Source organism: Staurois parvus, unplaced genomic scaffold, assembly GCF_062004578.1.
Source record: "Staurois parvus isolate SC_StPar_1 unplaced genomic scaffold, SC_StPar_1.0 ptg000131l, whole genome shotgun sequence".
NCBI classification, from domain to species: Eukaryota; Metazoa; Chordata; class Amphibia; order Anura; family Ranidae; genus Staurois; species Staurois parvus.
In genome coordinates, this window is record NW_028317927.1 from 13666271 (window position 1) to 13738359 (window position 72089).

The 72089-nt window shown below is 39.6% G+C and overlaps 1 protein-coding gene across 1 annotated transcript; it reads left to right on the top strand.

The window, feature by feature from the left end:
• Window positions 1–16378: 16378 nt before the first annotated feature.
• On the top strand, window positions 16379–45964 carry LOC149466409 (extracellular calcium-sensing receptor-like). Its single transcript, XM_089672643.1, has 6 exons — window positions 16379–16533; window positions 16996–17281; window positions 28831–29631; window positions 35870–36085; window positions 42421–42544; window positions 45069–45964. The coding sequence occupies exons 1-6, from the start codon at window positions 16379–16381 to the stop codon at window positions 45962–45964; spliced, it is 2478 nt and encodes an 825-aa protein (XP_089528769.1).
• The last annotated feature ends 26125 nt before the right edge of the window (window positions 45965–72089 follow it).

Genomic DNA, 72089 nt, shown 5'->3' on the forward strand with positions numbered 1-72089 from the left:
GAAGAATGGGCAAAGATACCTCAAACAAGAATTGAAAGACTCTTGGCTGGCTACAAAAAGCGTTTACAAGCTGTGATACTTGCCAAAGGGGGCAGTACAAGATATTAACTCTGCAGGGTGCCCAAACTTTTGCAGACGCCATTTTTTTGTTTTCTGTTATTTTGAAAGTGTAAATGATGGAAATAAAATCTAACTTTTGTTGACATATTATAAGAATGTCTAATCTGTAATTTGATGCCTTTTGGATATTTTTCCATCTTTCCTTGGCTTCTTTATGCACATTAATACAAATTTTTAGCTAAGGTGCCCAAACTTTCGATCCCCACTGTATATGCCCACCAAGGACCAGTGATGTACGCTGGACTTTGGTTATACTGGGATGATTCCTACAGCTGCAATCATCATCCTGTTTTTTTTTCAGGTCGGCTTTCATGTAAAAGCAATCCTAGTGGCTAATTAGCCACTGGATTGCTTTTATAAGCAGCGGGAGGGTACTACCCCAGCACAAGTTTTTGGAAAATGAAGAAAGAAAACAAAAATGTGTTTTTCTTTTCTTTTCTTTTTGTGTTGTGATAAAAAAAATATCTGCAAAAAACTCACCATGCCTCTTATTAACCCATTGCCGCCCGGCCTATAGCCAGATGGCGGCCGGGCGAACAGCTCATCCCTCCGGGTGGATGCCATATGGCATCCTTTCCAGAGCGCTCATTGCGCATGCCCGCAGGGCCACACTGTGGCGTGATCTGTCACTGGCCGTGTACCTCGGACATGGCTGATGACAGATCTATGTACCGGCCCCATTGCTATTACCATATGACCTGCTGTGACCAATCACAGCAGGTCACATGACAGGTATATACAATGGATGGCTTCCTTTCATGCCATCCACTGTATACAAGTGTGTCTAGCTGTGAATGGTCACAGCAATCACATGCACAAGCTGGGCCAATCACAGCTTAGCTGTGTCATGTGATTAGCCATGGCCAAATCACAGCTAATCACAAAAAAAACCCTGAATGAATCGATTTCATTCAGGTAAATGCTTGCTTATAGCAAAGTAATACTTTACTATAAGCAAAAATACTGATCACTTCCCCAAAGTAGTACAATGTTACTATGGTAACATTATACTACATTGGTCATTGTGAAATATGAAAAAAAAATCTTAAAAAAAGAAAAAAGTTTAATAAAAAATTAAAAATAATTAAAATTTTTTTATAAAAATTATCATTTTTTTTTGTACTGTCACCAGTCAGTGTCCCTGATCACCGCCATGCCAGTTATATGGTGACGCTGTACTACACTGGTGACAGTATGTAAAAAAAAAAAAAAAAAAAACAGTGAAAATAATTTTTTTAATTTCTTCATTTTCTGAAAAATTATGACAAAATAATTGCAACTTCAAAAAACTCGCCATGCCTGTTATGAAATACGTTGGACCTTTGCAAAAAGGGGTCATTTGGGGGATATCTCTACTGTTCTGACATTCATGGACCTCAATAAATTAGACTGAATAAACTGACAGCCAGTACTTCAGGTTTGATCGATATTCAGATATATATATAGTTTGTGAACTCTATAACTCTATAACTTTCCTACAGACTAAATAATAAATACTAATTTGGGTAATTTTCACCAAAGACATGTAGCAGAATACATCTTTGCCTAAATTTATGAAGAACAATTATTTATTTGCAAACTTTTATAACAGAAACAAAGAAAATTTTTTTTTGCAAAATTTTTGGCCTTTTTTGTTAATTTAGCAAAAAATAAAAACCCCAGTGGTGATTAAATACCATCAAAAGAAAGCTCTAGTTGTGTGAAGAAAATGATAACATTTTAGTTTGGGTACAATGTTTTATGACCACGCAATTGTCATTCAAAGTGTGAGAGAGCTGAAACCTGAAAATTGGCCTGGGCAGGAAGGAAGTGCCCTGTATGGAAGTGGTTAATAAGTGGATAGATAATTTCAAAAAACAAAAAAGGAAAAATCTATTTATCTCAATACCTCTACCCAAATCACTTTTTCAACCATTGTATAAAAGTAAGAAAAAAATCGATAGATATTTACATACAAAATACTTTAAAGTGATTTGGGTAGAGATACTGAGCTAAATCCATTTTTTCTTTTTTGTTTTTTGAAATTATTGCCTATGTGGTATGCTCCTGCCCCTATTTAAAGAAATATATAACAAATAAATTTATTAACTAGAAGGATTAAGTATATTTAAATTTTTTGTGCTATAGATAGATAGATAGATACATACTATTTACTTTTCCTCTCTCTGATCACAACTTTATTAGCTTCACACTCTCCCTGCCTCCTACCTCCCATGCCTCCAACCAACCTCCAAACCGTCACCTGTAGAAACCTCCATCACCTCAGCCCTGACCTTCTTCACTCCGCTACTGAGCGCCTCTATGATGAAATTGCACCCCTGTCCTGCACAGACCTGGCCACATCTGCCTACAACAACTATCTATCATCCTCCCTGGACGATCTTGCTCCTCTTTCTACACGCAGAACCAGGCCTCGCCTGTCACAACCCTGGCAAACAGATGACACCAGAAGTCTCAAGAGACACAGCCGCACTCTTGAGCGAGTATGGCGTAAAACTAAATCCCTGAAAGACTTTACTCTCTACAAATCCGCTCTTCTTAAATACAACTTCAGCCTCCACGCTGCTAAGCAAACCTACTATAACACTCTCATCAAGACCCTCTCATCCAACCCTCGTAAACTCTTCTCTACCCTTAATTCCTTACTCCACCCCCCAGTGCCTCCACCCACCAACTTACTTACTGCACAGGAGATTGCCAGTCACTTCAAGAAGAAGATCGACAATTCGTGATGAGATCTCCAGTGTCAAGCTTCCTCCTCTAACCAATATACCAGGCCCAACACCAAACTCAACACTCTCCTCCTTCAACCCTGTTACCACCAAGGAAGTTACCGATCTCCTTTCCAAGGCCCACTTCACCACCTATCCCCTGGATCCTGTCCCCTCACGATTGTTGCAGTCTTCTTCCTGCTCTATCCTAAACTCTCTAACCCACATCTTCAACCTCTCACTCTCCATGGGCACCTTTCCCTCCCCACTCAAACATGCACTGGTTACCCCCATTCTCAAAAAACCCTCGCTGGACCCCACCTGTTTTAATAACTTAAGACCCATCTCCCTGCTCCCGTTTGTCTCCAAGCTTCTTGAGCGCCTTGTTCACAACCGTATGAACTGCTACCTCACCGACAACAACCTTCTTGATCCCCGACAGTCTGGCTTCCACTCACAACATTCCACAGAAACTGCCCTACTAAAACTCACTAATGACCTACTAACTGCTAAAACCAATGGCCATTACTCCATACTCATACTCCTTGACCTTTCTGCTGCCTTTTACACAGTTGACCATTCGCTCCTCCTTAGTAAACTCCACTCCATCGGCCTCCGTGACTCTGCTCTCTCCTGGTTCTCCTCTTACCTTTCTCAGCGCACTTTCAGTGTCACATACAACTCCTCCTCCTCCGCTCCTCTTCCCCTTTCTGTTGGGGTACCCCAAAGTTCTGTTCTTGGTCCCCTCCTTTTCTCTCTCTATACCTCCTCCCTGGGCCAACTGATAACCTCCCATGGCTTCCAATACCACCTCTATGCTGATGACACCAAGATCTATCTCTCCACTCCCCAGCTCACCCCCTCAATCTCCTCATGTATTACAAATCTACTAGGCAACATATCAGCATGGATGTCACATCACTACCTCAAACTCAATCTTTCAAAAACTGAGCTTGTAATATTTCCTCCTCCCCGATCCCCCACTCATGACTTTACCATTAAGATCAACAGCACAACCATTGGTCCTTCCCCTCATGCCAAGGTGCTAGGCATAATCCTAGACTCTGACCTCTCCTTTGGGCCCCACATCCACTCACTGGCTAATTCCTGCCGCCTCAACCTCCAAAACATTTCCAAAATCCGCCCCTTCCTGACCAATGACACCACAAAACAACTTATCCACGCCTTGGTTATATCCCGCCTCGATTACTGCAACTCCCTCCTCACTGGTCTACTGTTACAAAGGCTATCCCCCCTTCAGTCTATTATGAATGCTGCTGCTAGACTCATACACCTTACCAACCGATCAACGACTGCTGCCCCTCTCTGCCAATCCCTTCACTGGCTTCCACTAACCCAACGTATAAAATTCAAAATACTAACCACAGCTTACAAGGCCATCCACAACACTGCCCCTAGCTACATCGCCAAACTCATCCACAGATACCGTCCAAATTGCCCAATCCACTTCTCCCATGATATCTTCCCCTCTAGTTCCCTCATCACCTCCTCCCACGTTCGCCTCCAGGACTTCTCCAGTGCCTCTCCCATTCTCTGGAACTCCCTACCACAGCAAGTCCTCTCAGCCCCCACCCTGTCTGCCTTTAGGCAATCTTTGAAAACACACTTCTTCAGGGAAGCCTACCCCACCTCCCCCTAAGAACTGTACTTGAATCACCTCCACCAGATAATCCCCCGCAGCTATCACCTTTTGTATCATCTCCCCCTTCCTTTAGATTGTAAGCTCCACATTCCTTCTGTACTGAAAGTATTGTAATTGTACTGTCTCCCTTATATTGTAAAGCGCTGCGCAAACTGTTGGCTCTATATAAATCCTGTATAATAATAATACTATACAAACCCATACAATATGATCATTTCAGTATATTTTTATCAGTGAGCACTGTTCTAATGTGAAAAGTAGGCATTTGAAAACTTTCAGCAGGCCCTCAGTGATCTTCTGTATTGACATTTGTAGTAGTCTCCATAAAATTACTACATCTTAACCGGATTTTGAAAAACTCCTGAATTAGAATCAAGGAGTAATATGGGAACTTCAAAAAAACTTTTTTGGTGTATTTAAATGCTTTATAAATGCTTCCTAAGCCTGATATTCTTCAGATTGGTGTTAACAAGGGTTATGTATGTACCATGATGAAACGTTGTGACATTGAACAAATTTTGTTTTACTGTAATAATAGCAAGAAATCTTGGTAACCTTACAAAAAAGTAAAAAAAAAGTGCATCATTTAAGCAATAAAGTATATACTTCAGAAAAAAATAAGTGCAGAAGGACATGAATATGCCTGGGTTTAAGTCTATGTGAACCTTATAAATGTCCCTATATGTTTACATAGATGTACAGTATACAGGGGCGGACTGACAACTCATGGGGCCCCCGAGCAATAGGGGATCATGGGGCCCCTGTGTCCTTGGCACACTCATAGCACACCCAAAAAAGCCTAAAAAAGGTACCAGGGGCATTTCATGGGGCCCCCTACTGACCCCCGGCCCTCAGGCAGTGCCCGGGTGCTCGAATCGTCAGTCCGCCCCTGACAGTATAAAAGCTACTCTTTGCAAGAATACAATTCTTCATTTACCCATGGCCAGGGTGAACTGTTCAAGGTTATTGTATTAAAATAACTGAGTTGCAAATCACTTTTGTTTCATTGTCAATAATAATGGTTTTAATTGTAATCACTCTCAACATCAAAATAACTGGTATTCCTCTTTCTCCTTGCAGATTACAATTTCATGCCTACTGAATTGTTATTTGAATGAATGGACACATACAAGTAACCACTGGGGCATTCCAGCATTTAAATGGCATTATACACAGTACTTGAAATAAAAGCACTGGTATGGAAAATGCACCCAGCATACAGTTAGTAAAAACATTCCCTTTAAAAGCATTGTCCTGTAAGGTCATTTTCCCAAGAAGAAAGACTGCATCTCACTGGAGATGTGGTCTGGGGCAATCTCATTCTTGTTTCTTTTACTTTGAAGTTCAGAGAATCCTAGTTAACCCTGGGGTAAGGTTAGCGATAGAATTAGCCTAAATAAATGGTAAAACGTTGTGACCTGCAGCTTAAATAGTCTCTCTGCTTCATATACACTGGATGAAAAGAGAAATCTTTACAAGCAACATTTGACACACGTTATACAGTACCTTAACAATTTTATTATTCAATAGCTTTTTAAAATTTCTTAAATACAAAATTAAAATAGATTTGGTTCAAATATTTGATGTTGTCTGTTAATAATAAATGAGAAACATGATGTATCATAGCATATATAAGTGTCCTTATGTAAGCTGGTTGTTTACTAAATCATTCATCCATTACTTACTTCAAATGACTACCATTGGCACCAAAGATAAGTAGAGCAATGAAAAAAAATAAATGTGAATCTCTACAATGTTTTTGGATGTCTGCATGATTGGCCTCTAAAATTGGGTCAGTTTGTTGGCATTTTACAACGCCATGTCTTTTGTTAAAAAGACATTGATAGAAAAGAATGTGCACCACTAGCATAATGCCATCTTGCAAAGATCAATTGGGTTGATTTTAATAAAGGACTACTTTTTTTTTAGCTTACTGATGCTGTGTTCATTGCAATCATCCAATCACATGAAATGGGTTTTGTAAAAATTTCTCTGATCATTATTGCATTTTCTAAATGAACACAGCTTTCAATGGTTAAATTAAACATTTTCTGTAGTAAATTGACTACAGAGAACTGGAGGATAACATTAATTCAGGTGTTGGCTTGACCTCTCATGCCACATAAAAATCACAAAACTTATATAGTGCCTCAGGTCAGCAGGAGGAGGAATAATGCCCCATTATTGATCTTAGTGAAAGGAATAATTTCCCATCAGTGATGTTAGTAGGTAGAATAGTGCCCCTTCGTTGGTGTCAGTGGGAGGAATAGTACTCCCTGGTTCATATCGGTGGGGGAATAGTGCCCCAACATTGGTGTCAGTGGGAGCAATAATGCCTTGTATCAGTTAGAGCAGGGGTGTCAAACTGGCGGCCCTCCAGCTGTTGTGAAACTACAAGTCCCATCATGCCTTTGGGAGTCTTGCTTGTAACTGTCAATCTTGCAATGCCTCATGGGACTTGTAGTTTGGCAACAGCTGGAGGGCCGCCAGTTTGACACCTGTGAGTTAGAGGAATAGTGTGTCATATCAATGGGTGGAACAGTGCCCCAAGAGCCAGATAAGAACAAGCAAAGGACCACATACAGTCCACGGCCACAGTTTGAAGACCACTAGGCTAGATGATAAATGGCAACAATTCAGAAACTTGTTACAAAGGGGATTTGCTGCAGAGATTGATACATAGCAGGATACAACATAAAAACGCTGTTTTGCAGAAATACATTCCCGCACATGTTACATTTGTGAATGACTACACCATTTTTGGAACTATATTTTGTGGATGGAGAAAATGGAAGCCGAACTTTTGATGAATGTACTGTAATATTTGGGGGTTATTTAGCTCAGGATAGCTCTTACCAGTGAGTAGAGTCCATGCCAGAAATGATTGTTTAAAGGCTTGTTGGCCCACTTTTATTAAAGAAAACAAGAACAGTCCATACAATATAGGTTTCCCACGCAGAGGTATCCACCATCAATGCAGAAGAAAAAGATTCAGCCTTCTGGCTCTCTTTAGCAGCTCAGGCTTTATGCCTCGGTCCTCTTGACCATTCACATACAAATGCTGTACCTTGGTTAGCACTCTTTCACAGCATTCCTGCTTCTCCAGCCCACAGGCTTGGGCCCTGTCTGCTCTGTCAGACTGCACTTTACCACCATGCACACTTGTGGCTGTTCCCTTGCACCCATATGGACTCCTCGGGAGAGTGGAGCCCAGAACCCTGGTCCTGACTCTAGAGGAAACCCACACATACCTGCACAATCACTCTCCTGGCCATTCCCAAAACCAAGTCCCAGGATTGGAGATTTCCTCCCACCAAGATCACTTTAAAATATCCAGGCTACAGGTCCCAAACAGAGTTTGCAAGGAACCAAGGAAACTGAAAACACAATTTCCTCCAACTTAAACAAGCACCCTGGAGCCCTTCAACCTTCCTTGTTGACAATCATGGGCGAAATATTCTTTTTACATTGCCACAGATGACCACACTGTCACAGTACATAGCATTATAGCACCTAAACCATATCACAACCATGAAGCATTGTGGAGGTTGTAGAAAATGCACACATGTTCTGAATGTTAAAGCAGCAATGCAGGAAAACAAAGCCCAAATAATTTGCTTTGATCAAACTTTTTAATATGCTAATTCATTTGAATCCAAAAAATGTGACCAATACACTGTATAATATATGTATGCCTTGTCTCGCCCTGCATTACTTAAAAGAGACACTGTCACTTTGCTCATAGCCTACCCCTAGGGCATGTATACTTACCAAAGCACTCTCAATCTTCGCATCCTCACACTGCTACCCCTCTTGTAAATGGAGCAGGACGTCAGTTGGCCATACACTATTGCTAACAGATTCCTATAGCCACACTATAAAGCATAAATCTCCCTATGTCTCCATTGTATCAAAATACCCATACAGCAGCTGCATCTAGTTGGATGCATACATTGTTTGGCCAGAAAAATGCATGAGATTACCCTCAAAATTCATAACAAGCCCTTTAGGTCTAAAATGGATTTTAAAAGGGGCACCACGCAAAGAATAAAAAGTGTGGGTTCTACAAAAATTTAATAGAAGACTCTTTTGATCTGCTATGGGTTTTAAAGGGGAATACTACTCCAAAATAAAATAAAAATTACAAAAACTCACACTGCACCTGGATACCACACCATCCCCCATGTGAATGAGCAGGGAGTACATAGTGTCCCTACTTCAGAAAAAAAGGTTTTAACAAGTCCTTTAGTTAAAAATATGTCCTAACATGTACATTCTTTGTCAACCATGTTGTCCAGCAAAAATTACAAAGAAAAAATAATCTGTTGTAGATGTAAGGAATCCCCAGTAGGATCCAAGAATGGAGGACTGGCAGATGATTGAAAGATCATGTTTCATCTTAGAAGCTGTAGTACTGCTTCTATGAATGGAGCAGCTTAATGGAGAGGGCAGGCATAGTTAAGCTTGATGAAAAGCCTGCGACAGCCCTTGATTGTATTAACCCATGCAGCACTGGAAGATTATGGGGGGGGCATAAATGGAGGTAGATTTCTAGTAAAAGAAGAGGCATCAGCACAAGTGACATTTCCTACTCACTGTATGTCCCTTGCTTGTGCTTATTTTTCTGTTTTTTTTAGACTTTAAGGGCACTTAGACTTTAAGGGTGTCTCCCAGGTATGTTATTTAAAGAAATTTTGCATTATTAAAATCAATGCTTCCCACCAAAAAGAATATTTAAAACATTTTTTTCTTGCTTTGCTACACTGCCCAGCCCTCCATGTAATTTGGTAATCTCTTGCCTATTAACCTCCCTGACGGTATTCCCGAGTGTAGCTCAGGGTAAAGTTTCAGTACCAAAAGCGGTAACCCCGAGCTACACTTGGGATTACCATGCGGCACTGCTCCAGCATCTGTTCTTCACTTAACTTGTCCTGCACTCCCGCGATGTCCCTCCTGCAGTGTCCCCGGTAATGTAATCCGGCAGATGCCGGCATCTTTCATCTGGGTTCCGTCCCCTGCGTAGTCGGGACATACGAGGGACGGAATGGCAGGAAATTTGAAAATGACAAAAAGTGACATTCACTAAATACACTAAAATCACATGCTTTATCCTGTGCCCTGCCTGCATTTTTACTGTTCTTAATGCCTGGAAACTGAGAAACGCCCATGGTGTCCAAAAAGAGTCCCTTTAGGTCAAAATCGGTTTTAGACCGGCTAGAGAACAGTGATAGTAAATCAGAACCACTTGCAGAATTGAGTGATAATGATTCGTGGGGGAAATTCGTCATCAGACACTGAAAATGATTTAGCGACTTTGCTCAGTGATGTGCGAACTTGGCGCTATATTTCAAATTTCAGTGTTTTTGGTTTGATTATATTATTGAATTCAATGTATTATTATTTTTTATGATTATTTATTAAATTATAATTTATGATTTTGTGTTACAAATTTTATTCTACACGGGATGTTTACTAGACTCTTGTTCGGACAGATTTCAGTGAGTTATTCCTAAAAATTACAGGCCTACAATAAAAAAACTACATATTTCCATGCAAAAAAATGTACCGCTTTGAGCACAGAAATATGGAGATAATCAGACCGCTAGGGAGGTTAACCGGGGAAATTACCAAGACTGATTTTTATTTTATCTGGTGATTTTAACAATGTTTACATTTCTACAATAAAGCTGTTGGATATTTTATTGATTTATTGATGTATGTCCTCTTTAGTGACCCATTTAAAGTCCCCAATTCACTTCTTCCTTCTCTAGTGCTTGTGGAGTTGGAGGAATGATACTGTATTATTTTTAACATTAAGCTTAGTGAATTTGCTGAACCTACCTGAAACTGCACCCAGGTACATTTGCTTCATCCTTAAAGTGGTTCTAAAGGCTGAAGGTGAAAAACCATCAGTGAGCATCTCCCCCGTAAGCTTTCCCTAATACTTACAAGAGCATGATCTTGATACAGCTCTGTGCATGAGAACTGCGGCTCTGCCAAGTCTCTCCCTCCTCATTGGCTGAGACACAGTAGTGAGAGCTATTGGGTCCTGCTGCTATCAATTACAGCCAGTTAGGCGGGGCCAAGCTGCACTCTGTGTGTCATAGACATACAGAGGCAGCTCAGGAGCAAGCAGACACAAGTGCCCCCAGAGCAAGCAGCTTGCTCTGGAGGCTCTCAGGAGGGGGGAGAGGCCAGGAGTGCTGCCTGGGGACCCAGGAAGAGGAAGATAAGGGCTGCTCTGTGCAAAACCAGTGCACAGAGCATGCAAGTATGACATGTTTGTTATTTATAAAAAAAAAGGAACCTCTAGTATCACTTTACTTAGGATATGTTCATCAATCTTTTAGGGCAGGGGTATAAGGTACCATCAAGTTATGTTCTTGTAGCTGGAAACATTCTTTGTAGTCTTGCAAAAGCTTGACCAGTGGAAGTAGACATAACAGCTTGCACCGGTTAACACTAGCTCTAATACTGTATCTAATTATTCACTCAATTTCGTTTGAAGAGACATGTTGGAATATTTTTGGGTGTTTGGCGGCTGAAGCCGTTCAGCTGCAGCCACTGATCAATGGGGGGGGATTCCTCCATTAAACTCAGTTACGTGTTCAGCCCACTGACTGAAAACAAACCAGCCATATATGGCCAGTTGTTTCTACCATTTATCCCTCTAGACTGCAAGCTCATTGAGGTATAGCTTGAAAACATTTTTTGTACTTGTCTTGTATTGTCTATGTTACGTACTTTTGTTTGTTCAATATGATGATGCTAGGTAAATCAATACAAATAATAATGATAATAATAAATAGATGATTTCAGTGTTTCTAAATATCTTATAGCTTTAGCCATCCAACTGTAAAAAATCTGCTTTTGTAAAATAAATACATTCTTATAAGTACAGTAGGCTGGATTTTTTTTCTAATACAAGAAGTGTAGCATTTAGAGTGAAATACAAACTTCTCAGGAATAGTAAGTGATTCATCTCTTACTGTATCTTGTTAAATTTAGTCTCTCCAGGGCAGTTCTAGGCAACAAGTAATACCTAATACAAATGCAATCTTCACAACTTTTTCATTGTGCTAAAGTCAAAACGTCTCAAAAATCAGTTTTTAGACTTTCTACCAAGATTCCACCAAGCCAGACTGAGCAGGGATTTTGCATTGCAGACAGACTCAGACATTAGAATCCCTGGTCTGAATATCCACATTGGGTGTTCACAAAATGGTGGGTTAAGACTTACCAAAGAATTTAAAACACAGCAGGGTGGTATTGTGTTCTTAAGCAACACCAGAATTAAATTGAAAGCTCTGGTCTCTGCACATTCTTCCATTGCTTATAAAAATAAAAAGCAAAAAAAATCCCCTATATCTTCATGTAAAGAACAAATGAAAAGTCATTATTAATAAATAATAAAAGTGTATACTAAATAATAAGACATGTCCAAACCAGTTAAACATTACAATAAATAATGTAAGTATTAAATAATAATGTACATAAATAAATCATTAGCAATATACAGTATGAATATAATGGATTATAAAAAATGTCCAAACCTATTCCATATCATTAAACTATATAGGCATGAAGTATACCTAACAAAATGTTCATAAAAAGATAAGAGAAATCTACCGATGTAGCTACTCATCATAACATGTGTCCACATAACACGTGTCCACTACCTGGATAAATGATCAAAATATCTAAAATGTATTAAAATTAATGGAAGTATTTCTGTTCGTGGTAGCCCCTAAGTAAAAGTGGTCAATAGTTATGTCATTCAAACTTGATATCCACAGGGTTCTGAAGAAGACAATTGTCAGTCTATGGTTGGCTTATCAGTTTTACAGAACGTTTGTTTTGTCTAATATGAAACTGCAAGTGCTGTTGTAATAATATAATTTTCTTCTTTCTTTTTCTTGAATTTTTCTCCAGACCTCATATTTCCCACATTTGTTACAAACATGCCTGTATTGCCTATGAGAAGCAGATAGATTTCAGCTACCATTTTCTACAGCAAGGTGGAAATTGTAAAAGAACATTTAATTGATTGCTATCGGCAACACACATAGTTTTCCCTTTTAGACACTTTTGATATATGACACACTATGTGAAGTAAACAAGAATAGTAGATAATTTGATCTTTAGATCTGATGCTTAGCAAATTGTCAGAACACCTGAGCATCAATTTTACTTACACCGATGCAAATAATCAAGCTTGAACCTTTAGGGGATTGTGTATGTTTAACTGCCAGGAAATGAATTTTGTACAGTAACTTGAAGTGAATGCTGATTAGAGTCCTCAGTGAATTCATGTGAAACAGGGTAACATTCATAGCACAATGCTGCTGGGTTTTCCTGCACAGCTGCTTATCAGTCAGGGTCAGTGTGGGCAGAGGGAAATCCGTGCTAATATCAAGGGAAAGAAAAAGGATAAAATTTCACTTACTAAATATACACCACTGTGTGTGGAATTGTTTTATGTCTTGACAGAGGTAAATTACCAATTGCTGTTGTTTTAGTTAACAAATGGGGCTATTATACTAGGGTCCTATGTCAATATATAACTTACAGCATTATTAATAAACATTAAAGGCTAAGTAAACTTTTTAGACTAGGTTTCATGCTACACCTACTATATTTTAGGTGTAACATTAAGCATGTTTTTTTACATCCTCAAAACCCCCTTTACCTGAATTACAGGGTAGGCACCACCCTCACAGCCACATGGTCAAGGCCCAGCATTACTCACTTGAAATTTCCATCTGCCATCATGCGCTGGGATTGCCCCTCCCACTGCAAGCCGTAGTTCAGCCCCACCTCAAGCCATAGTTCAGCCACACTTCCTCTAAGCTCCTAAACGGCAGGTTTGTACCTCCATATGGACCTGAGGCTGGGGAAGTATATATGTAATGCCGTGCATGGCACCTGAGATGCACCGATGCACTGATCATAAATGCAGAGCTCTAAAGGCTTCACTGTGAAAATTTGGCAAATGTACATTATTTGGGAGATTGCTGTTGCTGCATTTAGCTTTTTTTTTTTTGCTTTGCTGGTTGCTGTTGTAGTGGATTCATATCTTTTTAATGGTGCTTTTAGTGTTACCCCCTTCTGGCTACCATTATAACTGCATCTACCCAACAGTGCCTTAAATTCAAGCACTGAAACCACTGCAGCGGATTGATACCTGCCTGACACCATCCTTAGAAATGCCTGACGACATATTGAGAGTCCACAGGGCAGTTCTGGCAGCCAGTGCTCTTCTCTGCTTTCTGATGCTTCTGGCATGTGGGCAGGCCCTCCACATCCTCGTGTTCAATGCTGGACAAGCAGCAAATAGGAATGGCTTCAGACACCAGTTGAATGAAGAGGAAAAAGGTTACAGGAACAAGGATTAAGATAAGTATTTCACCTTATTCCTATGTCCCTAGGCAAATTGAAGGGGAGGGGGCACTGTAAGGCCAGTTTTTTCAGTTTCCCAAAGTTGGGCTTTAATGTTAACGCTATACACCTATGCCAATGCCAGTTTAATCTTTCTTCCTCCGTGAACCATTGAAAATGTAATGTCACCCCTGTACACCAATGCAAGTTTAATCTTTTCCCAGTAAACACTATTGTGAGTTCCATCTTTTCCCATTGAACCATAATAATGGATTAATCTCTTTCAGCGTTAGTTTATTATTACTACCGAATACCAAAATAACATTTTTCCTACTAATCACTGTCAGTTTAATCTTTTTCCACTGATTGTCAATGCCAGTTTGTTTGTCAATGAATGATAAGTGTAGATTTATTTAAGATGAGATCCATGTGTAGCTCAAGTTCAACCCAAAATTGGGTATGAAATTAACCACTTCAGGACTGGACACTTTTACCCCCTTTCTAGTCCAGAACATTTTTCAGTGCTGACACAATTTGAATGGCAATTTTTTTTAGACAAATATTGCTTTCTCTGTGTGGCATTTAATCACCACTGGGTTTTTAGTTTTGGTTATGTAAATGAAAAAACTGTGACAGGTGCAGAGGGGACTAAGGACAATATGACTGGTAACAGTATACAAAAATAAATAAATAAATAAATATTTTATTCCTAATTTTTTTTACATTTTTTAAAATATATTTTACTGTCACCAAAGCAGTGCAGTGTTACCATAGTGACACTGTATTGCTCTGGGGAGGTGATCAGGATTTGTTTTTTACACTGTGATTGCTTATTACAGTGATAATCACTGTAAGAGCAATTAGTAAGACTGTTAAAAGGTTGACCCTGGTTCCAAGTGAGTGCTGTGACCAATCACTGACATCACAGTAAGCAATGGCAGCTTTATTTACTACTGTAACTGTAATTGCTGTGATTGGTTACACAGATCACATGGTACCAGGCCACTCACAGCAGCCTAGTACAATGATCTGTGACCCTCTGTGTTGGCTGGAAATCTCGCCGCTGTGGGCTCTAGAGAGAGCAGCTGATGCTGGAAGACGTACTGGTACATCCACCCTCATCAGCGATACTCCCATCTGGCTATATATATATATATAAATGTATATTATGTATCCTTCTTTTTATTGTCATATCTACTACTCACTGACCACCCTAACATACCTTGAGTTATAGATCAGAAAACTGTTTCTGGGTCTCTTCAAGACCTGAATATTTTTTCAAGGGTTCTTCCAGGGTAAAAAGAATGAGAAGGGCTACCTTAAACAGTTAAAGAAAACCTTGTACCTGAATAGCAAGGTCTGTTTTTTTAGTGTGCTCCCGCTTGCTGAAAAACTGCATCAGCCTGAAATTAAACCCTCTTGTGGGGGAAAATAGATAATATATGTAACTTTTTGCAGCTGACTGTGGCACCTAGGCAAGGATGACATCATCCTCCTTCAGAGATCCCAGGAAATAAGGAGTAGCTAAAATCTTACTGGGTAGACAATCCAGCACAATGCTGCAACATATACTCGCAAGATTTGGAGTACTCCAAATTTCCCGGGATCTCATCAACAGGATGTTGGCTTCAACCCCTGCTGTATTGGAGCCAGGGACAAGGTTTAGCACGTGGGCACACTTAAAAAAACCAGACCTTACACAACTAATGGCTACATGGCTTATTTTTTTAATTGATTGCATGAGTGATCATAAATGTTGCTTTTACAATTTGGTTCAGGGCTGCTAGTTACCAATGTTGTCTTACTTGAAATTGTACTGATGAACCCTTTGTTTCCATATACATTTTTGTATTTTGACTAAAACCTAATAAAAATATTGGAACAGAATATTTATTGCATGACTTGCAAATAGATCCTGTATGGCTGTGGTTTGAAGGATGAGTAAGTTGTTTGTACATAATAAACGAAAAAATAAGACTACAAACATTTGCTTCAAACATTCTAAGACTGAACAGTGCTAATTTCTTGCAGTGTGCTAAAAACCACATACACAGCTTATCATATCTATCTATCTATCTATCTATCTATCTATCTATCTATCTATCTATCTATCTATCTATCCATCCATCCATCCATCCATCCATCCATCCATCCATCTATCTCTGTCATGTCTCCCATTGCACCAAGCATAAACTAACAAGAAGTGCCTTGGTTAAAGGTAAAATGTGATTTACAGAACACTTAGCACACCTTTAATATTAGGATTCATTTAATTTTTGAAATGCCTGCAGGGAATTTATTCAGTCTCATTAGCTGTTCTCAGAAGAAATGCTGGTATTTCCCAGCTGTATTTTTTGTCTATAAAATGTAAGAGCTGCACATAAAAAGATCTTCCTCTTGTGATCTGCTGGGAGGATGATGGGCACCTCTTGTCAGAATGAATTTCAAGCAGGTATTGTTATGGATGAGGTTTCTTTTTTTAATAAGGACGCTAGCTGAAAAGGAAATGCATTCAAGCTGCATACTAGATGGACATTTTGACCTGACAGCTGTAATTAGGAAGGGAGACGTGAATATAGGGGGAATCTTTTCTGCAAATTATGTGGAATCTCATCCAGATTTATCATTTAGAAATGACCCAGAAAAGCTACAATGTTCAGGGTAAGTACTGAGATCTTATGTGTATATATATATATATAGTACAGATTAAAATCAATCATAGTAATAAAAATCTAAGCATATATTACACTGAAAGCTGATAAATGAGTCTAAAAATGATGATATAATATTTTATTGAGCCACTGGCTTCCTCCTTCACTAGTCAGGGGTATGTCCAATAATCTGCTCCTCCCTAATGACCACCAAATTTGGTGGGCATCCTCAATGACCAAAAAGAAAAGTGACCTGGGTTTGGGGGATCCCAGGGTGTCCTGGAATTAACCTGTGGTTGTCTGGAGATAGCTGGGGATGCCTTGTCAAAGGTTTCAGGGGGTCACCTAACCAAGTAAATGAGTGTATATTGTACTTCACAGTTAGTAAAAAAAGGAAGCCACCTGCAATATTTAATGTTCTTGTACACAAGCTCTAATAATTTGCATTATTTTAAATATGCTTTCTTTACAGGTTTAGTGTCGCAGATTTTCAGGCTGTACAAACTATGATTTTCACCATTGAAGAAATAAACAAAAGTGATACTTTGCTACCCAATATTACTTTGGGCTACAGAATATATGATGCATGTTATACCCACTTCCAGGCAACACGAGCAGCTGTGTTACTGACCACTGGTGTTGGGGGCCAACACATAGCCTGTGACAAGTTTCCATTAGTACCAGTGATAGTTGGAGGCTGCTGGTCTACTCAGTCCATTGCTGTGACAAGAGTGGCGGGGCTTTTCAGCATTCCAGTGGTAAAATATTAATGTTATGTTTTCATTATCTATTTATTATGCATTTTCAAATACACATTATTCACCCAATTTAATTAAAGTTATGGTCAGCTATTTACTAACTTTATTACAGTATTGCTAAACCCACAACAGTAAAATCAGTCTGTATATGCAGTAAAGTATGCTTGTTATACTCACTGTGAAACCTAAGGGGTTAATCCTCTGCATTGTGTAAAAAGGCTGTTTGATCCTGACTTCTCTGATCCTTTCCTTATTCCACAGTCTCTATTCCATCTGCTGGTAGTACAGAATCCTAGGAGGCACTGTGCACATGCTCAGTTTGGTGTATACTGCTAGAGATTTTTTTTTTTGGGGGGGGGGGGTTGAGAGGCACAGGGCCAATCAGCGCTGTCCAGATAGAGGGTCAGTGGTCATGCAGCCTCTTAACCAATGCTGATAGGAGTCACAAGACTGCTCTAACTGCTGATGAGAAAAGGTATTTAGCAGTTTATATTTACTAAAACAATTGCATTTTCATGTTGTGTGTACTGTGGGAGACCAGATATAGTGAATGCAGGGTCCTGGGTTTAGTAACACTTTAAGTTTACACTTTGGTCAAAATAAAACACTATCTTGCAAATAAGAAACATGATCTCATTAAAAGCTGTATATTGTTTTAAAATGTGTAACAGCTAGTATCAATAAACATAACAAATATCACATTTACCTTCATTTTCTATTTCATCTTTATCTACTATTTCCCATTGATATAGCAGTGATTTGCAATCTGGATTTGGAAGACTTGGGTTTTTGGACCCCAAAATTTAATAACAATTTACAGTATATTGCTAAATACCACTAGATTAGTGAAGTATGATCTCTCATGTTTGTTTAGTTCTTCAAGACACAGTAACCTAATGGACAGGCCTCTAAGAGTATATTGCATATGTAAATATACTGTAAGGGTTATAGACACGTGTGATGGGAAAACCCCCTTGTACCGGAATCCCAGCACTCACAAAACTGCATGTTCATACTTTAATACCATTTGGTAGTTTCCATGATGAGTGTTTAAGCCCTGGTTCACACCGAATGCGGCTTTGAAATTGTGGTACTTCAGCTTAAGTAGCGCAATTTCAAAGCCGCCAGTCAGTGTGATTTCATGTGTGGTTTGCAACTTCATGCACAAATGTTAATGCAAGTTGCTCATGAAATTGTCAAAAATAGTGCAGGAACCTTGTTCAAAATCGGTGCAAGTCGGAGTCGAACTGATTTGAATGGTTCCATCAGCACAAATAGTGTGCAACTGGTGCGATTTTGAACTGTCAAATGAAAAAAAATTGCATTGGTGTGAATGGGGGCTTAGTTTCATGTAATAAAGGGTCTCATGTGTGTCCCCAAAACATCAATCTCAGGATCAGCATCTGATTGTGTTGTAGTGTCCTTACTTTGCCTCATGGGCATTTGGTAATACTGCTGCTTGTGCACCCATTTTAACTGGATATACTAAAGCAACTAATTTTTACTGGAATCTGTAAAGATTAAAATTTGTTTTATGCTAGCTCTGCTTAGGAAGCTACATGACAAACAATATTACTTGAGCTGGGAGCAATACTTTACTGAGTTTTTACATTTGTTTGAAGATTAAACTCATGAAAGTATCTGACTGTGACTGCAGCTAATTGTGGATTCAGTATGAGAACTGTAAAATAAAAACTATGTTATGGAGTCACAAATAATAAAACAAGAGTAAACTTGTATTAATAAGCACACATACTAAAGAGAAAATAAAATAAATCATCCAACAGACTGCTGCAATAGAAAACTACCCAGCTCATTATTTGTTGTTTCTATTGACTGCCTTGAGATTTTCTATTGACTGTTCTGAAAAAAAAAAGAAAATATCTTCTTGGAGAAATATAAATGATTTTGTAAACAATGTTCTGTGCAGCAAGAAAATGATTTAACAGCTGTACAATGAATTTCTGATAACATGCAAGATCTCATATTACCAATGATAAAGACCGAATAGGCAAGCTTGGTGTAATCCCAATTGCCAAGAATCTCCTTATGAACAGAAACTTAATCGAGAGTTATACATATATTGAATACACCATGTTCCTTCATTTTTCCCTGCAGACATGCCTTACATTACTTAACCACTTGCCATCCTGAGGATTTACCTCCCTTAATGACCAGGCCTCTTTTTGCTATTCGGCACTGCACTATTATTTCAACTGATAACTACACGGTCATGCAATGCTGTACCCAAACAAAATTTACTTCCTTTTTTCACACAAATAGAGCTTTCTTTTGGTGGTATTTGATCACCTGTGCGCTTTTTATTTTTCACGCTATAAACAAAAAAAGATTGAAAATTTTGAAGAAAAACTATATTTTTTACTTTCAGCTATAAAAATATATAGTAACCTCAAAGTTAGTCATACATTTAGGCCAAAATGTATTCTACTACATCTTTGGTAAAAAAAAACCCCAATAAGTGTATATTGATTGCTTTGTGTAAAGTTATAGTGTCTACAAACTATGGTATAGATACTGCAATTTACACCATTTTTTGCTATACAGTGCTGCACTAGTTTAACTGACAATTGCACAGTCATGCAATACTGAAAATTAAATTTATGTCCTTTTTTCACTCAAATAGAGCTTTCTTTCGGTGGTATTTGATCACCTGTGCGCTTTTTATTTTTCACGCTATAAACAAAAAAAGACTGAAACTTTTGAAAAAAAACAATATTTTCTCATTTCTGTCATAACAAATATCCAAAAAACTCAAATTTCGTAATAAATGTAGGCAAAAATGTATTCTACTACATGTTTTTGGTAAACAAAATCCCAATAACTATATATTGATTGCTTTGTGTGAAAGTTATAAGGGCTACAAACTATGGTATAGATAATGGAATTTGCACAGCTTTTACTTTCTAACTGCCTATCACATTTCTTGAGGTGCTAACATACCAGGACAGTACAAAAAACCCAAAATTACCCCTTTTTGCAAAGTAGACACCCTGAACTATCTGCTGAGAGGCATTTTGAGTCCTTGGAAGATTTATTTTTTTCCACAAGTTTTTGGAAAATTACAAAAACATTTTGTTTTTGTTTTTTTACACAAAGTTGTATATATACGTGATTTTGCGCACCCGTGCTGCCCTGTAGTAGTATTTCTGCTATACGGAGGTCTGGAACCGGTTAAACCCAAAAGCAAACATTTGTAATATTGCAGTTTACCAATTCTTAGATGTGATAGCTGCATTTTTTTGGCTTTCTTTCTTCTATTTTCATCTGGTGGTTCAGCCAGTAATTCTGTTGTTTTTCAGAAATTCAAGCTATAGCAGAATGCATCAGCTTACATGAATGAGACAATCCATTTACCGCTGGCAAGGGCAGTTAAAATGATCTGTTTTGTTTATTCATGTAAAAACTTTATCCCCAAAGGGAAAAGAACTGTTTGCTGTAACTGATTACAAAGTGCTAGCTGGAGTTTGGATTATTTTTTTATTTGTGTTCAAATCTGCTACTACATTTACCACTCCCCCCCCCCCCCAGACTTGCTGCTGTCTGCTATGTCCTGTCACCTGCACCTAACTCTCATTCCTCCAAAATGGTGTCTCACTAATACAGTAGGTTTATTACTGGCCAGATCACCAGGTGAAAACAGAAGGAAAAAAAGCCAAAGAAAACTGACACAGCCACCATATCTAATGATTGGTAAGCTGCAATATAATATATTTTTGGGTTAATACTGCTACAAGATCTTCACTTGGTAAGGATCTCTTGTACTGTTTTAGTCACTGAACACAGAGAGGGATATCAGCAGAAGGTTAGTTTAGGATGACATTCTTTATACATTTACTTATTTTTCACTTCTACAAAAATTCTTCTGAAACTGAGTGCAACAATTAGACAATCACACCGCCCATCCACCTAGAGGCATAAGATAGTCCTGTAACATGTCAGCAAACAGTAAATTGACGGGTAACAAAGCCAGTAAAAACTACATCTTAAAGATATTGCAAAGGGGGAGTGGCCAAGAGCAGCTTGTGAGCAGACGCATCTCACAGAGCTCCTAGCACTTATCATGAATTGATCCTGTTTCTGACACTACAAACTCCTAAACTCGGCTCCTGCCTGCTCCTGGATCCCCATATACGTTCCTGGTGTACCCGATGGTCACTTTGGAACAATGGTGATCCAAAAAATCAAGGAAGAAGGTTCTTGGCCTGAAACCCAACCTGGCGCTGTGGCGGCCTTTCCTCAACGCATGCCTCGAGGGCAAAAAGACACTGTGAGTAAACCACCTAAAGCACCTAAAACCTCCTTAGAGATATGAGATTTTATGCCCAGAATTTGGCGGGCCTCTCGAAGCAAGGCACTCTACATGTGGCTGTGAACTCCCTGGAGTTGTCTGACACCTAGCTAGGAGAGGCTGAGTGTTTACAGGACTCAGACGCCATTACAACCCAGTCAGACTTAAAGCCTATGGATACAGAGGAAGGTGAGGAGGGTGACAAAGAGGACAGGGGCAGCCCACGTTAGCAGAAATCCTAAGGTCTGTTCACAAATGTAAAGTCTCTGTTAACAACCTTAAGGAACTCTTTGGGGGACTGAAGGAAGAGGTAGCCCTAATCTGCCAAGACCTCCAAAAAATAAGAGAGAGAACTATGGCTGCAGAGAGTAGAATTAGTCTACTAGCCGCCTAGCTAAAGCCACTGAAATGAGAGCAGAAGACCTTGAAAATCGTTTGAGGCACAATAATGTTTGTATTGTGGGGCTACCGGAGAAGGTGGAGGGCAGAGACGCAACAGACTTTGTGGAACGCTGGCTGCTTGACATTTTTGGGAAGGAGGCCTTCACGCCCCTCTACACAGTGGAGAGGGCATACAGGGTCCCCCCTCATCCCCAGCCACTGGGTTATTCACTGTTCCCCGTCCTGGCTCACCTCCTGAATTATAAGAAAAAAGACATCATCCTCATGCTGGCTTGAGAACAACAACATATTCAATGCAATGGCACAAGGATCTTGTTCTATCCAGACTTCTCTGCCGAGGTCCAGAAATGCAGAGCACGGTTCTCTGAGGTTAAAAAGTGTCTACAGAAATTGCAGGCCTCGTATGTTATGCTCTATCCTGATAAACTTCGCATCACTGCCAGGGGCCAGGCACACTTCTTTGAAAATGCGACCGAGGCCTCTGAGGAAGATTGAACTTGCCCATTTCATTGGTGGAATGTTCTCCTATTATGTACAATCTGAGAGACAACTACTTTCTGTTTACTTCAGTGATTGGGAACGATTTGCTACATTCAAGACAAAGAGCTGTACCCTATTCTTTTGCATTTTATGGTTCATTTTTCCATGCTCTTTTCGACAAAATGTTATGTCTTATTGTCGCGATACCTGAAGCTGAGAGAGCCTGTTGTTCTCTACCTCTCAGTGTTTTTACAGTCCCTGGAAATATTCTACACTTGCATATGCTACACTGCTACTACATTATGGATCTCCTAGCTCCGACTTGATCTACTGTTACAAAATGTCCTCCATTGCTGCCTGACTGTACATGTTAGAGCGCTGTTGCGTTTTTTGTCTCAACCAGTTTGGTCCTTTTTTTCCAGAGCACTTTTCCATCTGCATCCCAAACTATTTTGGACTCTAGGTAGACCTGCATTGCACCTTGACCGAATAATACAAGTTACTTACTTTCAGCCAGTATGCTACCCAACCTTATGGTCCCCCATTGGCTGCAACATGAATGTATTATCCTGTTATTTAACTGCCTCTATTCATACAATGGTTACGGTACCAATAGTGTCATGGAACATGAGGGGGTTGCATGATCCCCTGAAATGCATCATGGTGTCTACCTCTCTGTGCAAGCACTTACCTGCCATTTGTGTCTTGCAAGAAATACATCTTGCACCTAACTCTATATCTTATTTGAATTTTACGTGGGTGGGCAAAGCATACCACTCCACTCACACTTCCTACTCGAGGGGTGTGAGTGTACTGGTGAACAGTTCTCTGGATTTCCAGGAATTCAACCATGTTAGAGATGATGAGGTTAGATATATCACTGTGTCTCTTATTCACTTTGAAATGTATTTTAACATTTATTTATACCCCACCACCTTTTAACAGCCTGATCCTGAGAAATGTGTTAGAGTACCAGCTCCATCACCCAGATGTACCCCTATTTATAATGGGGGATTTTATCACTGCCCTCCTATCATTCGGTTAATAACACCACATATGTAATTCCACGGGGCTGCTCCACACTCCTCTTTCTATTATCTCTCTTTTCTTTCATTTCCATTATGTTTACATCACTCTTCAAAAATGGTGATCTTACTCTGTTTGAATCACATTTGTCATATATGGCCCTGACTGGAATGGGCATATATGTTGCCGTAAGGTTTTGGTCTAAGTTGTATTATTCTGTCCATATGTACTACATAAGAACGCAATATTAAAATTTTCAGACAGACTCTGCTCATAGCTGTAATTCATTGTTTCATTGATTTGTTATGGCCTGTACATGCTATGAAAGTTTTATTTGTACACTTTCCAATAAAAATATATTCAACTATAATGGGGGACTTAAATGCGTATTTTGATTCAGCTTTAGATAAACACCCTCCCGCTACTGTAAAGGATCTTTACCATTGCACTGCCCTGTCGAAATTCACTGCAGATGTGGCCTGGATTGATCCTTGGCACCATAGGCACCCAGGGTAAAAAAAACTTTTCCTGTATTTCAAAATCCTATTAATTATTGTCCCTTATAGACCTGTGCTTGTGCTCTTTGCTTGCTAAACAATATGTCTGTGATATTTCATACATCCTTAGGGGAATTTCTGATCACTCCCCTCTGATAGTCAAATTGGAAATTCGTCCTCCCTCTACTTGTTCCAAAGCCCCATAGAAACGTAATGCCTTTTTGTTGCCTGTTTTCCCATCCACTGTTCATATTGAATCACAGATATCTGATTTTTGGACCATTAATGTAGGTTCCTCTAGCCTTGGCACTGTTTGGGAATCCTTTAAGTCCTTCCTTCATGGGCTCTTCATCTCAGAGATTCAGGCTGCTAAATGTGCTACTAATGAGAGAGGGATAGGGCAGCACAGTTTGTGAACCATTTGGAGGCAAACTTTATAGCGAATCAGTCCGATACATACAGAGAGACTTGGTTGTCTGCTCAGGAAGTGTATACCTGTATGCTTTTTCTCTAGACTGGCCTTTTATGAAGAGGTGAAGCAGACTGGTCACCTTTTGGCTAAAATAGCACATTCCCATTAGGTATTCCTCTCCATTGGTGCTTTATGTACATGAGAGGAGACAGTTGCTAATTCCTCAGATCAGATATTGGCTAAACTTGTACATTACTATTCTACTTTGTATCAACAAACTAAACAAACTTACTCTGCGGACGCCCTCTCTGAGTACCCCCACACTATATAATTGCCATGCCTCACTGAGGCCTCTAGAAGAAAACTGGATGCCCCTGTGACTTTGAAGGAGCTCCAGATGGCGACCAGCTTGTTTCCAAACTAAAAGGACCCAGGGGAGGATGGCTTACCATGGAAGTATAAAAATACTATTCAGAAACTATTTTACCACATTTACTTAAAGTGTTTAATGATGCAAAAGACCGATGATGTATTTCAGCTTTTAATGACCAGAACCAATATAGTTTTGATATTGAAGCTGGGTAAGGACTTGGACCATGGTTCGTATAAACCCATATCACTGCTTCAGAGCGATGGAAAGATTTTGGCTAAAGTCCTAGCTCTTAGGTTGACCAAGGTCATATACTCTATTATACACTTATCTCAGTAAGGGTTTATGCCCAAAAAATCTACGGCTATTCATATGCGCAGATTATTTCTAAATATACAGTCAAGAGCAGATAATATGGGTGATCACCCTTTATTATGCCTTGATGCCCATAAGGCATTTGATAGAATTGAATGGGCCTACCTTTGGGCCATCATGCGCAAATTTGGGTTAGGAGAGGGCTTCATTTTGTGGATTTGATTCCTTTACCAAGTCCCAAATGCTACCATCAGGGAGACGGGAAAAATGTCCCCTTGTTTCCCGCTCTACAGAGGCAATAGACAGGGCTACCCACTGTCCCCACTCCTTTTTGCCCTTGCCATTGAACCTATGGCTGTCCTTATTTGGTCCAATGAGCAAATCCATGGGTTCCACTATGGTGACCTTCATGAAAAAAATTATGCTCTACGCTGATGATGCCATGCTTATCTTGGGAGATACCTCCTCCTCTTTACAAGAAGCCATGAAGGTCAATACGATGTTTGGTTCTTATTCTGGGTTGGTCCTAAATTGGTCCAAATCATCTCTTATGTTATTAGATAGCAAACCAGGTCTGCAGACTCTACCACCTCAGAATATCCTTATCTCATCCTCCTTTAAGTATTTGGGTATACAAACTACCCCAAACCCTCTTGACTACAATCATATCAGTCTGGCTCCCCTTTTTGCCCACTTTAGAGACCAGGTTAAGGTATGGTAGAAGCTCAGATTGTCCCTGGTAGGCAGGTTCAATCTTATGAAACTGATCCTTATGCCACAATTACTGTATATTCTTCACAACTCCTCGGTTATTATCCCTTTGAAAATGTTCCACATTACTAACTCAATATATCTCTTCTATGGCAATCTAAAACTCCAGAACTTAAGTTAGAGCAATTGCAAACGCCTAAAGACGATGGGAGATTGGCTTTGCCAAATCCCTAGCTCTACTATTTAGCCTCCCAGCTACAGTACAAAGTGCAGGTCATGCTTTCAGAGGTTGACCTTGAGATGAACCTTCAGTACCTAGCTACTGGTCTGCTGGAATATACGGTCAGCACACAGGTGGCAGCTGGCTTACAAGCATTACTTTTTAGCAAATCTCATAAGCTTTTTCCCACATATGTTTTGCTACAAAAAGTATGGAGCAAAGTTAGAGTGATGCAACAAGTTACAGGATTTACAAGGTTTAGGCCTATTTGGGATAATGCTCATTATAGGGATGCTCACTATTTGGGTTAATGCTCATTATAAGGAATTGAGTCTGTTACAATGTGGCGCAAAGTGTAAACTATATGGTATTACTCATTTACGTCATATTTTTCATAATGGTAACTTGCGCTGTTTCTCAGACCTTCAAGTACAATTTCACCTCCCTCCCCAGATGCAATTTTTTTATTTGCAACTTCAGCATGCAGTAGGCGTACTCCCATTTTTAACTGTATGTCTGAAGTGACTTCCTATAAGGGGTTCATATCACATGCCTATGCTATGTTACTGAATATTTTCTTGCAAGACTACCCATTTAGGGCAGTCTCCCAGTGGGAAAGGGATGTTAGTAGCCTTAAGGGGGAGCAGTGGGAGGAAGCCCTCCTGGCAGTTCAGAGGTGTTTCTTAAATGTGGCCCAACTATATCTACTTCTAAGAGTCCATTTTACACCAGTAAGGCTTTTCTGTATGGGCATAAGAAGAGACCCCCTTTGTACTCACTGTAGTAGGGATCATGGTGACCTGATACACTTGCTGTGGAGATGCCGGAAACTACACCTTTACAGAAGAGAGGTTATTGCTACTATTAATAGTGTCTTCCAAGCTCAGATCCCAGAAGGCCCTAAGTGCTGTCTTTTGGGTATCCTGGGTGAAATTCCCGTCGAGGATATCCCTAAGCAGGCCATAGCTAGAGCCCTCTTCCAGGTGCGTAAGTTGATTCTGAGACACTGGATATCTGCTGACTTGACCTCACTGAAAGAGTGGCCGACATGGGGAATAACATTAAGCTTGAAAAATATATATATATTAACACAGAGGCTACACTAGTAAATTTGACAAATTGTGGTACCCATGGCTGGACACTCCTGTATATTGTGATAGCATGATAATGGGAATGATCTATTGTCACTGTTTCCTATAGAATTCTGTGTACTGATATGGTATGGTATTTGTGCTCTTCTCCTATTCCCTTATTGTTCTTCAATATATTGGCTCTTTAGTAATTGTAATTGTTTGCTTAGAGTATGCTATATATGTGCTTGATGTGCTCTGAATCTTTGTACAATTCTCCTTTTTGTTCAATAAAACCTTTTTCTTGAGAAAAAAAGGATATTACAAAGGTTTAAAAGGTTGACATTTTGGATGAAAACGTTGTGGGTACTCCTGAGGAGTGGATAATCTAATAATTTTAGCTCTGTACCATTGGTCATCATCCTCATCATACTTAGCAACACTCACTTGACCAAATACTGATCACTGTCATCATACTTAGCAACAATTGTTTGGTCAGTTACTGTGTATGTTGTTTTTTCTTTGTAATATGCAGTACACCTTTGATGTGGTTTACTGAACAAGAATATTCAGACAGAACCATTTGTCTGTATATATTTTCAAGATCATGTTATAAATATAGTAAAACATACAATTATTTTGCGGTATCAAAAATGAAGGCAGAGTTGTTGGATGAAGATTCTGTGTTGAAAAATTCGATGGGTTGGCAAGCTGGGCCCCCCAGACCTTACTTTCTTCACTGGGCTTCAGGATTCCAGTCCTCATCACCCCCAGGGTTAAATATAACATTGAAAGTATTTTATTATGTCTGTTCAATAATGCAAAAAAACCTGTTGATCCAGTAACATAATAACTTCAGAAAAAAACTATTGTAGTCCTGTCTGCGGGCTACAACAGGAAGTGTGTACTGGCATAATCATCAGGTTAATAGAAGAAAAAAGTCAGGAAAATACAAATACAGCCACTTATATTTTTGTAATTGGGTTTAAGTACACTTTATAAACTGTTTTTAAATTTAAGCTTTAAACTAAAAGAAAACCGCTCTCTTAGATTACTTGGATCATTTTAGTTCATGCATCTGACCCTTTCTATAGGCAGTTAAAAACAATATGTTAATGCTTGTGATCACATTTTGAAAATGTAGACATGATTTGATAAAAAAAATCACAATAACCAAATTTGCTGCATATTTTTTTCTTTGAACGTATTGTTTGTACATATGTTATTCTAATGAAAATGTTAAAAATAATGGGGCTGGACCAGAGCAAAAATAAGAAAAAAAACAGCTCAAAATTGGATGAGAACAAAGGAAGTCTGATCGGTTGCACTCCAAACAATCCACTTTACAGTCCCCCACTGTATTTCCACTGCCTGTATTGGTTTTATCCTGGTTCAATAAAGTGGATTGTTTGGAGTGCAGCCGATTGGACTTCCTTTGTTCTCATCTATGCAGCACACGAGCTGGGCTAGCACCTACACAAAGAGTTGTGCTTGGAGACTGGGATTCACTCTACCTTGAGCAGCGGTAAATAAGCACAGACTTGGAGAGACTGACAATAGCAATCAAGTTTCATCCTTCAATTTATGGGAAGACTAAACATGAATTCTGATTGCTGGCTATGAATGCAGCTCTAATGTTGTGCTTCCCTGTTTTTATTAAAGCACCTCCGTTTTGTGTATCCTGTGAAATAATACATATTTCTACATTATAAAATTAATTTATGTTCTGGTTTGCAGATCAGTTATTTTTCTACCTGTGCTTGTTTAAGCAATAAACATGAATATCCAACTTTTCTTCGCACCATACCCAGTGACTTGTTTCAGTCCCGAGCCCTGGCACAACTAGTACAACATTTCAAATGGACCTGGATAGGTCTTATTGTAGAAGATAATGACTATGGGCTAAATGCAGGAGGCATATTTAAAGATGAAGCTACAAAACTAGGTCTCTGTGTGGCATTTTATGAAATTATTCCATCTGTTGTTACTCCCAAGAGGATCTCACAGAGTGTAATAAAAATCCTCATACATAAAGTGAAGGTTGTGCTTATAATTGCCTCTGAACTTATTGTAGGAATACTTTTCAAGGAAGTTTTTCATCAGAACATATCAGGAATCCAGTGGATTGCTAGTGAGGCCTGGTCCACCTCAAAATACCTATACAATAACCAATTGTTTACTAATTTCGGAGGGACAATTGGATTCGCCATACGCAGAGGAGTCATTGCTGGACTGAAACATTTCCTTGCCAATACACATTTATCTCAGCAGGAAATCAACCCACTTATTACAAATCTATGGGAATATACTTTTAACTGCTCCATTAATAATTCTGTTCACACAGGTAAATTACCATGTACTGGACTAGAGGATTTAAATGCATCTGCTTCCCTCTATCTAGATGTGAGCAATCTGCGTACCTCATATAATGTGTATAAAGCAGTTTATGCAGTTGGCCATAGTTTGCACAGTATGATGGAGGTAAATGGATTCAAAGATTTTCTAAATAACCAAAGCACTACTTTGAAACCTTGGAAGGTAGGTAAAAAATCAGACCATATTCAACTTGAAGACGTACTAAACTTTCCTGGACAATATAAATCTGTCTGTGTTTTATTCATTAATTTTACAACTGTTCCTTCAGTAATATGATATTTACAGTGTTTACAAGGATACACTTTTCTTTGATTCCAGAAATCTACAAAATAGTTCTTTCTACCCCATATGCACTGAGAGAATTTTACGTTTTTAATACTGTAAATGTTACGAAGGTTTGGCTCTTGACGTAATGCCACGATCGTGGTACAATTTCGTTCAGCTGTTAAGGGAAAGTGATTTGGGTTGCTCTACAGCCTCCCAATCACTTTTATTGTAGTGGGAACATGTTGGCCCCCTTGTCATAGCAATTAAAGCAAACAATAAAAAAGGTAAAAAAAAATAAATTAAATTATTAGAAAATACTTTGTTTAAAAATTGTAAAAGCACCCCCTCCTCCCACACATTCACAAACACTCTTGTGATAGCAATTAATGCAAACAATAAAAAAAATTAAAAATGTAATTAAATTGTTATGAAACAAAAAAAAGTTTTAATAGCACCCCCTTCCCCTCACGCATTCACAAACTCATGCACAGGCCCTGAATGTGTGTGCAAACAGCGATTGCACCACACATGTGAGGTATTCCCGCAAATGTCAGAATGAGAGCAGCAATTCTAGGGCCATAACTGATGGTTAATTTTAAAATGAAAACTAGTAAAGACTTACATTTTACCTATGAAAAATTTAAGTACTTTAGTTTTTTGCCATTCCACAGGCATGTGCAAAATTTGAGTCTTGACATGTTTCATATCCATTTACTCAACACAACCACATATTTTACCAAAAAATAATATTTGAGTGTTTTGAAAAATATACATTTGATAAACAGCTGTGCATATATGCAACATTTAATACTTGCAATTTTATTCTATGGAGCCCCCGTTTTTAGAAAATATATAATGGTTGGGGGTTTAAAACAATTTTCTAGTAAAAAATTTTGATTTTAACTTTAAAATATTTTCCCTGACACATAGTGGTTAAAGACCCAACAAGTATAGAAAAAACATCTGTTGATCCTGCTGATAATACAGTGAATATTACCAGATATGTGCCCAGCATAGATATGCCCCAAAATTATACAACCTCAATTCCAAAAAAGTTGGGACTCTGTGTAAAATCTACATAAAAACAGAATGCAATGATTTGCAAATCTAATAAACCCATAATAGAAAATCAAATGTTTAAAATGAGAAATCGTACCATTTTAAGAAAAAAGTTAATTTTGAAATCGGTGGCAGCAACACATCTCAAAAAAGTTGATTATATATTTTAAGGTTTTGCAATTTTACATTGATTAACATTATTCTGAAATTGTTTGACAATTTGTAGATGTAGCATTTCACAGATTTGTGAACCTCTGCCCATCTTTGCTTCTGAGACACTCTGACCCAAACATGTTACTGACCTGTGTCCAATGACCTAATTAGTTGAAAAATGTTCTTCCAGGTCTTCCTTGTTAATACCACCTACTTTTCAAGCTTTTTGTTACCCTGTCCCAACTTTTTTGAGGTGTGTTGCTGCCATCCGTTTCAAAGTGACCTTATTTTTTTCTTAAAATGGTACATTTTTTCTGTTTAAACATTTGATATGTTTTCTATTGCAAATCAAATATTAGTTTATGAGATATGCGAATAATGGCATACACATATAATGCTTACCTCCCAAAGGAGCCACTTTAATATTGGGCAGGTCTTCCATAATTTTGCCCTGCAGCCAGGCAAAGGGTAGTTTCACAGCTAGATACACACACACATTCGCTCACTCTCTACAATGATCAGTCTAGGGGTTGTTGTTTATTGTTATTTTATTATTGGAGAAATTGGATAGGGATGAGGAATTTAGTAGGGAACTCCAGTAAAAGAACTAATTACAGTTCAGGACAGAACTTCCTTCAGTAGCAGCCTTGAGTCCCAGTGTTAGGAAAAGGTTAAATGGACAGTGCTCTTCAGGACACCAGCTGGCGCCCCCTTGTTTCAAACCCACAATGACTCTATAGAACCAGCGGGGTAGCAAAGCACACAGACTCTCTAGGATCCCACAGTGTCTGTACTCACAAGGCCCAAGGGCAGAATTTCAGTCTTCCAATCTTTCAAGCAATGCCCTCCAGTAATACCAGACAGATCTTTGTCAGACAGCTCCCCTCAGTCAGTTTACTGAAGAACCAGGGTCACTCTCTCTTGGACTTCAGGCCCTCATATCACCCACCTGAGGCCACATGGCAGCAGGTGCCTGGGGAGACAGCGTGCCTTCCCCCTGGCTGGAGCTCTTCTCTCCAGGAAAGACCCATGGCACAGAATGTCCAAAGAATAAATGCCTTCTCCAGGCATTCCTTAGGGCTGCACTTCCTGGGATTGGCTGGAGTGGTATTATTATTTATACTATGTTCTAAATGAGTTACTTATAAATCCTGAACCATTCTATCTTACTTGGATACAGAGGAAGTCAGAGGCAGAAATTAACAGCACTTGAACACACTGAGCAAGCACTACTAACAATTGTAGCTCTCTGTGAAGCAGAAAGCCTAAGTAGATTTTCCTAACAGTTCTGTTAGGCAGAGGAACCATCTATAATCTACTTATCCTAGCACCTGTCTAGGAGGGTGCTACATACACAGTATCGCACAGTCAAGAAGTAGAAACTTGTTACTTTGCAAAGTGCATGTTCACTTCATTCAATGAATAATGTAAATCTATGTTTTTTTGGAATACCTATTTTTGTGCAAATAAGTTAAAAAACAGATTTCTTTTGGTAAGTCAGCTCCAATAAATGTAGTTATCTCCCAACTATTCATTTTCGTGAATACAAGAATAGAACAGCACTATGCCCTCTGTGCTGTGGTGCTCAGAGAAAACCCATTTAAAAAAACCAGAATGAAACTGTCTGATCTAATCATTCCTTTTAAGAAATAAGAAATGTGCGTTTTTCAAAATGTGTGGGCCTCTTTGCCTGATCTCCTTAGAGCTACACGATTCTTTCTTGTTTTCACTCACAATATATTCTTCCTTTTTTATTTTGTGGGATTATCTATTGTTACATAGTATTAAAGGTTGCAATCCAGGATGCAAAACAAGTTTTTACCTTTAATATTTTAATCTAGCCATCATTCAGTGCTCATGAGGGAGCATTTTTTTTTCTTTGATTCTCCATGAAAAAAATAACCATTTTAACCCTATTAAAGTTAAAATGTATTAAACCACAAACACAAAATGTAATATATTCAATACAATCATTTGATGTAGTGGCTGTATTAGTTTACTTTTTTAGGCTTTTTCCCTCTGCTCTCCCTTGGTGATTTGGCCAGAACACACCTCCTGCACTAGAGTGCCCTCACTCTGGATGAAGGAGCACAGGGGGCACCTTTGGATGGCAGTTTTGTCCATCTTGGGCGAGGTGAGTGTTAGATGCACTAACAGAGTTAGATACACTAACAAGTGGAAGCTGAACTTCAGCCAATACTTCATTATCACTAACAGCAAACAGTTTTTTTTTTCCATTTGGGATAAGGGTTTTGCATAAATAAAAACTGGCCACCCCTGTTAGTGTTAAATGGTCTGTCTCACCCCTGTAACTTCAAAAGAGCTTTTCTGTTGAAAAGCAACATACTTACTGGTTGGATCACCAGATGAAAACAGAAGAAAGAAAGCCTAAAAAAACCCAAATACAACCACCATATCTAAGAATTGATAAGCTGCAATATAATACATGTTTGCCTTTGTGTTTAATACTGCTATAATAGAAACTTCACAACTCACCATAGATTATATTACTATAAAGCAGATCAAGGAGACAGATCAGAAGAATGTTACCAAGTTTGCCAAGCTCCATTTGCTAAGATCATGGCACTAGAAATACGTGCATATTTAAAAAAAAACAATAGCACAGTCAAATAGGAACAGGACATGCTTCTTGAGGGTTTCCCATAATATACATTATATTGACCTTTGCATATGCTGTAGACCAGGGTTTTGCAACCAAGGCTTCATGAAACTCTAGGGTTCTTCCAGAGGCTTCTAGGGGTTCCTTGAACAATGAGCAATTTCTGCTTCTCAGATAAGTTCCCACAGACACTATTGATCTTTTTGCTATTTATTAAAGGGTAATTCTTTACAATGTAACTGTACATACGGTATCTCCTAGCGCTAAACTTACCTAAATTACCTTATCACATAATAGAAAAAACTTTCACCCTTGAAAGTGCTTATAACCATATAGAATCTCTAATATGTAACTAAATCTACCCACCAAATACGATGTGAGAACTATGTGCAATTCCCCAAACTAATCAAACCAAATTATATACAATAATTATAAACAATGATCGCTCCAAACAACAATCTGTGAAGAAAAATATGTGAAAAATAATAAACACCAGTCACTTTTAGAAAATGTCACTTTAAAAATAATAATAATAAGTGTCACTTCAAAAAATAAAACATTAAGGGGTTTATTTACTAAAGTTGGAGAGTCCAAAATCAGACTCCCTTCTGCCTAGAAACCAATCAGCTTCTAACCTCAGCTTGTTCAATGAAGCTTTGGCAATGAAACCTGGAAGCTGATTGGTTTCTATGCAGAAGGTAGTCTGATTTTGGACTCTCCAGCTTTAGTAAATAAACCCCTAAGTGTCCACACTCCAACTTAACGGATCCTTTGATGCTGAGCCCTTCCACTGGCTCCCAACAGAACAGAGAGTACCTCAAAAAAAGAGAAACTCAGATAGTGTATTACCTTAATAACAAAATTCATAAATCATACCCTTCCCAATATATTCATACCACTTTAAAATAAGTGCAAAAATTCATATAGTGCAAAGATAGTGGTAAAAATAAGTGAACACTGTGCAAAATAAGTGATGGTGCTTCACTCTGTGAATACAGCAATGCCAGTGATCACACCAGTGTACACTTCTACTGTACAAGGTATATATACCCTTACCAGAAGATCAAAATAAACACACCTTATAATATAGTAGGAATCAGCAGCACCACTCTTTCTCTCCTCTCCTCCACTCCTGAAGCGTATTCCTTAGGGTATCAATCACCATTCCATCCCATCATGGTTTAAAAGAACCTGAAAAAGAAGAAGCGCTGAGGCTGAATTCACTGATATTGCCGCATGACGTGTTGTTGGTCTTCTCCATGTCTTGTTTATGGTCACAAAAGCTGCATCTTGTCCTGTGGCAGTTATCCCTTCTCACCTGTTTTTATTTTTTGAAGTGACACTTATTATTATTATTTTTAAAGTGACATTTTCTAAAAGTAGCTTTGGTGTTTATTAATTATTTTTCACGTATTTTTCTTCACGGATTGTTGTTTGGAGTTATCATTGTTTATAATTATTGTATATAATTCTTTCCAATGGCCACAAGTGTATGGAGCATTCTTCCCATTGAACATCACACTAATAATGTATCATGTTGTTGATATACCGGTAGTAATTTTTAGCAATGGTTCCCTGACACTGGAAAGTTATTTAAAGGGTCCCTCTGTGTTGGAAATGTTCAGAAAGACTGCTGTAAACAATGTGAGCACTTAAAGCTGAACATTACCCAAAAGGAGAAGTTTCACTTATTTACACCCCCCCCCCCCAATGCCACATTTGGCACTTTTTGGGGGTCAGCAGGTATCTGGTATTGACAGGTACCAGCTCCCACCTCTGGTCAGATGAGCCGTGATGATCTGAGCTGGAACTTAGGCCCTTCTCCTTCCCCTCGCAGCCATCTGGGACAATTCACAGGTACCAGAGGACTGCGGGACCATTTACAAAGCGCAGATGACTTTGTGCATGCGCAGTATGAAACCGGCTGTGAAGCCGCAAGGCTTCACTGCTGGTTTCCCTTACTGAAGATGCCAGCACCTGCACCCAAACCCGATTGAAGAATCAGCTGGGGTGAGGATATCACTGAATGTAGCTGCTGACTTTTAATTTTTTGGGGGGTCTGGAGCTCCATTTTAAAGCTGCTTGGGAGTGAATATAATATTTTAACTTTTCTGCATCATACTCAAGCAGATTTTACACACTAAATGTCTTGCTTCTCATTGTGGGCTTGATAGAATATGTGACAAATTAGAACCAAACAAAATATATAGTATGCAGCATTAAAATGTTTTGACAAAAATACTAATGCATGTCTGAAAATGTTAATAGTACAAAATAAGCAACTCATTTTTTAACATTAAGCTTTTAGGGTATTTGAAACATGTGAATTTTACTATGGACTCTGGTGATGAAATAAGCTTTGACCAGAATGGAGATCCCTATCCATCCTATGATCTGGTGAACTGGCAAAAGAAAGAAAATGGATCATTTTTCTTTGCTAATGTGGGGGAATTCAGTGGTAATGAAAACTTAAGAGTGAATGAACATGCTATAATATGGCAGGGAAGTCATAAAGAGGTAAATAAATGTAAGTGCATTACAATATTGAGGAAAATGTTTTTGAATCTTGTGCATGTTAGGTGAAGGTAATCTTATCCCTTTGTGGCTGTCCAAACTCATTTTTTGTTGAACAGTTTAAAGTGGAAGTCTTAAAAACATATTTGTTATTACCATTGGGCTATTTTTTTAGTATCTTTAGCTGCACTTTGGCATAAGGCATTCAAGGTAATTGGTGGGAAAAAATATGACTATTTCTTTTTTACTGAGTGGAACCTATTGGGTGTAATACCCTTAGACAGCTGCCAATCAGACCTACTCAGTGTTTAGGGAGTGTTTTGACTCATTTCAACATAAAGAACTCTTTAAAATGCTTTGATCATCCTTGTTCAAATTGTGCCACAGCATTTCAATATCAGGACTCTGACATAGCTGAGTATGGTGTCTGTTGATTTTGCTCTAATAACAACATTTCCTCCCTGGTTATGTATTTCTTCTACATTGCAGAGGTGTAACCTAACCACTGGATTTTTCTACATCAAATTCCTAACACCATAGTTAAACTGAAAAGAATGTTTGGGTGACATTTAATGGGTCTTCGCTATGGGGACACCATTCCTAAAATCTTCTATAGCATATATCATGCATATATAAATATATAGTGTATATGCATATATTTAAATGCGCTTTGTATGTTTACAGAACCTCACAGAGGGGAAGGTTTAAAAATGCTGCCAAGGAAAGCAAAAGTGCCCCCTTAAAACTTAACCTTTGGGCACAGTCTATATTTCTTTTCACATATGCCTGCCCTTAAACACTTTCACAAGAGGCTGACAGTCATTTATTAATTAGGTTCAACTCACAAAGTTTTTAACACAAGGATAAAGGTTCTCTAATTCAGTCATTCAATTGTAATTTTCAAAATTCATTGGAATCCAATACTATGACTTTTACAAAATGAGTGTACTTACTTTTTCCAAAATTAGTATACTTATCCTGGTATGTTAACTTTGTGAATTGAGCTTATTGTGTTTGTATAATCCAAAGTAAAAAGCTGGACACCGATGCTTTCACAGGCAAAACATTAGTCAGCTGACAAGTACCAGTACATGGCCCTGTCCCCAAAACCACTACTCTAACATGATTCTCCTGATGGAATTAATCATGATTAAGCCCATTGGGGGAAAAACGTTAGAGGAGAGATCCTGGGGACAAGAGCATGTGTTTAGCTTGTCAGCTGATTAATGTTTTGCCTGCGAAGACATAATCAAAGGGTGACTTTTCCTTTGCATTTTACTGAGCTATGTGTGAAAGATTGATGGACTCCAAGCCACAACCTGATTCCAAGACATGGGGGGAGTGTTTGGAGATTTGGAGTCTTGCACTTTTCTTTGACTCCACAGCCAATTGTCTTGTTATTGATTTATACAGGTGTACATCTTTACCAATATCTTCTATAACTTTTCAAATGATATAAATGTTTCCAAAGTATTATTAGCTGGTAAATATCTTCCACATAGATTTATTTACACAAGAGCTGATGTTACACTCCAACTGTAGTTATGTCATATTAAACAGTGTGTGAACTTCTGATGATATGTAGCATTGCCGGCCACCCACAAGAACTGAAGAAGAGAAATTTGAGGTGTTTATAGCCAACTTAAGAACAAACACCACAAGATGCCTTGAGGACCATTTTAACTAGTAACCCTTCCTCTGTGAGCCCCTCTTAAACTAGTTTTACTTTAGTACTGAGGCCTAGGGTCTGAGTTTGGTGACTTATGGGTTGGCTGCATTATCTGCCATTAACATGTCTTAATGCCAAATGTTGTTATTGGCCTTGAAGCATTCTTCATAACCTGCTGGCAGAGTTTAGCCTATAAGTCAGGCTTAGTTTGGAGAAGGAACACAGATAATGTTTTAAAGGTTAATAAAAGTTATTGCAGGTGTCTTGTGGTATCTGCTGTAATGCAGGACATTTTGTTATAAAACTTTAAAATAGCTGACAGTTTCACATAAATTCTCTATTCTTACAAAACATGTGATATAAGCAATTACTGTAAACTAGTCACTTATTAGTCTGTAAAGGTTTTTTCACCTTTAGGATCAGTAATCCAAAACTACTACTATACACCACTAAATGCCATGCTTTGGAGACACCCCAAATATGATAGGTTATTCAGTTTTATAGATAAATATGATTATACATCCAAACAACTAATAAACAAAAAATGTGATATGTTTGCTTCAGCCCCCTTAATAATAAAGCACATGTGTCAAGCAAGAAATCAAGAAGTGTACCTCCTGCAATCTATGGACACTTCTTGATTTTTTGTTTAACCCAAAACTAATAATTCTACTACATTCAGCTATATGAACTCACATACCCACTGAAGAGCTGTGTGCACTTGAGTTCCCAGATTCACTTCTGTACTCTAATTGTTTTTTTTTTTTTTTGCTCTCCTTGTCGAATGTTATGCTTTCTTATATAGAATGTACCTGCAAGATTGAAACTTCCCTAATACAAATGAAAGGGTAAGTATTGTGGAGACATTGCTAGTTGAGTCCAAATGGAATATAAGAAAGCTGAGGGACTTTGACAGAACTGTCTGCTGTTCTTACAAGTTCATACTACAAAAACAATTGCCATACACACAGCTTCTACTCAGGAAAAAGGATGTCCTTATTAAACCCATAGTAGAAGCCAGTGCCGGGACAAGGTCATCCAGTGCCCAGGGCAAAGAAGCTAACTGTCCCCCCCACCCCTTTCATTATGTGCAAGAATAGAGGAAGCTACCCCCAGCAGTCATCTACTTGTTAAAATTCCTTGTATCAGAAGGAGTTCACTGGTGCCCCATCCGTACAGTAAACCACTGTGCCCATGGCAGCCGTCCCTCCTGCCCACTGCTGGCAATCTTAGAAGCTAAAGTCTCAATTGCATACATGTGGAGTTATATGAAAGTTCCTCCATCATAAGATGGCAAAACCCCACAGAAAATATTAATAAATATGTGATATCTGCCCTATCGTGATCGAGGGAGACAGTTTGGCCTTACCAACGGGAAAGACACTCAGGTGCAGACAGAGAGCCAACTGTGGCACATCTGGAGTGGTTTTTATCATCCTCTGTGCCTGTGGTTCCTTCTACATCAGCAAGACCATCCGTACTATTTGCAAGAGTTTTCAGGATCATCTCTATGAGATCTCTACTTATCACCTCAAATTCCCATTGGCAAGACACGTTTGTTTGAAACATAATAGTGACCCTAGAACTCTCCAATGTTGTGTTTTGGAAGTTGTTCCTCATGATACGAGGAGGGGAGACTTTGACAAATTGGTACTCCAACGTGAAGCAAGATGGATATAGGAGCTTGAAGCTACTAAACCCCTGGATTTAATGAAAGCCTTAGCTTTGTCCCCTTCTTAACATCTTGATGTCCCCCCTATATGTGTTTGTATAATTTTTTTTTCTCTATTTCTTAAGTGGGTTTGCCCACTGATTTATTTCAACGGGTTTTTTCATGCTTATTTCTTGTACTGTATATATAGGTATATTTGAGTATAGTTAGGCTGTGTGGTCTTTGGCACATTATTCGGACGATCCTTTTTGATATTTATAATATTTATCTTTTTGTTGGCATGCCATGGACTGGGTTTCCTTTGAATGTGTTTATTTTTATAAACTGGCATCCTTGGAAGAACAGTTTTTATGTATCATGTATGTTTTATTTGCTGCTCACACCTTTATGCATTTTTATTACCATTTGATTCATTGTTGTAGTTGCTGTCCACTATGCCCTCACTTCTCTGCCACTTTTTCCAGTATATATGTGTTTATTTTACTGCGCATGCTCGTAACATCACCGCACATGCCGCATCATGACGTTCTGTGCATGCTTGCTCTGATGCTTGAATTTCACTAATTTTGGAGAAACCTCTTTACAATTAAAGGGACTGTTACTGCCACTCTTTGCGGACTTGCCATTGGTTGCTATCCGGACCAGACTCCATGCAGTTAATGTATGAGAGAGGCTTTTACTTTCTAATACATTTCCTCCCCTGGATGGTGCCTATATTACTGGGCGTCAGAGAGAGGTGAAGATACTATATATACAGCTGTGTTCAAAATAATAGCAGTCAGACATCACTAACCTGATCAATCACTGTTTTTGGTAGAAATTATATTTCTACATGGCAAATAATTTCCTAGCAGGTGTAGTAGAGTAATAGAAATCCAACAGACCCAACAGTCATGACATGCATGCTGCTGATTCTGGGTAATTGAATCACTAATTGAAAGGGGCATGTTCAAAATAATAGCAGTGTGGAGTTCTATTAGTGAGGTCATTCATTCTTTGAAAAACAGGTGGCAATTATTGCCCTTATTTAAGGAAGGAAGGCAGCAAATGTTGTATATGCTGGTTACAGTGCATTTCTCTCTGAAATTCTGAGGAAAATGGGTCGTTCCAGGCATTGTTCAGAAGAACAGAGTACCTTGATTAAAAAGTTGATTGGAGAGGGGAAAACATATAAAGAAGTGCAGAAAATGATAGACTGCTCAGCTAAAATGATCACAGATGCTTTAAAATGGCAACCAAAAGCTGAAAGATGTGGAAGAACTACCATTCGAATGGATAGAAGAATAGCCAAAATGGCAAGGACTTAGCCAACAATCAGCTCCAGGAAGATCAAAGAAGGTCTAAAGTTACCTGTGAGTACTGTTACAATTAGAAGACGCCTATGTGAAGCCAAGCTATCTGCAAGAAGCCCCCGCAAAGTCCCACTGTTGAAAAAAAGACATGTGCTGAAGAGGTTACAATTTGCCAAAGAGCACATTGACTGGCCTAAAGAGAAATGGCGCAACATTTTGTGGACTGATGAAAGTAAGATTGTTCTTTTTGGGTCTAGTGGCCGGAGACAGTTTGTCAGACGACCCCCAAACACTGAATTCAAGTCACAGTACACTGTGAAGACAGTGAAGCATGGTTGCGCAAGCATCATGATATAGGGATGTTTCTCATACTATGATGTTGGGCCTATTTATCGCATACCAGGGATCATGGATCAGTTTGAATACATCAGAATACTTGAAGAGGTCATGCTGCCTTATGCTGAAGAGGAAATGCCCTTGAAATGGGTGTTCCAACAAGACAACGACCCCAAACACACCAGTAAATGTGCAACATCTTGGTTCCAGACCAACAAGATTGACGTTATGGAGTGGCCAGCCCAAACCCCGGATCTTAATCCAATAGAAAACCTGTGGGGTGACATCAAAAATGCAGTTTCTGAAGCAAAACCAAGAAATAGAGAAGAACTGTGGAATGTAGTCCAATCATCCTGGGCTGGAATACCTGTTCACAGGTGCCAGAAGTTGGTTGACTCCATGCAACACAGATGTACAACAGTTCTCAAACAGTGCTTATACAACTAAATATTAATTAAGTGATTCAAAGGAAAGCAAAATCTTCAAACATATTTCAATTTATATAGTGAATGTTTGAGTTTGTAAAGAAGAATACAAACACTTCTATTTTTTTGAACACTCTAATATTCACTTTTCTTCTTTTTCTTTAGAGGAACAACACAAATTTGATATATTTTTCTTCATGTTTTGATTTGGAATAGAATATGTAGTGTTCCCAATGCATTTGTGTGTATGGAAATAAAAGCTATTAGAAGGATTTTGAGCTTTATTCACTTTTTTCAACACACGCTATTATTTTGAACACAACTGTATATATATATACACAACTTTTACAATCGGTTCCCTTCTCTGGTCTACATTTGGTCTGGTATTCTGTCTGCTCTGTTCTGTCTATGCAAATTACAGCATCTACAGGATATCCTCTTCTGGACTACACATTTTTATCTCCATATGGGGCCTCCACTATGTTTCCACCTATTGCATTCTTTTTTGAGTGGCAGAAACTTATGATGCAAGGAGCATCACTTTGAAGAGGAGTCACAGTCACTAACTTTGGAACTTAACATGCTGAGCATCATGATCCTTTTAGAGAAAGCTATTTAATGTTATTATATGCTTATCTAATTGATATCACTGGTATCCCCTGGTAGGGGATATACTGCGAGACCTGTGGAGTGTGGTGTTCTTTGTTGTTTTTAGATATGTCTTTGTGTAATAAAGGAGTCATTTATGTGCCTTTGACCACCAGCCCCATTATATAGGTATAAAACAAAAACCCACTAAGTCTGGCTGAGTCCATAACTAATCGTTTTTAGTTCGGTTTACCAATTAGTGTTGACCTTGAGGCTTCTGTTCGGAGTTTTCAAATATTAATATAGCAATACATCTGCTGTAAAATGTAATTGAATAATATGCTTCCTCCTATTAGATACCAGTGTCTGTGTGCACTGCAAGCTGCCCGTCTGGAAGCAGAAAAGCAGTACAGCAAGGGAAATATTCATGTTGTTTTGACTGTGTCATGTGTGAAGAAGGCAAGATCAGTAATCAAACAGGTCAGTTCTACAGACCAGTCATTAATAACATCAACTGACTTGCGGGGTATGTGTACACAGATTTTCATAGATGATTTCCCGTATCTTAAAAAAAAACAGAAATTTGCTTCAATCAGATGTCAGCTGCCTTCTAATCAATACCTAATTATCTATTGACGTCCGTCAATAGGATGTGTCTGCAACCTGAAGATAAATTGGAGGGATTGCCTTAGGCTAGCAGATGTACAACTATGTATTTATGATGTATAAAGGGATAATATTATTATTAACCAGAGAAGTAACAAAATGTAACGCCCAGGGCCAGTTCTAAAAATCTCCAGAATGCTTTGATGGTCTGTTTCAGCTTTTCTGCTGGTTATGTTTAATAAATGGAGATGGTTTCCTCTTTTTTGGCAACGCTAATAATACTACTGGTAAAAAAAAAGAGATAAAAGAAGCGAAACACTGCTCTGTTATACAGAGAGTAAGATGACTGCACAACTGTTAGGATGTCAGTATTGTGACCCCTGAACTCATGGCATTTGGATAGTTTCTTTCACACTCTGTGCCTGTTAAAGTTACATCTTGACCATAGGTTTTAAAAATTAAAATCAATACAAAAACAAGTTATTGTTTTGCTGCCTCCACTGAGTTTTCTTGTTGCCTGCCATACATGCAATGAATGTCTGGTCTATTAGCTGAGTAACAAGTGCCAGAGGTTACCAGCAACTCATTTACCCATAATATTTAACGTCATTTTTCATGTAAATTATTTTCTATATTTATTCAGCATAACCATTTAAATTTAACTAAGTATACAATGGAAAATAATTTGCCTTCAGATCATTCATGCACGACTGATTTTAATATATTGCAGCTTGTGAAGTAGCTGTGCGCTTTGACAGAGTGAAATTTCCTAATGAGTTTCAGAAAAGAGGTGGCGGAATTCTGACACAGTCAGTGAGAGGCTTGTATTTAGCAGGCAGCAAAATGTGGCACATTTTATATTTTTTCTTATCGTCTCATTCACAATATCCTGTTTTGCACAGCTTGGTTCAATATGTCATTGTTAACACACTCATTTCAATTTTATATTAAACTGAAAAAAGCACAATTGTCCTTTTGACAACATTTATCATCTCAATATTTAACTTTCATTATGTCACTTAAAAAAAAGAAAGTGTTTGAAGACAGTATTCAATCCATCACAAAACTAGCTTGGGCTTCAATGTATAATACATTTGGTGTAAATCAACAGACAAGCATTAATGACCATGCTGCTTTTCCTAGTTAGTGAGATTCTTTGATTAACTACATGTCATTTGACTCCTGCTTGGTATATTCAACACTGAACATCTGGACTTACAAATATTTTTCATATCAAGCTATCTGATTGTGCAGAAAAGAAAAAAAAAATATATATATATATGTTTAGCATGAGGGGAGGTAGCACATGGGAAAAAAATAAAGGGGTTGATTTACTAAAACTGGAGAATGCAAAATCTGATGCAGCTGTGCATGGTAGCCAATCAACTACTAACTTCAGCTCGTTCAATTAAGCTTTGACAATAAAACTGGAAGCTGATTGGTTTCTATGCAGAGCTGCACCAGAACCAGATTTTTCTCAAACCATTAACCATCTAATACAAATTACCTCACTGTTGAAAATTGAAATAAACCAATCAATCAAAAACACAGATCTGTTTGAGGTTTGCTCTACTCCACAAAAAATGTTTTGTTACTAGGAATTGGTGTGAGTTCCCCGGTAAGGTGTGCTGTCCTGCCCAGGATGTTGGACTGTTTTACAAGTTCTGTAGTACGATGCTTACTTTAATCAGGGACTCTGTGTTTTCGGCCAGCACACCACGCTGCACCTCCCCAACATATTTGTCCTGTTTACCATCATCATCCAAGATAAAAGTAAAAGATAATCACACATCTGGGGTTAAAGCTAGAAGAGTAATAGAGGTGAAATCTTTCAATCGGGATGCTAGTTCTGGTGATCCTGGTGGGGAGGGATTTTCTCTCACTTCCTGTTTTGGCAATGGTACCTGAAGTGAAGAAAAATCTCTCCAATGGGACACAGATGGAAAAAAAAAACCTAACAGGTTATAACCCTCCCCTACTTCACGCAAAATGAGAAAATATGTTTTGCCTATAGTTTTACTTCAGGGATACACAATTTTGAGGTGTGGTGAAAACAGAGGTGAAGCAAGGTACTCTGGGGTGTATTTTTTAGTATCATGGTTCTCTCCCCATGGGACCCTTATGCAAAAATAATTAGAACTCTATTGGTTTTATTTAGGTGCAAAACATGAAAGGATCTGGGAAAGGAGAAAGAATTTGCAGACAAAATCAGCCTCAGCCTCTTATTATAGTATACTAGGTTGTAAAACATTGTTTGCCCCATTGCACTCCAGGTCTTTTGGGCTCCTATCAACATCCCAGCTAATCAATTAGAATTCGTATTATTCATGCCTGTATTAAGTTAACTGATCACTAGAAAGCCCTATATAACCGAGTCAAGTACTGTTTATGCACACAGATTCACTGGAATGTCTGCAATGTCCTCTAGAGTATTGGTCCAATACACAGAAAGATCACTGTGTCCCAAAGGAGCTGGAGTATATATCCTTCAAAGAAACATTGGGATCAGTTCTTTTTGGAGGGGCATTGTTTGGTATATTTCTTACAACAGTCATCATTATTATCTTCATATACCACCGCTATAATCCCATTGTGCGTGCTAACAATTCCCACTTGAGTTTTTACACTCTTTTTTCTATCATCCTGTGCTTGCTGTCTTCCATTACATATTTGGGACAACCATCGGCCATGTCTTGCCTTCTGAGGAATACTGGATTTGGCATTACATTTGCCTTCTGCATTTCCTGTATTTTGGGGAAAACCATTGTTGTGATTGTGGCATTTAATGTACAACATCCTGACAGGAAAGCAGCTTTGTTATTTAGTCCAATGAAACAAAAAGTCCTTATTACTCTATGTAATTTGTTTCAAATTGTTGTTTGTTCTGCCTGGAATATATTGTCTCCTCCACAACCCGTAAGGAAAACCACTTTTGACAGTCCTGCAATTACTTTACAGTGTGATGCTGGCTCAGCCTTGGCCTTTTCTCTAGTGCTGGGATATATTGGGCTCCTGGTGTGTGTATGTTTCACTCTGGCTTTCTGTGTTCGGAACTTGCCCTATCATTATAATGAAGCTAAATTCATTACCTTCAGCATGGTGATTGTCTCTGCTGTGTGGATAACATTCATTCCCACCTATCTGAGTGCTCCAGGAAAATATTTAGATGCGGTACAAATGTTTGCAATACTATTTTCCTGTTATGGTCTTCTTATATGTATATTTGTTCCAAAATGTTACATGATTTTATTGCAACCCCACAAGAAGATCCAAAGAATGCAGAGAAGAGAATAAAGATACTGTTATATGGTTTAAAGACTGCTTTCCTAAAAAGTCCCTTATTGTCGAGAAAAATACAGTATATGCTCTGTCTATGCCGACTTCTTTGAGAAGCTGCTGATTTCCTGACTCTCATGCTTATCCCCTGGATTAGCGACACCAATTCAGTCAGAGAACTAGATTCAGCCTGGATTACATCAGCAAGACAGTCAGGGAACTAGATCCATGTAAATCTAAGGGAGTTAAATACCAGCCATAACATTTTGTATAGATTAGGAAAAAAGTAAATACTTAAGCCAATATTTATTGTTGTTTATGACCCCATTGAGGAGAATTCCCCTCACTTGTTGTCCAGCCTTTGATAGCAGGAAATGAGAGGAGCAGTCATCACCAGGACAGGTCATAGACTGCAGTAATGACCTGTTAGAAGTTCGAACAGCCACCATTTTAAAGTGTTACTAAACCCAGGACCCTGCATTCACTAAATCCGGTCTCCCACAGTACACAGAGCATGGAAGTGAAATTATTTTAGTAAATATAAACTGCTAAATACCTTTTCTCATCAGCAGCTAGAGCAGTCTTGTGACTTCTATCAGCGTCCAGCCGAGCACATGTTAAGGCTTGTAGGAGGAGTTTCTAGGAGGATGCAGAGGTCAGGGCTCTGTCTGGACAGCATTGATTGGCCTTGTGCACTCTACGAAGAAAAAAAACTCTCTTGCAATACACACCAAACTGAGCATGTGCAGAGTTTCTTCACACATATGTCTTATTAGGAGACAAGAGGGGGGGCACTGGAAGAAGGGGAGGATCAGAGAAGTCAGGATCAAACAGCATTTTTACACAATGCAGAGGATTAACCCCTTAGGTTCCACAGTGAGAATACCAAGCATGCTTTACTGCATTTACAGACTGATTTTACTGTTGTGGGTTTAGTAACACTTTAATGACAAAAAATGTTTTTGGTTACAATCAGTGTCCCCAATGAACAGATTTCTTATCACTTCCTGTACCAACAGAAAGTGGGGGGAATTCCTCATTAAAAATATAATGGTTCTTTTACTTCCCTACTCTGTCCAAAACAAAAGAAAATAAAATTGGCTGGAATTAGGCTTTAATCTACATATTGAGCAGTGGATGAAGCTGCTCTTCACATTTAATACACCCACATGCAGGGGCGGACTGACCATTTGGAAACTCAGGCACTACTCAAGGGCCCGGGGTCAATAGGGGGCCCCATGAGATGCCCCTGATACCTTTTTCATATGCTTTTTTGAGTTTGGGCAAGGACACAGGGGCCCCATGATCCCCTATTGCCTGGGGGCCCCATGAGTTGTCAGTCTGCCCCTGGTGATAGTTTCTATTGTATATTGTTTTGCTGAGTAGCCTGTTATTCTTCGTTTTATAACATTTTAGGCTAAATAAATCTAAATTTAAGGAATGTATATCTAGGATGACTAGTCAGGAAGTAATTTGCATGTGGAAATCTCTCTTATAAATTGCCACAATATTTACTGCTTGTTATGCCATTAAAATGCTAAATGTTTATCTATGAACCACATTAAAATTATTTTACATACGTACATGTTATGGCTTTAAAACTAAATGAAAGAAAACAATAGTCCTAGTAAAAATATTATTTTGTAAACCATCAATTTTTTAAATAAAATGAGCAAAAAAACTATTTTGCCTGTTTTTTCCCCAGTTTTAGGAAACCATCAGGGTTGTTCAGATTGGTGTTCCCCTTCCATTCTGTTACACAGATATCCTTCAGCAAGTATGAATTTGAAGAATATGATAAGCAAATGATGTTTAACCTCCCTGGCGGTATGATTATTTCAGATTTTTGGTGCTGAAAGCGGTACCATTTTTTTGCATGGAAATATGTATTTTTTTTATTGTAGGCTGTAATTTTTAGGAAAAACTCACTGAAATCTGTCCGAACAAGAGTCTAGTAAACATCCCGGGTATGATAAAATTTGAAACACAAAATCATAAATTATAATTTAATAAATAATCATAAAAATAATATAAAAATAATAAAAAATTTAATTCAATAATATAATCAAACCAAAAACACTGAAATGTGAAATAGAGCGACAAGTTCGCACATTGCTGAGCTCAGTCGCAAAATCGTTTTCAGTGTCTGATGACGAATTTCCCCCACGAATCATTATCACTCAATTCTGCAAGTGGTTCTGATTTACTATCGCTGTTCTCTAGCTGATCTAAACCGCTTTTGACCTAAAGGGACACTTTTTGGACGCCATGGACATTTCTCAGTTTCCAGGCAGAAAGAACAGACAAAATGCAGGCAGGGCGCAGGACAAAGCACTAGGGACAATATGTATGTGAAATTGGTTGAGACAGCAATGTTTTACTATGTAAAATAAAAAAAATGACATTTTTTAAAATTTTTAAATTTCCGGCGGCGGCGCCCGTACGTCCCGACGTCACAGGGACAGGACACAGAAGCCGGATGCCGGCATCGGCCGGAGGAGATGGCCGGGGACGCTGCAGGGGACACATCGTGGGAGCGCAGGGTAAGGTAAGTGAAGAACACATGCCGGAGCAGTGCCGCAAGGTAAGCCCGAGTGTAGCTCGGGGTTACCGCTTTTGGTACTGAAATGTTACCCCGAGCTACACTCGGGAATACCGCCAGGGAGGTTAAAGTGAAACTGTGAGAAGCAGCAGAAGTCATACCGTGGATATAAAAAGTCTACACACAGCTGTTAAAATGTCAGGTTTCTGTGATATAAAAAATGAGACAAAGATAAATAATTTCAGAACTTTGTCCACCTTTAATGTAAACTATAAACTGTACAACTCAGCTGAACAACAAATTTAAATCTTTTAGGTGGAGGGAAGCAAAAATAAAAAGAACTACAATAATATGGTTGCATAAGTGTGCACACCCTTGAACTAATACTTTGTTGAAGCACCTTTTGATTTTATTACAGCATTTTATTAGAGCACTCAGTCTTTTTGGTTATGAATCTGTCAGCATGGCACATCTCGACTTGACAATATTTGCCCACTCTTCCTTGCAAAAACACTCCAAATCTGTCAGATTGCAAGGGCATCTCCTGTGCACGGCCCTCTTCAGATCACCCTACAGATTTTCGATTGAATTCAGGTCTTGGTTCTGGCTGGGCCATTGCAAAACTTTATTCTTCTTCTGGTGAAGTCATTCTTTTGCTGATTTGGATGTGTGCTGTGGGTCGTTGTCATGCTGAAAGATGAAGTTCCTCTTCATGTTCAGCTTTCTAGAAGGTTCTGAAAGTTTTGTGCCAATATTGACTGGTATTTGCAACTTTTCATAAATCCCTCTACCTTGACTAAGGCCCCAGTTTCAGCTGAAGAAAAACAGCCCCAAAGCATGATGCTGCCACCACCATGCTTCACTGTGGGTATGGTGTTCTTTTGGTGATGTGCAGTGTTGTTTTTGTGCAAAATATATCTTTTGGAATTATGGCCAGAAAGTTCAACCTTGGTTTCATCAGACCATAACACATTTTCCCACATGCTTTTGGGAGACTTCAGATGTGTTTTTGCAAAATTTAGCCAGGCTTGGAAGTTTTTCTTCGTAAGAAAAGGCTTCTGTCTTGACACTCTACCCTAGCCTAGACATATGAAGAATACGGGAGATTATTGTCACTTGTACCACACAGCCAGAACTTGACAGATATTCCTGCAGATCCTTTAATGTTGCTGTAGGCCTCTTGGCAGCCTCTCAAACCAGTTTTATTCTTTTCTTTTTATCAATTTTGGAGGGACGTCCAGTTCTTAGCCATATTTTCTCCACTTGATGATGACTGTCTTCACTGTGTTCCATGGCATATTTAATGCCTGTACCCTTCTCCTGACTGATACCTTTTAACGGTCAGATCCCTCTGATGCTTTGGAAGCTCTCTGCGGACCATGGCTTTTGCTGTAGGATTCGACTAAGAAAATGTCGAGAAAGACCTACTAGAACAGTTGAACTTTATTTGGGGTTAATCAGAGGCACTATAAATGATGGCAAGTGTGTACTGACTCCTATTTACCGTGATTTTGAATGTGATTGCTTAATTCTGAACACAGCTACATCCCCGGGTATAAGAGGGTGTGCACGCTTAGGCAATCACATTATTTTAGTTTTTTTATGTTTACTTCCACCCCTAAAAGATTTAAGTTTGTTTTTAATTGAGTTGTAAAGTTTATAGGTCATATTAAAGGTGGAAAAAGTTCTGAAATGATTTATCTTTGTCTTGTTTTTTTACATCACAGAAACCTAACATTTCATTTTAACAGGGGCAGACTTTTTATATCCACTTATATGTGAGTTGGTGAATATGGTAATTAGAGGTGTAACAGTATTCATAGCAGCCCATGCAGCTGCTGTGGGACCTTTGAGTGGAAGGGGGTCCCATTAGGAAGAACTTAAGGGAAGATTAAAAATAGAAGACCTGTGTGCCTGTAAAGATAACCCAAATCCAGTATTGCAATATTAAAAGCAAAAGAGGTTGCTGTTGACCATGTACCCCTGTAGTATTTCTAACCATAAGGAGCTGACATCAGAGGAGTAGGATTTGTGGCTAGTCAAAGATTCACAGCGACAGGGAAGCTGGTCAGAGTTGATGGGAAGATGGATGGAGCCAAATACAGGGAAATCTTAAAAGAAAACCTGTTAAGAGTCTGCAAAAGACTTGAGACTGGGGCAGAAGGTCATCTTCCAGCAGTACAATGACCCTAAACATACAGCCAGAGCTACAATGGAATAGTTTAGATCAAAGCATCTTCATTTGTTAAAATGGCCCAGTCAAAGGCCAGGTCTAAATCCAATTGAGAATCTGTGGCAAAACTTGAAAAGAGCTGTTCACAGATGCTCTCCATCCAATTGGACAGAGCTTGAGCTATTTTGCAAAGAAGAATCAGCAAAAATGTCACTTTCCAGATGTGCAAAGCTTGTAGAGACATACCCAAAAAAAGACTTGCAGCTGTAATTGCAGCGAAAGGTGGTTCTACAAAGTATTGACTCAGGGGGGCTGAATACAAATGCACACCACACTTTTCATATATTTATTTGTAAACAATTTGGAAAAACATTTTCCTTCCACTTCACAATTACCGTATTTTTTGCTTCATACGATGCACCTGACCATAAGACGCACCTAGGTTTTAGAGGCAGAAAACAGGAAAAAAATATTCTGAACCAATGGACTGCAGACATAGTACAGGAGATGACCAGAGACTGCAGACAGAACAGGGATGACCAGAGACTGTGGACAGTACAGGAGATGACCAAAGACTGCAGACATAGTACAGGAGATGACCAGAGACTGCGGACAGAACAGGTATGACCAGAGACTGTGGACTGTACAGGAGATGACTGCTGACCTTTGGGAAGGGGGGGGAGCGGGTACCTGAATTTGACAGGTACCCGCTCTTACTTCCGTTGTTCTTTGGTTAGTGTCCACTTTGCAGCAGGACCTTACCTGTTCCTCTATCCAGTGGAGCGCTGTCTTCCCGGCTTCTGTAGTGTGGGTGCTCGGCTTGACAGCCGGGTGCCCACTGCGCAAGAGCGAGAAGCGCTGCGCTTTGATATTGGTCTGGCGGCTTCTGGGACCTGTCATGTGCCCCAGGTTCCGCCTTACCATTCACAAAGTGCACCGCTTCTTGCACATGCGCACTTGGCACCCGGCTGTCAAGCCGAGTGCCCACACTACAGAAGCCGGGAAGACAGGGGTATGAATAATTTTTCAAGGCACTGTATATCAAAGAATAGGAATTTTTTTTAATAAAAAGGGCAATAAGGGAGACCACATACCAAGCTAAAGGTAGGACAAAAAGTAAAGAGTGTGGAGCAGAATGTTTAAGGTATGACCTCCCAGCAAATTTACTATATAAATAAAACCAATATCTTTATTGTTGCATAGGCATTAAAATCCAAATTAAAAAACATAATACATGGCTATAAGTGATACAAAAGGTAAACACCTTACAGTCCTGGTCCTTGATGTAGCCTCTGTAAGGTGTTTATCTTTGGTGTCACTTATAGGCATGAATGATGTTTTTTTTCCTCAGGTTGTACACAATCCCAGAGTACCTCCTCAAGTAAAAATTGACAAGATAATTTATGGTAGTTATGCAAAGAAAAATAGTTATAGCGTAATTATACTCAGGAGTGCTAAAATTATTTGCATAATATAAAATATTGTGATGGTTATTGTTGTGGTGGTGGAAAGCATGGGAGTGCTTGCAGTTGACACTGATATTCGAGATGGTACTCTGGTATAAATCAGGGAGAGTCTTCTCACAGTAGTTTGGCCTTTTGGAGAAGCTGCATGTTATTATTATTATTATTATACAGGATTTATATAGCGCCAACGGTTTGCTCAGCGCTTTACATTATAGTGGGCGACAATACAGTAACAATACAGTTCAATACAAGAGGGAATTGAGGGCCCTGCTCCTTGGAGCTTACAAGGAGGGAGGGGTGAATGGTACAGTAGGTAGTAACTGTGGGGGATGGAGTGGTTGGAAGAGTAGAGGATTCCAGAATTAGCAGAGGGCGAGATAGGCTTTCCTGAAGAGATAGGTTTTCAGTGATCGCTTAAAGGTAAGTAGTGTAGGTGATAGTCTGATAGATTGGGGTAGGGAGTTGGGTGATGCCCTGGAGAAGTCTTGGAGACGAGCATGGGAGGAGGAGATAAGGGAGCTAGAGAGTAAGAGGTCTTGCGAGGAGCGGAGTGTATGGATTGGGTGATATTTAGAGATAAGATCGGATATGTAAATTGGGGCATTGTTGTGGATAGCTTTGTATGTCATAGTTAGTGTTTTGAATTTTATCAATTGGGCAACTGGGAGCCAGTGGAGGGATTGGCAGAGAGGGGTGGCAGATACAGAATGGTTAGTGAGGTGGATGAGTCTGGCAGCAGCGTTCATGATAGACTGAAGGGGGGATAGCCTAAGATGAGGTGGGCCAATGAGGAGAGAGTTGCAATAGTCGAGGCGTGATATGACAAGGGAGCAAATAAGTTGCTTAGTGGTTTCCAGGGTTAGGAATGGTCGTATCTTGGAGATGTTGCGGAGGTGAAGTCTACATGATTTTGTCAGCGATTGGATCTGGGGCTGGAAGGACAGATGGGATTCTAGGATTACACCTAGTACCCTGGCATGAGGGGATGGACTGAGGATGGTGTTATCGATATTTATGGTGAAGTCAGTGGAGGTGGCACGGGCAGGGGGGAAAACTAGGAGCTCAGTTTTGGAAAGGTTGAGTTTGAGGAAGTGAAGTGACATCAAAACCGATATGTCACTTAGTAGGCTAGCAATGCAGGTGGAGACTGAAGGGGTGAGGTGAGGGGTAGACAGATTTTCCTGTCATCAGCATAGAGATGGTAATTGAAGCCGTGGGAGTTTATCAAGTGACCAAGGGAGGAGGTGTAGATGGAGAAGAGAAGGGGTCCAAGGACAGAACCTTGAGGTTCCCCTACAGAGAGAGGGAGTAAAGAGGAGGTGGCAGCGGTATAGGTAACACTGAAGGAGCACTGCGATAGATAGGAGGAGAACCATGAGAGCGGAGTCTCTGAGGCCAAGAGAGTTTCATTTTTTGAGGAGGAGGGGATGGTCAACCGTGTCAAAAGCCGCGGAGAGGTCAAGTAGTAGGAGTATTGAATAGTGGCCGTTGGTTTTAGCAGTCAGTAGGTCATTAGAGAGTTTTAGTAGGGCAGTTTCAGTGGAGTGTAGAGAGCGAAAGCCAGACTGTAAAGGGTCAAGAAGGTTGTTGTCAGTGAGGTGGAAGCTCAGGCGATTGTAGACTAAGCATTCTAAGAGTTTAGAGGTGAATGGCAGCAGGGAGATGGGTCTTGCATGTTATTAAGATATGGCCTGATAGCCGACACACTGGTTCTGACAGTGGAGAGTTTCTTACATGGCTGCAGATCACTTGCCCAACTACCTCTGCCTCATCAAGCGTGGCCTCTCTGAGCTGTTGAGGGAGGAAAACTGAGGAACCTTTCTTCCCTTGGGAAGTACAGGAACCTAGGTAGTTGTGAGAAAAGGAGCTAAAGGGGCCCGCACCTGCTTCTGAGCATGGTGAGTAAACGGACACTTAAGTACACATATGTGTGGTTAATCTCGACATTTTTATATATGCTATAGGGAGCCATTAGTTCCATTTTTGTAAAGATCTCTCACTTCTCTCAGCAATGATTGCTAATAACTTTAGTAGCATGACTGAGCTTAGTATATACTATAAGTCCAACTCTGTGCTCCTTCCCTCCTCACCCACTGTTATGTTAGTATGTAATGCTTTTTTTTTTATTATTATTATTATTATATTCTTACCTTTTATCTGATATATTCTGGCCAGTCATTTAATGGACTGGGGACTTTTCCTCTCTGGTTCTAGATGATGCAGTGAGTGGTGCTGACTTCTCCTCTTGTGGTGTGTCCATGATGCCCTGCAGTCTCTATCTGTCCACAAAGTTTTGGTTCTAGTGATGGTGTTCATCATTCAACCATGAAGATTGAATATGTGAGCGCAGTAATTTACACACATACACATGTATACATGCAAATATTGCAACACTGGTAACTACAAGAGGATGAAGAAGAATTTTACACATGTACATGTGTAGCACCCTCTAGTGTGCTAGATAGGTAAATTTAGCTTGGCTCACAGAGTAGCTGAAGTGAGCATGTCTGTGGGGGGTCAAGCTCAGGTCAGGCTGGAGAGTTCTACAGGTCAGGCTTCTAATGCTTCCCCCTGGTTTTGAAGTTTCCTGGAAAGTCTAGAAGCTAGTGGGTAGAGGGGTAGAGGCAAGGATCTGAACATTTATGAGCGTCTGACCAATCCTAGCAGGAGGCCTGGCAGTGTGGTAAGATGGGCCTATAAACATGAAAGAGACTAGCCAGCAAAGGAGTCTGGTAATTGGGTGGAAGATGGAGTGCTAAGGACCGTGAGGTCTGGGAGAGGAACCCGAGGCAGGGGGGTTCTGACTCCAGGCAGAAACTGAGGAAAGAGAGGAAGCAGAAGAGAGGGAACTTTACTACCTCACAAGTCCTATCCAGGAGACACCATGCCCAGCATGGAAGACCAGCACAGCAAAAAGCCTGGACAAACAGTCTTATCCAAAGCAGCAGGATACAAAAGATAGTGTGATTACCTCTACACCCCCAGGGCCTTCAAGGGAGAAGGTTAACAGGTTCAATATCCAACAATCTTTCACGGGGACAGTGTAACAACTAACCCAACACCCTTGATCTGGGACACTGCACAAAGCAGCCAGGTGGACTAGTATTTTCTTACAAAGTGTTGAGAATCTGTGAGCCTCATTAAGGAGACATAGAAACCTTTGCTATCAATCATTTAGAATCTGATTATTCCAGAGGGAGTAGAGTCCAGAATCTCATTTTTGTGTACATGGAGAAGGAAGTTTGTCCTTGAGTTGTTCTTTCATCTCAAGTTGGGCATTCCATAATCCCTTATCTTCATCCAAGTTATTTTCCCCTTCAAAAAAAACAACAAAAACAAGCCCATGGACTGGATTTCTGACTACTTGTGTCTGCTAAAAATAAAAGAGTTGCCTGGCTGTGCAGGAATAGGGGAACCTAAAATTCAGCAGCTCCTTAGGGGGTAGTGCTACATATGTATACACACATTTACAGAAGGTCTTTATGGAACAATTTACTCAGGATCTTCCTGTCAACAAGATTCTGAGTATAAACATCAGCAAATTCTTATGTCCATGTACAAGAGGCCCTAATCTGTACAATAATCCATCTCACTGCTCCTGTTTAACATTGTGTTGCTGTGCAATAGAATTGATGCATGTCCCACAGTATGTGGCCATCGTCATTGTAGGCACTTGGTTTCATTCACAAGACTATAAAGTCAGCAAACAGAGGCCTACATTATGCAGTGATGAAAAGCACACTAATTTTATTCCCAAAATCAACCTAATTTCTTTGACATTTTTCATATTTGTGAAAGGGGAAAATATCTTTAGTGATTTTGTTGATATAAAATGTTGATATTGATAACCTGCAGTCCTGGTTGACTTCTGATCATGAAATATATCTTTATAGCTGTAGCATATCTAGTCCTATAGAAATCATCACTTATTCACTACTGTCAAGCAGATCAAAAGAAAGGATTTTCAGAAACATAGGTGGGAAATCCGCATGGTAAGCAAAAAGGATTTAATACAGAGATTCCTGAGTGCATTAACTATGCTGATCATTTTCTATCCTTTCTTTTTCTGCTGCTGGTTAAAATCCAGAGATGAAGGCATGTCAACCTTCCTAGGAGACCCTGTCAGCCACATTTCATTTTATGCGCTATGAGCCATGGTTGCTTCTAACAAACCCATCTAGCCTTTGCTTATTCACAGACCTGGCAGGCAGGACACGTGTAGTAGCATCCCGTATAAAATGTGATAGAATCTGATATTTCAAACCCAAGTGAAAAAATGGACTGTCAACTTAATTATAAGTGGCGATGCCATGACAAAGTAGTGCTGGCAGAGACCTAGACTGCTAATCTCACAACAGGCTCTTAGGTAACCAACAAGATGTGTTTCCCATTCCCGCCACTTAAGAATTCTAGAAATAGAATTTAACAGCATAAGACATATTGCAAACACTGGGAAAGAAATGTTCAGAAATTATTCATGGAAATGTATTAAAAATGTCAACCATCAAATAAGTGCATTTTCCCAATATGTGAAATCACTGCAGTGGCTAAGTGTATCAAATTGATTTTTGCATAAATTGAAATTATTGTCAACCAATTATTAAATGTCAGCCATTTCAAATGTGCATGGCTTCATGTAAGACTAAACATACTACAATAAATAATAAAGCAGTGCTAAACAAGCTAACTTGGAAAAGTAAATGGTACATACTCTTCTTCTACTCTACTGATGAAAAAAATTGCTGTTTATTAACCACTTTCACCTGGTGGACATCATATGAGGGGAAGTGATTATACCAGGAAGTGGTTATACCGGGATAATGCCTGCAGGTACAGGCATCACCCTGGTGTGGCGATTGGAAGCGGACAACCATTTTGTTAAAGATCCACCATCTTGTATCATACTCGGCAAATATCGTTCTCTCTCCCTCCAGCCCCTCCCCTTGCAAGGAATGTGGTGTGTGTGCTGAGTTCAAGAGGGCACAGCTGGATACGATTCATGGTTGTAAACCCAATTAGCTTGTTCCATGATGTCTGTCAGACCCTTGCCTTGGCCTGGTCGTAAAGCTATAAATCAGTCCATCACTGGACATAAAAAGCATTCCAGAATAACAGTAAAACATACATCCCACTTGAAACCACTTTTTCATACAAATTAATAAATCCCGATAGGAACAAGGTACAATAAAACAAAGCATATATTCAGATAGGTCCGTTTAATACGAGTCACCTGACACATTACACCCCTATGTGGCACCTACACGAGAGTAAAAAGCAATATGTCATTATCTAGAACGGTAAGATACAGTATGTCATATTTGATGTCTGGACGTTCAGGATATCATTCTGCATATTAATCTACCAGTGGCTAGGCTGCTACATGTACCTAGTGAAGGTTATTGGTCATCTTATAAATGCGTGAGGGATTTGGTCATAGCCTGATTTCCCGCCTAAACACTCCTCCCCAAATGAGGCGATTGGTTCTCTGCTTTAAGGAGACACCCTGCTGGGTTCCTAGAAAAAAGGCTGTCATGCCTGGGGAGTAAGTTGAAGAGATTCTCCCTTTTAACATCAGGAACCAACTTTGGGAGAAAAGGCACCCTTTTGTTCAGGACACTTGGACTCTGCTTAAACCAGGACTTCTGCAAGTATTCTATCTTCTTAAACTTCTTCCTTTATCTCTCGGTTGTGTTATTGCTCTATTTTAATATATATAAATTAGTTACATCTTTTCTGTAAATATTTTTATTGCACCATTTTGACCTTTTTAGTAATAAATCCTATTTTCTGAAAAGTGTTGAACTGTTTCTAAAGCTCTTTAATGCAAACTAAGAATCCCTGTCTCTGAAGAGTGCTACTGTGTGTTTTAAAACCTCTGGATACATCTGTCTGCGGTGACATTGTGTATACAGACGCTTATTCAAACATCATAGTGTTACTGCTAAGATTTGTGAGTTTCCTCCTTCTCTGTAAAAAGGTGGTGGTGGCAGTGTGAAGAGTTAATTGCGTAATTAACCTGACCCAGTAACAATCGCTCTCAGGCTGCTGGTACCTAGATTGTGGTACAGTGAGCTGGAAAATCTTTGTGCAGGCACAGCTGAGAGTGGTATTGTTACACAAGTGGCAGTGCTGTTTTAGATTGGCTTGTCCTTCGGTCACAAGTTGGTGAGAAGGGCTGGGGTCTGACGCCGTGCCCATCACACCTGGTATCAAAATGTACAGTTGGTAATGGGATTTTTAGCAGGTGTGATTCAAGTGGCTGAACTTCTGCAGGTGGTGGAAGGGGATGCCCAATTCCCCCACTGCCATAACCTTTTCTGGGCTCCCCTGTTCAATTGGGGAGTTGGGGACTGCTGCGACAGGCAGAAACGGCTGCACTACACAGAGAGAAAGAAACTGACAAATCAGTGTCTGGTCAGCTGCATTGGAGGTCAGAAGGGAGATTTGGAGTCTAATCAATAAAGAGGACCTCTATAAAGAGGACCTATCATGGGCTATGCTCTCACATGGGATGTTGTAATATCAATAAAGTGTAAAAAAATGTTTTATATTAAAAAATATATATAGTTTTTTAATTTTAAGCGCCCCCTACCCCCGTGCTTACCTGCAAATATGAAAGCCAACTTCAGAAGAGGAGGGGACCGAAGAAGAAGATGGAGAGGAAATAGGGCTTGACTGGTAAGAAATATTATTTATCATTAAGGAAAGTATCTTATCACCTTCTATCAGTACCTCAGTTAGACTTCGGCTTCAATTACTCTAACCCCTCTGAACCTGAGCCAGATCTTCCAGACTCTGTCAAGGTGAAGGACCTAATGAAGCCCTTAGCTGAGGGGGATTTAGGAAATGTGTTGGAGCAGGAGGAAAGGGCCTCAGGGGTTGAGGATGAAAACAATCTGCTGAATCTAGGGGAAAAATGGCCATGAAGCCACCCAATAGACTAACTTACACTATATTGCCAAAAGTATTGGGATGCCTGTCTTTGCACACACATGAACTTTAATGGCATCCCCGTCCTAGTTCGTAGGGTTCAATATTGAATTGGCTCACTCTTTGCAGCTATAACAGCTTCAACTCTTCTGGGAAGTCTGTCCACAAGGTTTAGGAGTGTGTCTATGGGAATGTTTGGCCATTCTTTCAGAAGCGCAATTGTGAGGTCAGGCACTGATGTTGGATGAGAAGGCCTGGCTTACAGTCTCTGCTCTAATTCATCCCAAAGGTGTTCTGTCAGGTTGAAGTCAAGACTCTGTGCAGGCCAGTCAAGTTCCTCCACCCCAAGCTCACTCATCCATGTTTTATGGACCTTGCTTTGTGCACTGCTGTAGTTTTGGAACAGGAAGGGGCCATCTCCAAACTGTTCTCTCAAAGCTGGGAGCATGAAATTGTCCAAAATGTTTTGGTATGTTGATGCCTTAAGAGTTCCCTTCACTGGAACAAAGGGGCCAAGCTCAACCCCTGAAAAACAACCCCACACCATAACCCTCCCTCCACCAAACGTTACACTTGGCACAATGCCGTCAGACAAGTACCGTTCTCCTGGCAACTGCTGAACCCAAACACATCCACCGGATTGCCAGACAGAGAAGACTGATTTGTCACTCCTTGAACACGTCTCCACTGCTCTAGAGTCCAGTGGCAGCGTTCTTTACACCACTACATCTGTCACTTTGCATTGCACTTAGTGATGTAAGTCTTGGATGCAGTTGCTCTGCCATAGAAACCTGTTCCATGAAGCTTTCTACGCACTGTTGTTGTGCTAATCTGAAGGCAACATGAAGCTTGGAAGTCGTTAGCTATTGACTGTGCAGACAGTTGGTGACTTCTTCACACTGTGCTCTTAAGCATTCGCTGACCCCACTTTGTCATTTGATGTGGCCTACCACTTCGTGGCTGAGTTGCTGTTGTTCCCAGTTGCTTCCACTTTGTTATAATACCACTAACAGTTTACCATGGAATATTTAGTAGCAAGGTAAGGTCACGGATGGACTTATTGCACAGGTGGCAACCTATCACGGTACCATGCTTGAATTCACGGAGCTCCTGAGAGCAACCTATTTTTTCACAAATGTTTGTAGAAGCAGTCTGCATGACTAGGTGCTTCATTTTATACACCTCTGGCCATGGAGGTGATTGGAACACCTGAACCAAATAATTTGGTGGGGTGTCCCAATACATTTGGCAATATAGTGTATGACACTCTGTGCGAAAGTTCAGTGGAAGTGTTTCATTTTAGTCCTATTGAAGCCCTCGTGCCTAGTGCAGTTGATTGCACTTCAAAGCCTGCAGATCCTCAGCTGACACCACTGAGGTGGTAAATGTGGAGATGATAACCTCTCCTCAAAGCCCACTAAAGTCTCTTGTCCTGGTGGGAAACATTTCTGTCAAACTTGCTTCATAACAAAAATCTACCAAATATTCTGCCTCCTGATTGATAAAGTTAAGTGATTAAATCAGTTTCATAGGTCTTGTTTTCAAACACCGTCGGTTTTGTTCTGTTCTGTTCTTTGTGGGGGTAGTATGAAACACATTGCATTATTACTTATTGCAGATTGGTAGATGGACAAAAGATGGCAGTGCTCTGAAGTTCAGCTGACATAGAAAATTGTACAGCAGTGCTAGGACTGCTCGGACTTGTATTCTGCAAGCTGGATTTCTTCCTTCAGTTTAATTTAAACAGAAATACAGTTTCCAAATAAGTGAGGACAAGCTTTTGGGGTATGTCCCCTTCTTCAAGGTCCAAGCAGTAGAAGCAGAAGAAGGGGACATACCCCGAAAGCTTTTCCTCAAAATTGTACGTTAGTGCAAATAAAAAAAAGTATCACGGACAGTACTCAATTGTTTCTGTCGCAAATGCACTAAAACGGCTACAATCACCTCAAGCAAATACGTGAGCAAAGGGATGGGAGCAGATAAAAAGAAAAGCCTGGGAGCTTGGGGGGAGGAGGAAGGAGACTGTGAGCAGGTGACTACGTGTGTGAGAAGGCTGTGCAGGACTCAGAGGGCCCAGGCCAGATTGGGTCACACCAGAGAGTCAAAAAGAGGGACTGCCGATAGCCAGTATTGCTGAAAGGCAGGAGAGTTAACTGTGCAGGCAGGCAGATCATGGTATTGGCATCAGCATCGCTTATTCCACAGAGATATCAAGAGAGCAAGGGGGCCCCTAACTGAGAGATAAGTGATTCTGTTATTTTTAGTTGCTTTAGTTCAGTACACTTTGCTTTACAGTTTGCCACTTTGAGACACAGACAGCGTAGCTCATTCAGTACTGCAGCCTACTGCTCTAGTGTCTCCCTATTATTCTGAACTCTGCAGGCATTAATACTGTCAGTATCTCATCTCAAAGCTCTTCCAGCTGTAAAGGAACTTGCTTCACCAGGCTAATTCACCACCTACATGGGTTCAGTTCTGCTAACGTCTACTTCCGCCCCTTTCTCAACTTTAACTATCCTTACATTGATCCTCTGTGTTAATCACTTTCCATCCGCCCACAATGTACTGCGGACGGGCGACGTACCCGTACATTGCTGGTGTTCTACTAACACAGGTGGGCGCAGAAACCTCCCCCCCATGTTTGCTGTGTCCACTTCACAGAAGATTTGTATCAATTAATTGTGGGCCAAAGTAATTTATACACCCAACAATCAATGGCTGCCCTAACTGAGCTCTTGCCAGACAATTCACATGGAAGTCACGGTTTCTGAATGTAAAACTTTTTTGGACCCTGTTATCTGCTGTTACATATGTGCCCAACAAAGACCAACAATGTACTGTCACTGGACTTTGAGTGGTTATACCGGGATGATGCCTGCAGCTACATGCATGGTTTTTTTCTTAGCTGGCAGTCGGCTGGATTGCTTTTACAAGCAGTGGGAAGGGACGTCCCTTCCCCTACCGCCACCTTCCATGGTTTTCTTGGGCTCGCCTGTCCCACCGGGGAACCCAAGAATGCAGCCAGCAGTTCTCCTGGCTGACCATAGAGCTGATCAGAGACCAGAATGCCTCCAGTCATCTCTATAGTCTAAGTTAGAGAAAGGAAGCTATGAGCATGTAATCATTTCCATTTCACTAGATATCCAGATATAAATAGCGCCATTTTAAAATTGGGACTAGATATGTCACCATCCAAAACCTCCAAATTGTTGCCTACATTCCAAATCACTATGGAGACAGGTACTTCCAGTTCGACAGTGCCTGGGACTCCTGACCATCCAGAGTGGCTTGGGATTCCCTCCACCATCTACAGCAGTTAGCACCCCACCATACGGATTCTTGCAGGAATAGGATCATAGCTATACTGATAGGCTATTTTATCACTTCCACATTGTGAGTTTTACCATTTGTGGCTTATTAAATACCTTTTATACTGCACTTAGAAGGCTCCACTCTCTTGATCCTTTGAACAATGTAGCCATTAGCTTGAAATCATCTTGCTTTTGTTGTTTTATTAATGACATAACTGTGTATCTTTTAATATATTGTAATAAAGTCTTGTAATTTTACCTCAGTATTTCTTTTTGAGTTACCTTTAAAGTCCTGCATTTTTGGGGGGATCTCTCGCTCACCATTTTAAAATTGGGAAAGCATTTGATCACATTGATCTTGAACATGAAGGAACAAACAGCAGACTTGCAATTTTATGCAGATATAGCACCTGAAACATCATCAAGAAGAAGAGCCCTGAGACCACTATATGAAATAGTGGGATGGAAGGATAGATGTTCTGCTAGATTGAGGTTCCCAGAAGAGCTCCAGGACTTCTGTGAGAGATCAGAACTGCAAATGCCAGAAATACCAGGATGGACTGATGTGAATAAGGAGAAAATGGGGCTGGATGGAGAAAGATGGCAACTAAACTCAAAAGAAGAGATGGCAATAGAGATATGAGGAGTGGAAGAAGATAAAACTTGGAAGAGACTTTTATAGATAAGAACTAATTAATAGGTGGATTAGTAAGAGTTAGGTTGAGAGCTGTTTCTAGGGTGTGTTTTTTTCCCTTCTCTCTCTCTCTCCACCCAGCTTCCCTCCCCCCGCTTTCCTCCCCAGTCATGTGACGTATGGTAAGGGGAGGACGCATGTGGCTGATGGATCAGGATGGGGGAGAGATTTGATGGAGATATGGAGTATAAGGTATAATGAAGGCAGGAAAGAAGGAAGAAGGTTGTTCCTGAACCTACACCTCTCAAAGAGTGGGAAGGGGGGAGACATGCATGGACAGAGTCTCACCCCAAACTGAAGGACCGAAGGTGGGACCTGAACCACAGAAAATCCAAGGGCTAGGAATAGGCCATGGGTTTTTTTAAGGGAAGGGGATGGGAGGGGGGATAGGGATGCGGGGAGGGTGTAGAGGGAGGGGGGGTTGGGATGGAAGATTAGAGAAGAACAGACTACCTTGGAGTCCTCTGGTGTTTCAAGTTAAATATATTAAGATCTCCCTCTATGAGGATTTGATGAAAGGAGAAAAGATGGGAAAAGAGAAAAAAATTAAGGGATGGCGGATAGGAATGTAGTTAATTTTATGACCTACAATGTAAAAGGATGGAATACAAAATACATAAGATTATGAGGGAAACATATCAAAGCTCAATAGATGCAGTATTTTTACAAGAGTCACATTTATTTCAGGATTCAAGAATTATGTTACAATCAAGAAATTACCCACTTTGGTATTATGCTGACTCCCCAATAATAGGGGTAGCTATAGGGCTGGGAAAAAAATGTAAGACTCACTATAGAAGATAGGCTTGTGGACCCAGAAGATCTGTTTTTGTTCTTGAGAAGGAAATTGTATGAAATGGAATGTACACATGTAAACATTTACTGCCCAAATAAGAACCCAATGGCTTATTTAGAAGATCCCTTAAGGGAACTAATAGATTTCAAAAGAGGGAAACTGATTGTGGCAGGGGATTTAAATTTTTGCATGGATCCCTAACTTGATACTTCATTGCATGTACGGAGGGATAGGGGTATATGTCTAATATCTATCAAAAAGAAATTGCACCAATGTCATCTGGTAGACGCGTGGAGGATTAAACATTTAGGATTTAAGAAATTATACATTTTATTCCCCTGTACATGCAACATATTCTAGACTGGATTATATAATGATAGAACATAGATTATTGGAGTCGTTGACTAAATCCAGTATTGAAGTTACATCACTATTAGACCATGCACCTGTCACAATGAGGTTGAAAATAGGAGTGGTGCAAAGTAAAACATATGCTTGGAAATTAACCACCTCCCATCCGCCCTATAGTAATATGATGGACGCAAGGTGGTTCTCTCGTTCTGGGAGGACGTCATATGAAGTCCTCCCATTCTAACCGCGCATGCGCAGCTCCCAGAGCACGCAGTGTGGCGATCAGCGGTCCGCTGTGTCCCTCGGACACAGCGGATCACCGATCCATGGAAAAAGCCAAAGATGTTGGCTCGGTCATGTGATCAGCTGTGTCCAATCACAGCTGATCACATGTAAACAGGAAAATGTCGGTTATCGGCATTTCTCTCCCCACGAGGAGACGAGAGCTGGTAATTGGCATTCCTTGGAGGGGACATGTACACAGATCATCATAGCAGTGATGATCAGTCTACCCTGATGATCTGTGTAGCCCCAGCAACGCCACCTGTCAGTGTCCATCAGTGCCAGCTCTCAGTGCTCATCCATGCCACCTGCCAGTGCCCATCAGTGCTGCATCAGTGCCACATTTCAGTTCCCATCTGAGCTGCCTTTCAGTGTCACCCATCAGTGCCACCTATCAGTGCTGCCAATCAGTGCCACCTATCAGTGCCAGTCAGTGCCGCCTATCAGTGTGCATCAGTGCCGCCTATCAGTGCCCGTCAGTGCTGCCTAACAGTGCCGCCCAACAGTGCCAGTCAGTGCCACCTAATAGTGCCAGTCAGTCAGTGCTGCCTATCAGTGCCAGTCAGTGCCGCCTATCAGTGCCATATATGAGTGCTGCCTTTCAGTGCCCATCAGTGATGCCTGTCAATGCCCCTCAGTGCCAACTACCAGTGCCTCCTCATCAGTGCCCATCAGTGCCACCTATCAGTGTCCATCAGTGCAGCCTATCAGTGCCCATTACTGCAGCCTCATTAGCGCACATCAGTGAAGGAGAAAAATCACTTAATTACAACATTTTATAACAAAAATTAAGAAAAAACTTTTTCAGTGCTTTTTGGTTTGTTTAAGAAAAAAATAAAAAAACCCAGAGGTGATTAAATACCACCAAAATAAAGCTCTATCTGTCACAAAAAAATTATAAAAAATTTCATATGGGTACAGTGAATGACCACGCAATTGTCATTCAAAGTGCAACAGCATTGAAAGCTGGAAATTGGCCTGGGCAGGAAGGGGGTATAAGTGCCCTGTAGGCTAGTGGTTAAATGAGACACTCATCCAGGAGACAGAAGCTAGAATAAAAAAAACAATATTTTTTGTCAAATGAAACTGAGGAAGTCTCAGTGGCCACAGTATGGGAAGCACATTAGGCATATATAAAGGGTATTTTGATTGTCATAGGGGCGGAAAAAAAGAAATAAAGGTCAGAGAGGATAAAAATACTAGTAGAGGAATTATATGCATTAGAACAATCACATAAAAAGAGAATGAAATTTGAAGTACAACATAAGTCTTAAAGAGAGAAGAACTAAGTAACTTAATGCAACAGGAAACAAATAGGGTCTTTAATATGGTGTCGAGAGAAAGTTATCAATGGGGGAATAGATCGGGAAAATATTTGGCAAGGATGGTCAGGAGAAAAAATCAGTAAATTTTATAGAGAAAATTAGAAATAAAACAGGAGAATTAGTTTATCCAACTAAAATAATTGCTAGTGTATTTAAAAAATATTACAGTTCCTTATACGCAGTTAAACCCAAGAATTAAAAAGAACTGGAAGAAGATAGGGGAGTAAAAACCCAGATATATTTAAAAGCAGCTGGACTACCTACAGTAGAATAGAGGAATAAAGACGGCCAATGTTAGACCAATTTCACAAGAAGAAATACAAGTTGCACTAAGGAGTACAGCCGCAGGGCATAGCCTGGGGCTGGACGGATATACGGTGAGATATTATAGGAAATTTAGAGAACAACTAGTGCCGAAAATGTGTATATATATATATATATGAATGCATTAGAGTGCAAATAAGGAAGGAGTCGTTGCTGGCACATATTACAATTATACCTAACAAAGGCAAAGATTTGTCTCAATGTGCCAGCTACAGACCGATTTCATTATTAAACATAGACACGAAATGATATGCAAAAGTTATTGCCATTAGGATGAAGGACATAATATCGGAGTGGATACATATAGATCAGGTGGGGTTTATACCAGGAAGAGAAGGCAGAGACAATGGTCTCATATCACTCAGGGAGCACAAAAACCTTGCAGTTCGCGTATTTATAAGATACTTTCTATAATTACTGAACCAGTTGTGCCACTGTATATGGGCAAATGAGAAAAAAAACACAGTTAAGTGAGCAGCAGAGAAAGAAAATATTTAGAATTGTACATGGGGCAGTCCATATGAACATAGTAGAGATGAATTATAAAATTATAGCAAGATGGTATGTTACACCCAGTAGAGCCCATAAGTTACATTCAGAGAACTCATCACTATGCTGGAGGGGATGTGGGAAGGAGGGCACAATGGTACATATATGGTGGGAATGTTCTAAAATACAAGAATTTTGGCAGGAAGTAGTTCAACAAATAGTAGAGATTATAGAAGAGGGTATAGTTAGAGATCCAAGGGTGTACCTATTCCATAACACTGATCTAACAGTAAAACAATATAAGAATATGATGAGACCTCATCTAATAATGCAGCAAAAGGGCTGATCCCTAAGTTTTGTAAGGCCCAAAAGACCCCTAAATTAAAAGATTGGATAAAAAGAGTAGAATCTAAATATAGAAAGGAAAAACTTTATTACAGTGGAGAAAATAAAATGGATAACTTCATAAAAATCTGTGAAAATGGTGCGAATTTAAAACTACATAGAGGTTTGCTGAGCTAATGGAGTAGAAGAATAAAGAGAAATGAGAAGAGGGAGAGAGATAGTGATAAGAGAAAATAATAAAGTTAGAGAGGAAACGAAGGTGTGAAGGTGGAATACTAGAGGAATAAGAAGGGCTTATAAAAAAGAAAAGGGGGGTTAGGGTGGGGGGAGGGATGGGAGGGGATTTTTTTGGGAGAAAATTTGTAATAAATTGTAGATGATTATGTATTAAAGTGTTGCTGGGTTTTGTAAGATGTAATTAATAAAAATAAAAAAAAAATAACCTTTGATACTGTACCTCATGACACAGAAAATAAATTAGCAACGTCAGTCACAGAGGCATCAGCTAAGCAGGCATAAATAATTTGCCCTCTCTGAAGCTCAGTAAGCTCTGACGTGATTCCGTATTACTAGCAGTGCACACAGTGAATGACAAAAGGGAGGCTTCCCACCTGTTAGCTAGGTGTCTCATCACATAGCGGAAGCAAAAGAATGTTACATCCTTTCCACTTTCAACACAAAACATGTTGTCATGTTCACACCTGCAAATCATGTAGTGTTTCCATTTTTTTGTCTAACCCCTGAACATTCAACATTTAACTCATGGGATCTAAGCTCCTAACAAAAACCTCTTTACTAGTTCTTTGCCTCCTGCCTGTGTTTTTGGGTACAGCTTCCAGAGTTCAGTTTCTTTTTACTGTTGAAGTCAAGACAGGGGCGGACTGACAACTCATGGGGCCCCGGGCAATAGGGGATCATGGGGCCCCTGTGTCCTTGCCCAAACTCAAAAAAGCCTATGAAAAAGGTACCAGGGGCATCTCATGGGGCCCACTACTGACCCTGGGCCCTCGGGCAGTGCCCGAGTTTTAAATGGTCAGTCCGCCCCTGAGTCAAGACCTCAGTATCAAGATTAAATAGTTTCATTAAATAACAGGAGGTTTTCTTGTGCATTGAGAGGATCTTCAATAGTTTAATATTGGCTGACAGGCATATGTTAAACAACTAGCATCATAAATATTCTCATTTAGCCCTGGAAACAAATTAAGCTATTCTTTGAAAGCCGTTTCCATGGCGTAAATGAACAGAGCTCCAGTACTATTTTGATCTCAGATGACAGGCAGCTGTAAATTGCAATGTGAGTTGTCTGTGAAGGGATGATCTGCCCCTGTATCAACACAAAGTATCCTCAAGCAAGCCAAATACACAAACCCCTGCAAGGAAACATAGACTAAACAGAAATAAATCTCTATGATCAATTAACATAAAAATACTTGAATTATAGATAGTGTTCAGAAAATAGTTTTGCACACTGACTTCCTGGGGCTGAGAATGGTGTTGGAAGCTTTATTTCTACAGGAACTGGTTTTCCTAACCATAAAAAGTTTATAAATAGAAAAAAAATCATGTTTGGGTGGAGGAAAGGGTGAGATCAAAATTTACAATGCTGCATTGTACATATGTCTGGACAATGGCTGTTGCTATACTTGGCACAGCTGGTACATCGAATAATTAATCATATGCATTCAATAAAATAGTGTGTTTATCATTTTCCTTTAATTTTAAACAGTAGGGGTGAGCTGAATAATTTCTGAAAAATTGATTTTACTGCTTAACAACTTAATTTTTTTTGTTCTGTTGAATCTCGCTGAAGTTGGAACTCTGTTTCCCTCATAGAACTGATTAGGCCACATTTGCTGTTTTTTCTTGTGTTTTGTACCTTTATTGTAGGGTATATTTAGGGTAGTTTACTTTATTTTATTTTGGGTTTGTTTGTGTGTGTTTGTGTGTGTTTATATATTTGATTGTTATTTGTGTATTGTTTCAATATGCTTCGCTTTTACTTTTATTTTACTTTTTTTTTTACTGTCTCTATTTTTCTTTCTGTAGAAACAAAAGAATGAAATGGGGCCAACAATGGGCCATTTTTGGAACAAGCATTGGTCCAGGATAGCTTAAAGAAGTCGCCCTAAACTTCAGGAGCCATTTAAAACTGACTGCACCCTTGAGGTGTAGGTAAACCTTACACAACATGTAGGGTAAAGTATACTGTATGTATACCCTAAATTATGAACTTTTATTTGCTCTCCTAAATTGGAACTTCAATCTCTCAATCAACACTCACTATTTTTTTTTAATAATCTAAATGTTTATTAAGGGCCATTGCCCTTTTCTTTTTTTTGATTTTTCAGAACATAGTTACAACAACAACACTTTAGGTGTAAACATTGCAATGAAAGAAAACCATCATCAGTATAAAATAAAACAAAAACAGGAAAAATATGAACATAGACAGCATGGTAATATGCACAACACAATAAAATAAATCGACATAAACCTACACATCATTGGGTTACATTATTTGTCAAAGGCATGTTACTTAGAAAGGTGATAGAATTATATAAGGGGGAGAGGGGTAGAGGAAGGATGTCTACCAAAGGGGGAATGATCTCATAGCTCCCAAATAGAGTGAAAGTGATCTGAGTGTTCACCCACTAGAGCTGTAAGATATTCCATTTCCCTGATTTCAGCGATCACTCTTAGGAGATGATTTTGCATGGGAACATCAACTGATTTCCAAAGTCATTGTATCACCCTTCTAGCGGCCATCAGGATATGCATTCCCAATCTCTTACATTGCTTAGAGATACCCCTAAAGGGTAGCCCCAAATGATAATGTAGCAGGTCTAGGGGTAGGGTAACATTGAGTACTTGTTCCAATATCTTTCTAACCATGGCCCAATAACCCGCAATCTGTGGACAAAACCAAAGGATGTCTTCCAAGGTACCTACTTCTCCCATGCACCTCCAGCACTTGTCAGACAGATTTGGGTTAATCGGATAAATCACTACAGGGGTCTTGTACCGCAATCTGTGGACAAAACCAAAAGATGTCTTCCAAGGTACCTACTCCTCCCATGCACCTCCAGCACTTGTCAGACAGATTTGGGTTAATTGCATGAAGTACTACAGGGGTCTTGTACCAATGCATCAACACCTTATACAAGTTCTCTTTATATACAACACAACGAGAGGTCTTAGCAACAGAATCCCATACCACCTGCCAACATTTCAAAGAAATAGAGCATTGGCGTTCATCCTACCATCTCTTCAAATAACGGTGAGGCCCCTCAACAAGACAATCCTTATTGAGAAGTAGTTTATATAAAGAGGTGATAAGATGTTGTTGGGAGGGACCTTTAATAGCTATCCTCTCAAAATCTGTGGGGCGATCTAGCATTAAAGAATTCAAGGAATTGAAGAAATGACAGAGATGTAAATAGGTGTCTCTAGCTGTTACGGGTATTGTAGATTTCCACACCCTAATCTCCTCAAATGACCGAATCCTGCATGAACACTCACTAATTTTAATACTTATGTCACTAGCATTAGTAAATACTGTAGATAGGAAAGTACATATAATTTTCTTGTTTTAAACTCTTTTTTTTTACATTTTGTCAGTTGTTTTCTGGTTTCCAGACCTAAGCAAATAATGTTATACATCTCAGGAGTCCTCAGGAGAGGTTTTTTCAGCTAAGCATAGCTTCCTGTCTGCATACCTGAGCTGAGGGTAGATGGATTCCAGAAGGTAAATTTTACATGAATCATCTGCCTTTACTCAAGTTGGCCATGGCCAAAAATGTGGAGAGGTGTTTTTCAAAGTGATTCCTCAGCAAAATAAAGCATGGAGATATAGATGGATTGGTTTGCTTTGAATATTAAAATGAATAAATAGCGATTTTGGTTCTGCTTTAAATATACCATTGTGATGTGGATGTGATTATACAGAGCTGTATTGTGCCTTTCCCTGTAAGTGCAATTTTATCTTTTATTAAAATTTTGCAATCTGGCTCACACTATGTGGAGGGTGGGCCTCCGTTATGCTTTCTTTGAGTCACAACTCATTAAAGTTTGTTACCAAAAGAGGTCTTATCCTTTAGTCACAGGGGTCCCCTCTATTCTTATTGGGAGATTCATCTGACATCTTTGGGCATATTGATATTTGACCTACTATCAAGTTGTATGTTCTACAGTGTTCCAATGAGTTTCTATCTATGACCTTTCTATTGTTTTAGGAAGTCATGGATTTTTGGTAAGGCTCCATACATTTATTTCTGTTGACAGTCAGATTCACTGGTGGTGAATGCACTTATTCATGGTATTCTTCGGTGAAGAATAAGTTCCTCACATGGACTTCGAGATATAATGGAGCATTTTTTTCATTCTTATATGTTTTTTATTGTTTAACGTTGGATAATTTAAAAATTTTTGGTCATTTTCGATATTTCACATTTGTGTGCCATGATTTTCCTTTTTAGCGCAGAACCGTTTTTTTCAGTTAAATATACAACTGAAAGAATTTTGTTCTATCAATTTATTAAGTACAAAAAATGTATTTTGATCCTACTAGAAATCCAGTGAACTCATTACTTTGCATTCAGCGTTACCTATAATGCTACCACCTCCCCCTCACTCCCCCTCTCTGTTGGGGTCCCTCAAGGCTCTGTCCTCAGGCCCCTTCTCCATCTACACCTCCTCCCTTGGCCAACTCATACACTCTCACGGCTTCAACTACCACCTCTATGCCGACGACACACAAATCTATCTCTCAACCCCCCACCTCACCCCCTCGGTCTCCGCCCGAATCACACACCTACTGAGCAACATATCAGACTGGATGTCGCTCCACTTCCTTAAACTGAACCTCTCCAAAACCGAGTTTCTTGTCTTCCTCCCAGCCCGGACACCACCCTCCATTGACTTCTCCATCACATCCAACAACGCCACCATCAAACCCGCCCCGCAGGCCAGAGTACTTGGTGTCATTCTGGACTCCAACCTATCCTTCCAGCCCCAAGTCCAATCTTTAAAATCACCAAAATACGTACGTTCCTAACCCCAGAAACCACTAAACAGCTCATCCACTCCCTCATCATATCACGACTCGACTACTGCAAC

Excerpts from the sequence above, each read along its gene's own strand:
- LOC149466409 (XM_089672643.1), top strand. The coding sequence starts at position 16,379 with ATGCATTCAAGCTGCATACTAGATGGACATTTTGACCTGACAGCTGTA. Across the intron at positions 36,086-42,420 it reads GGCAGGGAAGTCATAAAGAG|ATACCAGTGTCTGTGTGCAC; the intron begins GTAAATAAATGT and ends TCCTCCTATTAG. Across the intron at positions 42,545-45,068 it reads CAAGATCAGTAATCAAACAG|ATTCACTGGAATGTCTGCAA; the intron begins GTCAGTTCTACA and ends TTATGCACACAG.